Raw genomic sequence first — 72,089 nt, 5'->3', positions numbered from 1 at the left:
ACCTTCCTGCCACAATTGCTGAAGACAAAATGGGTGTATCAGTAAACGTGGTGAAAAAAAGTCGATGGTACCCAGCTATCAAAAGATATAGCATCTGGGGTCTTAAAGGTTTGAAGATAAACAAGCAGCAATCTAGTTGAGAAGCAACAAACTCTACATGGAAGAAGCACACCAGCCTGTGTGATCACTTTGTGTCGATAAGATCAGGTATCAGGCAAAAAAGACCCGGAACAAAAAAATCATATCGATGTGAATGAGGGGGAGGATGGAGTGGAGACCCAAAGCCCATCTGTAGACAATTGGACATCCACTTATAGAAGGGCCACAAGGAAGAAGGAGTCAGTCAAGGTGCCGTGTAGTACTCATGAAACAGAAAACTTTCCTGACCAGAGCATGCACAGGGATACAGATAAGAGCTGGAAACAGGGAATCCAGGATAGATAAACCCCTCAGGACCAATATTGAGAGTAACTATACCAGGAGGGTAAGGGGAAGGTGGGGGAGAAAGGGGAAACTGATCACAATGGTCTGCCTATAACCCCTTCCCAGGGGGGTGGACAACAGACAAGTGGGTAAAGGGAGACATCAGTCAGTGTAAGGTATGAAAAAATAGCAATAATTTATAAATTATCAAGGGTTCATGAGGGAGGGATGGTGGGGGAGGGAGGGGAAAATGAGAAGCTGATATCAAGGGCTCAAGTAGAAAACACACCTTTGCCCACTTTACAGTAAATAGTCACTAAAATGACTAGCATGAAGTTTACCGATGCACCAAGGTGATTTCTGTTAGTCACTGCCTTGCTTTCTGAATATGTACCAAGTATTTCATTCTAGATCTTGCTGCAAATCCAAACTAGTCTGAGGGACCCATCTTTTCTGATGTTCCAAAGATTTCTTTTTTCATTTCAGCAACAGCGGTTGCTTTCCGTTCCCATGAGGTTTAGTCTGTGTTCCAAGGTTGCTCAGAAATCACTGGCGGGAAGCTTGAAGCTCCCCCGTGAGAGCTGTTCCAGTGTTCTATGGTGAGGAGTGTGTGCACAATCTCCGCCAAATTGCGTATAATTTAGAATAGAAACAGTTATTTGTGTTTATTTTATTCCTAACCTAAGTTAAAGGTAGAAGTGAAAAGGGAATTGAAGAAAAGGAAAAAGGAACTGTCAGGGGAAGCCAGCCCTTAACACATCGTTCCAGGTCCGGTAGGCGCAATTGTACAACGATAAGTAAAGATCATAGTAAAGTTATAGAGAGCATGAGAGATAGAAGAGAAGTATTGAAATAAACAGAGTCAGACATGATTCATGGTAGCATGCTCACCCCCACTTGATGGTCCACGTGGAGGGAGAGAGAAATCTTTAATGCTGGCCCAGGCTTTTTATCTTCTCTGGGGACATGCAAGCCCCCTAATTACAGGTGAGGACATACGTCACAGGAAGGGGCTGTGCTATTGGTAATACAGTAATGAGAGTGGGTGGTCTAGGGACATACACGCAATAGGAAGAGGGATTGGGGTATACATGTGACAAGATGGGCGGATCCTAGGTTTAGGATGGCAGCTTAACTTTGACCTGTTCTCTGGATCTCCATAGGAACTATTATCAGTAGGGTGTAAACCCCACCTACTGGAACCAAATAGATGAAATCAGGCATCCATTGTCTTTAATAGCAGGGAGTGGGACCCACTGCAGTCTGGCAACTGATCACCCTCAGGGAGGATGCCCGTGAGCATCTGACCTCCCCCTACAAGGAATTAAATTCTTCTGTACTTTTCCTGACTTACAAGCATCATATCACTTGCCCTATGTATCAGCCAGGGTCTCATTAAAAAACAAACAAACAGACCAGAAAACCTATGAAATTCCCTCAATTTGAGAAAATTGCTGAGAATTTTATAGAGGGCCTATTTACAAAGGTGTGGGTACAGTGTATAAAAGATAGATAATTATCCTGGGATTAATAACAGAGGAGGAATCACGACCATTCCTGATAGCAAAGAGGCAATTATGCCCGGAGAGGAGGTTGTGTAGGGGAGAGCTCACCGACTGGCTAGCATTCCGTCACGAAGGAGGGCAGCCATAGCATCAATGCCTCTTCCTTTTCTCCCTTTGATCTTCTGTTGCTGGTCTCTACTGCTCAACCCATGGGGAGGCCAGAAGGCAAGGGTGATGTTCCTCTGAGGAATGAGCAGGATGGAGAAGAGCAGACATTGGTTCTGCAGAGGCAAATAGAAGATATTCAATACAGCTGACATTTGGGCCAATGTCTTTATTCTTGCTGCAAATATGGCCGACGTAATTGCTGTTTTCTAAAAATAGTTTTATTGGCATATAATTCACATAACACCCAATTCAATAGTTCAATACTTCATCCTCATGAATTTAGGAGATGCCTCACTTAGATAACTGATTTCTAAAAGACAAGCTTTTAAGGCCCCAGGTGTCGTTCTTTTTGATAGCCAGGCACCATGTGTTTTCTTTCCCACAATTTGCTATAGCACCCATATTGTCAGTGATCTCTTTATGAGTGTGATTATCGAGTTGGATTATGCCATAAGAACTAATTATTCTTAGATTAGGACCATGATTAAGTGTGGATCCCAAATCCATTCATATAGCTATGATTTACGTATATCTCTGATTCACTTAAGAGATACCATTATCAGAAATGTTTGCTTTTATTGGTCTTAATCAATTTGGTTTTATAAGTTCATCTTGGATGTAGTAACATTTTATTCTTATGGATTTAGGCATAAGCCATCATTTATGTGGTTCCTCTACTTTTATTACAAAATAAGTTTTATTAAATAACGTAAAAAACATAACCAGGTGTGCCTCTTTGGAACGTCTCTCTTTTCTCACATACAAGGATTTGTAACTATTTTTGTCAGAAATGCATTTTGAGAGCTTTTCTTCTCGTCTCAACTGTTCTCTCTTGGCATATCTTAATTCTACCCCTTCAACTGCCGCCCCCATAACCTGCCAAGTCCCATATCACCTGCAGTGTTCCCCGCATCAGTAAAATGGCACCAACATTTACTCAATTGCTCTGGCAAAAATTTTTGGATACACTGGTAATTTCACATATCCCCCATGTCCAATTCACTAGCAAGTCCTGTCAATTTACTTTCAAAAGTTATCCATGAATTTACTTCTTATCACCCTCCCTACTGACACCATGAGTCAAGTTGTGCTCTACTGTGGCCTGGACAAACTGACCTCTGGCTTCCTGACTGACTTCTGTCCTCTCGTACCCCTCCCTGCCTACAGTGTATTCTCTGCCGTAAATCCTTTTAAAATACCTCAAGCCATGAGCACTCTGCTGCTTGAAATCCTCCAGTGACTTTCTAGATAATGTGAGTTAAATAATTGTGTAGGACTTTCCTCGCTCCCTCTGATCTGCTGCTTAATATGTCAAGGGAGTTCATATGTGAAAAGCACTTAACATGTCAGGGAATCTTAAATGCTTTAAATGTACTAGCTCACTTCATCTTCATAACAATCCTATAAGACAGAGTTTTCTTCTTTTGAACACTTTCTTCTAAAACAATAAGATGCCACTGGGTGGCACCTAGCCAGAACAACAATGGTCCTAGCTGTAGATGAGCTCCTGACACGGGGTATCTGTTCAGCCCAACTTACAGAACTGACTGCAGACCATGGGAGCAGCGGTCTCTTTACTCTGAGCTTTGATTTGCCTTTCAGAGGTGCACGCACACACCTTGCCGCTTCCTTGATTGGAGGTTGAGAGTTATGACTATCATAGTTACAATTTTCTAAAGTTTTCCTTATCTCCGAAACTCTGATGCCTACTTAGTCACCTAAAAGAGAAGTCCAGAATTGCTGATGTCGCCTGGGGCCTTTGAGTCAGTTTCAACTTACCAACCCTCTGTAGGACAGAAGAAAACACGGCCGTGCCCGCCCCATCCTCAGAACTGTTCCTGTTTGACCCCGTTGTTGTAGCCGCTGTGCTGGTCCTTCTTGTGGAAGGTCTTCCTCTAGGTTTTTTTTCTTTGCTGACCCTCTACTTTCCCAAGCATGTTGAACTTTTCCAGACACTGGTATCTCCTTGTAACATGTCCGAAGTACATGGCAGGAAGTCTCGCTGTTCTTGCTTATTCGATTTTGTGTGCAACAGAACAATTTAGCGGTTCTGCTTCTAGGTGTGGGGCGCGGGGAGGTGCGGGGCAGGGGGTGGTGGGGGAGTGAATGGCATCAGGTTTCCGCATAGCTGAATCCACATTCTCATTTCTCATATTTTCTCTGCTGGACTAGAATAGCCGCATTCCCCTCTAGTCACGTTGCTATGACCGGATTGTCATCTAAATACTTTCTTTGGGGTGTCATTCTCATGTTCAGAGGTAGTGAAGGCCTGTCATCTCCACTAGGTCTTTCCAGAAGATCTGCAAACACCCCCTCCCACGGCTCTGTGCCGTCACCAGTCACTGTCCAACACCACCCATGGCTGTGGAGTTTATTCCACTCCTTGCGACCCTATGGGACAAGGTGGAATTAGTCCATGGGCTGTCTGAGACTGCAAGTGTTTACGTGAGCAGACTGCCACATCTTTCGCCCACCAATTGACTGGCGGGTTTACCCCGCCAGTCTTTCAGGTAGCAGTCCCATGGTTAGCTATTGCACTCCAAGAGCTCTGGTCTGTCCAACAGTTTTTGTAACGTCCAGAAGGTTGTATTGTATTCTGACGTGGGAATTCCCCGTTTGTTTTACCCCTCACTCTGCTATGACTACTGAACCCCATTACGTTTCCCTTCTTCCTACTTATTTTCCACTGTGCTCTTCCTTTGTTCTCCTAATGTCCTTCGTGGAATCTAGCTTTGTATTTTTTACCCCTAGGAATATCGCTTCATCCTCTGAATATTAATAGAAGTCAGCTTGTCTCTGTAAAGAGGTACCCTTCCTGTCACTCCTTTCTAGTTTTCATTAGTCCTTTTTTGCTTTTGGTCAGAATTTCATTCTTTCTCACCTTCCTGCTTGCTACGACTCTCTCTACCTCCGGGGTGGCTCCAGGTAGACTCAGGCTGGAGCGCTGTTGACACCTTGCCGTGTTCCCATTGACCCTGGGTGCTTGTGACTCTGCACCCCTGGCCTGTGGTCCTCTACTTCCCACTTCACCTTCCTGCACAGTCAGCCTGCAGCTACATGAACTTGAAGAGGGTCCCAGTTAGCGTTAGATCCATGGACTTCCATTGGATTGGGCTCAGATGCCTTCACGATATCAGATTACTTCATTGATGAGGGCAACAAATGTACAAATGCGCTTGACCCAGTGGATATATGTATGGATTGTGATAAGAGTTGTGTGAGTCCCCAATAAAATTATTAAAAACGAGATTACTTCAGGAGGTAAGTTCTTTCTTATACATTACAAAAGAGAATTTCATTCTCCCAGTTTGTCATAGCACCAAGGACGAAATGATGTGGGTTGATTTCAGTATTATTTTATGGTTCTAAGGATATAAACAACACAGCATTTGAAAATCAACATTTTTTATTTGGTCAAGCCAATGAAACCAAATATACCAGTTGTACTATGTATCCATCAGCCATGCCCATGGCAATATTGTCCTCTCTTTGTGAGTTTTTGTTGTTGTTGCTCTTGTTCCACTGCATTTTTTTGATGTATCTTTTCTTGTTCCACATTCTGAGAGAGTTTTGAGGACTGACAGCAATAAGGTCTAGGGAGAAAAGATGACGCAGGCCAGAAGTCTGAGTGTCAATTGGAGAAGGACATTTCCGATAGAGTGGACAGGGAAGGGCTGGGAAGAGTTGAAGGAAAGCAGTGAGCAAGCGGTGGCTGGCTGAGCAAGAGCACTGCTAACAGATACAACCAACAATAATCCCAAAGTTCTCCAGGCAGAGCCCGTCTCCTGCGATCTAGATTCTCACAGGGCTTCTTAAACTGTTTCCACTGTGACCTCTTTTTGCCTGAGATTTTTTGCGACATAGGAGAGCGTTGTCAGGAACACGCAGGATCCATTATGTTTTTGACTGAAAACTAATTCGTGGCCGTCGGATGTTCAGAAGCTTGTTGGGAAATGGTTGCACCCCCACCTCAAGTTACGTGACCCTCCAGGGGGTCGAGACGCACAGTTTTGGAAGCTCTGAGGAGTCGGGCTACCAGTGTGGCCAGAGTCCAGTGAGAAGGAGCAGGTCACAGAGGTCACAGTCAGGGGGTTTTCTTTCTTAAAAAAATAAGATTTTAAAAAGGAATAAGAATAAAACCAAGATTGTGTTCTCGATCAAAAGATTTCAGGATCATGAAATTTAAATAGATAAGCTTATTTAACAGAAAACATATGAAAGTAAATTGAATTTTTCATGTCTTTGCTGTCATGTTTAATATTTCACAACACCAATAACCAAAAAATATATAAATATAGATAATAAATCAAGTAGTAGTTATAAAGGCATTTACTTTGTAGACTTAGCCAATTACCTTATGGGATTTTTCCCCCAAAAAACTATTTTATTGGGAGCTCTTACAGATATAATATCGTTCCATAGTTTAGTCACATGAAGCAGCATTGTACAACTGCTATTACACTCGGTTTCAAAACATTCTCTTCCTTCTTGAACTCCTTGATATTAGGTCCCTTTTATCTCCCTTCCCATCTAATTCTACTTGTTTGCTCTATAGTTTCATCAATCCTGGGTTTCATATACAGAAAAACATATAAGAACAATTCAAGAGGGCTACCCACAGCGACAAAATACATTAGAGATAAACCCCGATTTGGAAAACACACACACACACACACACACACACACACAGTATTGAGAACCAAAGCAGGCCCAAAGTGTATTCAGTGGAGGAATCAAGTGACAAGATTTTAACCATTCAAGTCAGGTTTATCAGTTTGATATACTATAGTCCTCTTTCTAATACTCTCTGTTTGGTAATCTGTTGATTCTTATCCCCCTTTATGGATAGAGGGAAACCTATCCAGAGGTTTATGCCCTCTGTGGATCTCACAAATATATCGTGGACTTCCACTGTCATCCATAGCTTCTGATTCTGAAAATCAGAATCTCAAAATTTAAGCTCTTTCAGTTTTGGATTATATAATTTACAATCCTTGGGTCACAGATGTTGGTATGCTTCTTCCATGTGAATTTAGTTGACATCTCCCTTAGATGGCTGCTTGTTTGGAAACAAGGCTTTAAGATCCCATACACAATTCTATCTGATACCCGGGCACCATCTAAATTCTTCACCACACTTTGCTATAGCACCTGTATCTTCTGTGTTTCCTTCCTGAGGTGAGTATAAAGCAGGGTCACGATGTAAGAACTAATTGTGCTAAAATTGGAGCTAGGATTAAGTGCAATCCTGGATCTATGTTTTTTTATCCGCCTTTGGCTCCCCTTAGACACCTCCTTGTTAATATATGGTAGAGAGTCTTATCGATCATCTCCCGCAAGCATAAGGGTCTTCCATTCATAGTGTCGTGGAGTAGCACCTGGTAATAATTTTGAAGACACTATTGAGGGAGGGATACTGGATCAGTGTAGGCTAACTAGATATCACAATACCCGAATTATCCACCTGCACAAAACAAATCCTTAAATGGCTGGACAGTATTGACACAAAAAACGGGAGTTGGTTATCAGGCAATATTTACAATAATATTCCCTGACAGTGTCAATCACAAGTCTGCCAGAATAATATATATCTTAGTTCAGCAAATAGGGCCCTGATGTACTAACTCAATGTTGGTCCACCTACCAACAGTTCGGTACTCTTGGTATAGCTGTCTTCTTCAACGCCATATATTTTCAGTCTTAGCTTAAGGTGTCAGGCTACAGGTGTGTTTGAGATAGAGTCCAGTTCACCTAGTAGAGCTTCCACATGGGATCACTCTGGTATAAAGCTATAATACTGTTAAAGAAAAAAATTATTCAGTCAAGAAGAATCCCATTGAAGGTTGGAAAGCAAAGTGATGATGCCATTGTGGAAAACTGTGTGGCATTTCCTCAAAAAAAAAAAAAACCCACTAAAAATTAGAACTACCATACAACAACTCACTGCCATCGAGCCTATGCCGATTCACAGAGACCCTACCGGACAGGATAGAACTGCCCCTGTGAGTTTCTGAGACTTTATGAAAGTGTGAAAGTAGAAAGCCATCTTCCTTCTGTGGAGCTGTTGGTGGTTGTGAACTGTTGACCCTGAGACTCACAGCCCAATCAGGGGTGGTGTGTTTGTGTGTGTGCGCGTACCCCTGTCTAGGCAGCTTGTAGTTGAAATGGAGCTGAGCGAGAATCCTGGATCAAAGACCATCAAGGCCTTCTTGTCAGTGGAGAGCAAAGTTTGAAGGGGAGGCGGAAGTGCCCTTGTACAGCAGTCAGCTGGACCGCAACTGAGCATGCTGAGGTAGTTGGGGGACTATGGTGGACTCGTTTGTGGACACTTTTTAAGTTTTGCTGGTGGAAAAAATATGTGGTAGTTAAATAATCTGGTGTCAATTTTAGAGACTCACTATTTCACTCCCTGAGAGACATTGCAGCTGACAAGACAAGACACATGGAACTACACTAGTTCCCTGAGCTGGAGAAGCCACATGGACTTATCCTGATGCAGCCAGACCTCTGAAGCCGGAGACGCCATGCTAGTGTTGAAATGCTTACAACACCACTGGATCCAAAGACTTTCTGCCCACTGGCCTGTGATCGTTCTGCATTCGGCATCATTGCATGTATTTTGTGAGTTTGAAGAGGACTTTTTGGATTGGTATCAGACATATGGGCTAATATCAGATTTATGGATTTGGACTGGACTGGGTTGAGATGCTTTCTTAATGCATAATTACCCTTTATATAAAACTCTCTCACTCACTCTGTCACTCACTCACTCACTCACTCACTCTCTCACTTACTCACTCATTCACTCACACTCACTCACTCACTCACTCACTCACTCACTTACTCATTCACTCACTCATTCACTCACTCACTCACTCATTCACTCACTCACTCACTCATTCTCACTCATTCACTCACTCACTCACTCACTCACTTACTCATTCACTCACATTCTCTCACTAGAAAAAAAAAGAAACAAAACCAAAAAACCCTCTCTCTCTTTTTAAAAAAAACATTTTATTAGGGGCTCATACAACTCTTATACATACATCAATTGTATGAAGCACATCTGTACATTCTATGCCCTAATCATTTTCTTTTTTTTCTTTACATTTTATTAGGGACTCATACAACTCTTATCACAATCCATACATATACATACATCAATTGTATGAAGCACATCTGTACATTCCCTGCCCCAACCATTCTCAAAGCATTTGCTCTCCACTTAAGCCCTTTGCATCAGGTCCTCTTTTTTTCCCCCTCCCTCCCCGTTCCCCAAACCCTCTCTCTTGTACATATGAGTTTCTATGGATTTATTTCTCTAGTCTAGAGCTGGCACGAAATAGATGCACAGAGTGGGCATACATAACTAGAACCGTTGGCTGCTAGCTTGGCATCAACTAGGAGTGTCACTTTCTTTGGAAATTCAGTTTTGGTAAAAATTTAATACTAGACCTATTAAATTGCAGCTAGCTCTTGCCCCTTCAGATTTATTTTGTTACCTAAACTTAAAGAATGTTGAAAAGAAACATGGTATGATCCCTTGAGAGTGTCCAAACTGCAGTTTTGATGTGTGGAAATTGAAGAAGGCGGAGGAATTCTTTGGGGAAAGACTCGAGAGACAGAAACACCAACACCAGAAGCGTCTAGACCTCAAAGGAAGATATGTCGAGATATTTTGTTTGCTGTTTGCAATTTGATCATTTTAAAAGCTTCTATGGTTTTGTAGCAATACTTCTTATGAATAGTTCTATTGGCGCACAGTTCACATAGCATACAATTTAATCATTCAATCGTATTAAGAAGGGTTGTACAATCATTATCACACTCAGTTTCAGAACACTTTCTTCTTGTGCTCATTGTTGGCTCCCCATGTCCCCACAACCTCCCTGCCATCCTGCTAGGTAAATACTAATCCAGTTACTGTTTCTATAGATTTACTTCCCTGAATTTCATATACAGAAAACAATACAAATCCCCAACAGGAAGCAAACAAAATGAAAAAGCAAAAAACAAAAACAGGCAATAACAATCATGAAACTAGAGAAAACCACAATCAAAAAGAAAGCAGAAATATTTAAAACTAAAGCAATTTTGAAATGGGTAAAATGGGAGATCAAATAATACGGTGTGAAAATTTAACCTAACTGCATCTGCCACATTCGACTTTATAAGGCTCTCTGTCTGACAGCAAGGCTATTCCCACCCCTGGACCATGGTAGGGGGGTTCACTGTAATCCACGTGGCACCCTGCAAATGGATTCGGAACTGCCACTGTTTTTAAGTTCTGATACCTTTCCCTTCTTCTGATTTGGATTTTATTATTTACAATCCTTAGATCACAGGCTGGTGTGCTTCTTCCTTGTGGATTCAGTTGATCCTTCACTTAGAATGGCTGCTTGTTTCAAGACTCCAGATGCTAGTCTTTCTGACAGTTGGGCACACTCTGGTGTCTTCACTACACTTTATAGCAGTATTATTTTATTCACCTTTTTAACTTTTCTATAATTGTTAGCGCTTACCGTTTTTCATAGTTTCTGAAACACAACCTAAAACAAACTTAAAATTGCAATTAGCAAAAGCTTTCTTTCTTAGAAATATGAGTCGTTTATAATTGATGACATCTTAAACTTGATGAATTGCTGTTGAATGCTTACTAAACACACCATTGTCGGCAAGTTTAGCAAACATTAACTTGCACATGATACTTTATGAGTTATTTCCAAATATTATTTTGATTAATTAGAATTGATCCACCAAGATTTGCTAGAGAAACAAAACCAATGAAGCTTATATATGTATGTATGTGTTATATATATGTGTAATTTATATATATAAATTATATCAAGCAAATGCTGACACAGTTGTAGAAGTGGGTAAGTCCAAGTTCAGATAAGTTCCATCAGATGTTAGTCTGGAGGCTTTTCCTGACCCACATAGCTGCAGGGGATGATAAACGCAAATTTCTAGGCAGATGGAAGGCTTTTGGCTGCAGAGGAAAATGAATTAAAGATCTGTATGTTAGGCTTGTGACTGCAATCCAAGTTTGGCGAGACTTCTGACAACTATCTGGATCAGTAGACAAGATGGCAGATTGTTGTCTCAAGTCCAATGAACCAAAGGTTGAAAAGCCAAGTGCAGGATTCAGATCCAGCCCAAAGCAAAGGCAAGCAAGCCTTTCCACTGTGTTCTCTTATATTGGAAGCATGTCACACCCCTGAGGAAATTTCCTTTCCATTGATTGGCTGCTCCTAACAGACCTCATTATGGAAGTGATTACATCATGTTAGAGCTCATTATTGGGGGAGGGGTTGCTAATAGGTCTTACTTGCCAAACCATGGAGAATTCTGGCTCAGCCGAGTTGACACAAAACCTATCACAGATGCTAAAGATATATCTAAGTGTACTTCTTATGAAAACCTCTCAAATTTCCCTCCTAGTTTTGGTATCAGCTGTTCAATTATTTCACAATTATTAAATTATTTCACAAATATTTATTGAGGTTAATATGATGTGTCAGATTCTGCCTAAGAGATATGGAAAAGATCCTTGTGTTCATGGACCTTATAAAATACAGGAGCTATGCAACAAACAAATGATCAAATAATTCACTTTTAAGTTCTTCTATGCTGATTAAAAGCCAAAGTCACTGCCATCAAGTCCACTCTGACTCACAGTGACCCTACAGGACAGGGTAAGAGCGCTGCTGTACACTTTCAAGGCTGTAGCTTCCTGCCAAGGGGTGGTTGATAGCTAGAGCTGCTGACCTTGTGGTTAGCAACCCAATGCATAAGCATTACCCCACCCGGGCTGGTGTGAAAATGAGAAAAGTGAAACAATGCCACCTTGGGGTTGCTAATAGAGTGGGCAGTCAGAAACGGCTTCTTTGAGGATTTGACTTTGAACTGAGACCTGAATGACAAGAAAACACTAGACTTGTGAAGATCTGAGGAAGCAGTATTCCATAAAGGGAAATGAAAAAAAAAGTGGCGTAAAGACTGGATTTAGGAATGACCTTGATTTGTTCAAAGAACAGAAAGGAGACCTGGGTGCTGGAGTGCAGTGGGAAAGTGCAGAGCTGGTGTTGAGGAAGTCCGAAGACCTGCTGAGTCAGGTTCTCGGGCAGTGAGAAACTGCTAGAACTTGGAAACACATCTGAGCCTTGCTGAACAGTTGTCATATTTCTCATACTGACCCTATGAACTATGACCAAACCCCAAACATCACTGTTGAGTCTGTTCTGACTCACAGCTACCTTGTTGTAGCGAAGCACTACCTCATAGTGTTTCCACGGCTGTGTATTGATGGACCGAAGCCCTGAAACCAGCATTGAGTTGCTGATAAGAAGGTTGGCATTTTGAACCACCAACCTCTCGGCAGAAGAAGGATGTGGCAGTCTGCATTGGTGAAATTGACAGCTTCAGAAACCCTATGGAACAGTGCTATTGTGAGCACCGACAGGGTGTCTCTGAGTTGGAATTGACTCACTGCAATGGGTTGGATGAGTTAATCTTTTCTCAAGCAGACTGCTACATCGTTCTCCCGTGGAGTTGGCTGGTGAGTTCAAACTGGTGACCTTCCAGTTAGTAGCCCAGTGCTTTAACCACAGTGCCACTCGACCTCTCTTCACCCATCCCCAACTCAAAAGCTTTTGACTGAATTTGTGACCACCCTATGGTGAATGTCTTGATTCCTGCATTTTGTATTTGCTTTATTCCTGGCGCCTCCTTATGCCCCAATATCCTTTGTCCATTTTCTTTCTTGCTAGAACTTCCTATGTGATTTATTTCTGATCGATCTAGTGGTTCTCAGGGAAATCATTTCAAATCTTTTTTTGATACAAGCACGTGTACCCATATAATTTTGGCAGAGGGATGGACGTACTGACAGAATCTTCAGTGTAGAACACATTTTTTATTGATCAGTTTAGTTAACCTCAGAGGTGGTCTCCCCTATATAGGACTTCCTACTCCTTGGGTTTGGGGCATGTAGCTATGGTTAGTAATGGTACTATAAACAGATCCTATTACTTTTAAAGTATTCTGCAACAACCCCCACACTCGGAGATATGTCAACAAGTCTGGGATCTTTATCCTCTCTACTGGGCTTATGAGAACCTTTGAATACAATAATTTTGTGGCATATTAACTCCAATGTGATGAATACAATTCATGGTTTGAGTTTATATATACCAAGAATTTGAATGGTTCAGACTCTGAGGTACTGGTATGTGGATTTCTTTTTATTGTTATTTTATTACTTGGAGCAAATAGATGATGTGCTTAAGCACAATCGGCAAATTAATTTAGGGACGTTGGTGTTTTTCAACCATCGTTCCTAAGGCGCAGGAAGGTAAGAAGGCAGAAGAGACCCTCAAGCATTGTTACATCAGGTGTCCCCAAAGCGCTGTGGTCAAAAGGAGATGAGGGAATCCTGCCCTCGAGTCTAGAGCAGGTCTCCATTCTCCCGAGAGTCTGGGCTTTCCAAGCCGCTGACCTCGAGAGGACTGCCCAGATGGGGCGGGTGAGAGGGACAGGGGGCAAGAGCCGGGCTGCTCACATGATCTTTTCCTTGTGGCCTTGCCTTCCGCTGCTTGTGTTTCCCACTCTACCTCTGGATATTTAATTCTTCACTCACACTTGGCACCTCTTCTCCCTGGTCTGCACATCCTATTGCCAATTTGATCCGTTCTTCCACTTCACTCGGGGGTTGGGGTGGTGGTGGTGGTGGGGCTTTCCAAGCCCTTAGGTATGATCTTCACCCACAGCTTCCTTAATGATCTCCAAATCCGTGACAAGTGATCCCAATGGCTTTATTCACTTCAAGCTTCAACTCCCGCTGAGCCAACTTCTTCCTGTACCTTGCGTTACTGAATAAAACGCAAATATCTTTGATTTTAAAGGCTTCTTCCTAGCATGTCTATTTCTGTCCAGAGTAATTTTAGGTGCCATGCCGTCAGTTCCGACCCACAGCGACCCTGTGCACAACAGAATGAATCACGCCCAGGCCTACGCCAGCCTCGTAACTGTTCCTATGCTTGAGCCCACTGTGGTAGCCACTGTATCAATCCAACTTGCAGGAAACACAATTTCACAGCTGCACGCTGGTCTCATAAATCGGCCATCACAAAAAACAAGGTTTGAACAAAACTGCTTTTGTGAAAAAATTCACTGTGATGAGACCTTCCAAGTCGATGCCAGTGGGTGCACTAACTCAGAGTGAGTTGCTCAATGCTCACCTAGCAGGGAAAGCTCCACCTAGAGAAGGGCATGGGAGGCCTGGTGCGGCTTGATCAGGGCAATGAGGCCGAGAGGAATTACTGAAACCCGAATGAAGGTTGAACATGATAGTGGGACAAAAGGAAAACAAAAGGAAATAGAGGAAAGAACTAGGAGGCAAAGGACATTTATAGAGGTATAAAGACAGGCTAGGCTTGTACATATGTAACTATATTTATACATAACAATAGGGAAATAGATCTATGTACATATATTTATATGTTAAGTACTAAGGTAGCAGGCAGACATTGGGCCTCTACTCAAGTACTCCCTCAATGCAAAAATACTTTGTTCTAATAACCTGGCATTCTGCGATGCTCACCTTCCCGACACGATCACTGAAGCCAAAATTAGTACATTAGCAAATGTGGAGAAGAAGTTGATGGTGCCTGACTATCAAAAGCTATAGCGCCTGGGGTCGTAAAGCTTGAGATAAACAAGCAGCCATCTAACTGAGAAGCAACAAAACCCATATGTGAGAAGCACACCGGCCTGTGTGATCATGAGGTGTGGATGGAATCAAAGACACAGGCATCAAAGACACAAAATAAAACAAAACAAAAAAGTCATATCATTGTGAATGAGGGGGAGTGAAGAGTGGAGACCCAAAGCCCGTCTGTAGACCATTGGACATCCCCTTACAGAAGGGTGACAAGGAAGAGGAGCCAGTCAGGGTGCAGTATAACACCAATGAAGCATACAACTCTCCCCTAGTTCTTTAATGCTTCCTCCCCCGCGCTATCATAACCCCAGTTCTACCTTCCAAATCTAGCTAGATCAGAGCATGTACATGGGTACAGATCAGAGTTGGAAACACAGGGAATCCAGGACAGATGAACCCCTCAGGACCAATAATGAAAGTAGCGATACCAGGAGGGGAAGGGGAAGCAGGGGGGAGAAAGGGGGAACTGATCACAATGACTGACATATGACAGACAACAGAAAAGTGGGTGAAGTGAGATGGCAGTGTAAGATAGGAAAAAAATAATAATTTAGAAATTATCAAGTTTTCATGAGGGAGGGGAGGAATGAGCTGATTAGCAAGAAAATGTTTTCAAACTGATGATGGCTACATATGTATAAAATGTTTGTGACACAAAGGATGTATGTATGGATAGTGATAAGGACTGTAAGAGCCCCCCAATAGGATGATTTTTAAAAAGAAAAAAAGAAAGCTCGGTGTAGCGGAGCTTTTTTCTGTTTTTTTTTTTGTGGGGGGGTTCTCATATAAGACAATCTTACCATCTTTACCTCTAAGAAGCACTCTCTCCTACAAGTGCTGATAAAGTTTAGACCGACTCTTGCTATTTAAAAAACATAACTAAATCCCCCAACTCTACGCCAGTGCTCCCCTTGCGCGTTCTATCAGAATCGTCTTCTTTCTATCGCTGTTCCTTGAACAAAGTTCAGTATCAGCGACACGCTCCCATTGTCATTCAAACAGATACCGTTCTCTCCAGACTCTCCAACTTGACTTTTCTCTTTAGTGGTGCTTCACGTATTGTGTTTTACACTAATTATTTTATCTACATTTTCCTGAGCATTAGTTCTCCTTATAAGACACACAAAGCCCCCCCACGATGCTTACAGGAGGCCTGGCACAGGAAAGATGCTCGATACATCTTTATGGAAGCTTAAGTGTGTTCTGAACTGCCCCATGGTACTTGAGGAGCTTCTCCTCCAGGAAGGAGGGATGGAGGAGTGGGCAGGTTGCCCCAAGAGTTTCTATGTGGGGCCACTTCAAGAGGTTTAAGACGGGTACAGATAGAAGTGGGGGAGAATAGTCCACGTCCAAGCTAACTAAGCAGTCACTGAACAAGCTTAGAACCCCAAAGAAATGCCAGTTAATCCCATGAACTTTCTGTGGTGAAGTGTTAGATAACCTCAAGAATTTCCCTTAAAAATTACCTGTAGAAGATCATTCTAAGCATGTCACCTCTCCAAGTGGCGCGGGTCCTCTGCCTGTGGTGACCGTGTGATGTGGATGTGTCAGAACGGTGGTGGTTTCTGTGGACCATTGGCTCGGACTCATTCTTGATTTGGCAGTTACACCAGGCTGACTGCATTTCAGCCCTGGCTAATTTTCAGCCCTGGTTTCAACCAGCATTTGAGGCTCTGAGAAACACACAGACTGGGAATCTTGTCAAAGAATGGTGCCTATCCTTTTCTCACATATCTAAGCTGTCATCTTCAAATAAATTGTTTTGTTAAAAGGTAACCATTTAGAGTGGGTGTGTGATAAGAAGTAAGGCCAGGGATGTTCGCATGTGGGTTTAAGATATCGGAGAAAAATAAAGCCGGGAATTATTTTACAGGCACTGGGGGCATAATGGGTTATGCATTAGGTCGCTAAGCACAAGGTCGGCAGTTCAAAACCACCAGTTGCTCCACAGGAGAAAGACAGGCTCTCTATTCCCATAAAAATGTACAGACTCAGGAACGCAGTGGGCACCGTATGGACCTGTCCTGTACGGTCATTGTGAGTCGGAGTCGACTTGGCTGGCAGTGAGTTTGAGTTTTGAGAAAGCAACTTACAGCCATGTTTAACTAAAATAACGATCTTTCTCTGAACCCAAATTTAATCTCAGACATGATTACTCCAGTCATCCACCATGTAAATATTTATCGAATGTCTGGTAGGGGTTAGGCACTTTCCTGGGCATTGAGATATGTCCCAGCGAGTAAGTGTTTCCCTCCTCCAAGGCAGTTTGGGTCACGTCTGCCTGTGCTGATTACAAGCCTATCCTCCGCTGCCCTGGACTTGGCAGGATACCACACTCGGACACGCGAGACGCTCTCTTGAACATGCTCCCCTGCTGGCCACCGAGCGTCATGAAGGAAGGCCGGGTGAGGTGTCATCCCACTGAGAGGGAAGCTAGAACGACCCAGGAGAAGCCAGCAAAGAAGGTCGACATCCTGTTTTGACCAGTGCAACCTCCAACCAATGACACGGCGGAATGGGAGAGCTGCAGGCCCGTGTGCCTAGTTCCAGGAAGGCAGGGTCTGCTTCACAGCCGTGGCGAGCCCGCTTTACAAGCCGTCCATGAATCTGTCCAGAGCTATAAAATTAAGTCAATTCTGTTCTCCTCCCCTCCCCTCCCCTTCCCCCCCCCCCCCCCCAACAAAAATGAAGGGCCTGAATATTTCTCTCTCATGAATCACCCCTGGGCCCTGCCGCACTGGCAGCAGAAGTGCTGATGGGGTGCCAGCCTGGTCTGGGCGCATCCCGCGGTGGCGAAAGAGGGGGGTGGTGGAAGCAGCAGGCGGCAGCAGCGGGAAGTCCAGGAAATCTCCTGAGACAGCCTGTTCTTGGACGCCTGCCAACCTCTTTCTGCAGACTCATGAGCTTCGGAGAAGCATTCAAATGACGGGGAAGTTGTTGGAGCGGAGCCTCAAGTCTCAACTGTGTGAGGCTCAGAGCTGTCAAATGACCTCGGGGCACAACTTTGGGCGCTCCCACCCCAACTTGTGGCCTTGGTGCTCCAGCTTGGGGCACTTTTGACCCCACAGTTTGAAGAACCGGAAAACGGAATAGCTGACTAAGGCTGTGACAGGTAATCAAGACAGGCTTCCTCTGCGAGAGCGCGAATGTTCTGGCTCATGGAGGGTTGCTTGCTGTTACCGAATGCTGGGGGTCACGTGATGGGCGGGGCACTGGCCTGCGTCTCTGAGACAAGGTGGCGGGTTCTGGGTGGAACAGGGAGCCTTCGAGCCATAGAGCGCAGCTAGCTTCCGTGGCAGACTCCGGGCGGGGCCCTGTGGCCACTGTTTTGCTTTTTTTCTTCTACTTCTGGACAATTTTGCTAACTGATCATCAAGTCAGATGAATGCTAGGATAAAGAACTGGCCCCAACCCACCCGACTTCACTTACTGTCATGAGAAAGAGGAAGAGAAAGAGAGAGGAGGAGGAGGAGAGAGGGAAACAAGAAATAAAGGAATTTCTTCTGCCGCATCTTTGGGAAATCTTGTTTCCTGATACAGCAAACTCCATTCTTAGAAATGGTTGGGCTTTACTGCCAGGGTTTGTTGAAAGCACTGGGTTGGAGCCAGTGTAGAAAGACTGGACCCAGGCCTAATGCTCTGACCCATCTAAATCCTCCCAGGCACATACCCAAATCCAGCACCTTTTCTTTTGTTTTCCGCTGCATCTAATCATCTGACTGCAGACTTTGAGCAACCCCAGGATGCATGGGCTCTGTTTTGTATATTCCAAGAGCACTGGGCCAAACTCACACCCCTACCTTAGAGAAGGTTGCTTGGGAGGCCAGCAGATACCTTCCTCAAGCAAGACTGGCAGGTCAAGCTAATTTGCAGGCAGTACAAGAGGCAGGCCAGACCAACAGATTGCCAAAACCCAGACCAGCCATCATTCAGCAGCGCCTAGGATTCCAGAACCTCTCTCTGTCTTTCTGTCCAAACAGGAGCTCCTCACTAGGAATGAAAACCTGCAAAAGGAGAGATGGGGGTTGTCCCAGGGAGGTGTACTAAAGATGTAGGCCTCTGAATCAGGAGACCAGACATCGGTCCCAACATTGTCATTTCATTAAGGATTATCTTATAACCTGTTTGTTCTAAAGGAGTCCCAGGGACACAACATTACGTACTCAGCTGCTAACCTAAAGTTGTTGGTTTGAATCCGCCAAATTGCTCCATGGGAGAAAGACCTGGCAATCGGCTTCCATAAAGATTACAAACAAGAAAACCCAATGGGGTGGGTTGCAAAAGTTAAGGGTAGCAAAGGAAAATATTATAATATGTACACAGTCCTACACCAGCAGGGACTATGAGCAGATGCTTGGACAGACATGCAGGCTGGATAGGTGGGAGAGGGATAGTGGGAGCATATATGTACATATAAATGTGTAGGTTTGACAAAGGAGGTTTATATATGTATACTTACTTACGATGCAAAGCTATCCATGAATGCGGTACAGCACACAGGAGACAAACCTATGAAAACTTCTTAGACACAATCAAACACCTCGAGGAAACGATTTGCTGGCCTGCGGGGGTCAGAATCACCGTCTGTAGAAACCAAGGTCAACTGTCATAACATGGTTCACAAAGATAACATTCTCCGTTGTAATTTGGCAAGTACCTACTGGGTCCTTCAAAGCTTGTGAGCAGCCAAGTAAGACGCAACTACTGGTCTCCTTCCTGTCGAGAGGAAAGACGAGTCATGGACATCAAAAGACACATGGAAAGAATAAGTCCACTGGACTAAGGAGCCACACGGACATGAGCCTCCACCACCCCAAGACTAGAAGAACGCGGTGGTGTCCAGCTACTGTTACTAAATCTCTGAGAAGGAACACAGTGGAGGATCCACGATAGTGCCAGAGAAAAATGTGGTAAAGAGTTCACAATCATAAAAGCAACCAGGCTCCCTTATCTCCCCTGATCCCCCTTACCCCCCACCCCCAGGCTAGGACCCTTATCCTTCAGCTTTCGTGCTGAGCTCACCCCCGTGGGAGAATAGCCAGCTATTTAAGATCCAGAGGAAAGCATTTGGCAAAGGGCACCCTTCAGAGTCGGGGAGGAAGACACGAAAACAGGAAACACAGGGGGGAAGTGGGATAAGTGAGGGAGAGTACAGCATGGGGATTGCAATGGATGAGCTGAATCCAAATATGTATGAATTGCTGAGTATAAAGCTCCGGTCTCTCTGCTCACTGAATTCACAATAATATGTTTAAAAGACAGATGAAAGAAAGAAAGAAAGTAAAGGAAAACCCTAGGAGGCAGTTCTAGTCTGTCTTACAGGGACTCTGAGTTGGAACCACCTGGATGGCACCTGCCAAGACCACCAGTCCTTGGAAATGTCCCGCACTGCTGACCATCTGGATGGCAGGTGTTCAAGAGCATTACATAATGTAGTCGGAGATGTATATGTCCAGAGCACATAATGTGGGTATCGAAAGAAAGCTCAGACCGAGTTACTTTTCCTTGGCGATAGGCACTCTCCTACTTACTTTTTACCAGTCTGCAATCCAACTCTACTTACTGCGGATAATTCAAGATATATTAAAAACCCCTCCCCAAATCTGGATGTGGCCTACACATTTAACTTCTGCAAAGGAAAGGGGCCTGTAAAGTTTCTATCACGCTTATTTCTGAACAAATGGTACATATCAGCTCGTCTCCCCAAAACAAAAATGGAAAAATGAGACGCACAGCACACCTTGCCACCTGGCGTGCTTTCTGACTGACCTGATGGGCATGGGAGAAAACCACCCGTCATTAACCCTGGGGCCATTGTTGCAATGTGGCTTTCCCCTGGTATTTAAGCTGATAGCTTCTTACAACTGAAATCGTAACGATTAAAAAAATCAAACAAACAATAACATTGAAAAATTCCAGGACCATCTAATGACCAATGCATTTCTAAACAACATCCGAAGTAACAGTACTTCTGGAATCTTAATGTGGCTTCCCTCTTCCATCTGCATGATCTCCCAAGACAACGAGGCCCAGTCTTACCCTCCTCATTCTACTTTTTGGTGGTTACTCACAGACATTGTGTAGGCCCAAGTTCCACCCAGCGGCGTGTCAGAAGGAAGACGCGGTGATCCACTGCCCCAAATCCAGCTATGAAAAACTTATGGACAGAGTTCCATTCAGACACCCCCGAGATCACTGTGAGTTAAAATTGACTCAATGCTCCCTTTTATTTATTTGGTTTTTTTTACAATGTGGAGGTATGGTAGACACAGAGATGCCTCTCACAGGTGCCCCAGCAAAGAAGGACTTTTGCCCCGCTGTGGGGAGTGTGGTTGGTCACCTACTACCGTTGGAAAGCACATATTTCTGATGGTTTTACGAACCAAGATATCGCTCCTCTATCCGTCTCCAGGCGGTTCCACCTACATGCAGATATGTCCACATACATCTGGCGTGAAGACTGTTACCCATGCTACACCATGCTTCAAGCCAAAATTTCATTTATTTATAATCAGAAATAAATATTTCACAATATATAAGTACATTTTGCTTTGTGATGAATCACTATGCTTTAACTATGTTCAAATTTGTAACAAGGAAAATACATCCTGCATATCAGATACTTACAGGATGATTCATAACAGTAGCAAAATTACAGTGATGAAATAGCAATGAAAATGATTTTATGGTGGGGGGGCGGTCAGCACAACATGAGGACCTGTATTAAGGGGTCGCAGCATTAGGAAGGTTGAGAACCACTGCTGTAGAGGATCTCTTTACTGGAGCAGATAGTTTTATCTTGCTCCCACAGAGCTGTTGGTGGGTTTGAACCTCCAACCTTGCAGTTAGCAGTCCAACCCACCATTATACCCAGAATTCCTAGAAGAGGGCTACAGAGGCCCAGTGTTTGTGTTACTGCAGTTAACTGCATGGGAGATACTCTGACAGGCCCAGACATTCTGTGGCCTACCTTGCCATTTGACGTCCTCCTTTGTTCAGTCCTGTTTGCACATCCCACTCTTTGACAAATAGTCATTCTTAATAAACATCTGCTTCTCAAATTTTGTCAGAGCACCTCCTTCCAAAATAACTTACCTATGGATATACCATGGATGGTCAGATCCACAGAATGGCTATATCCAAAGGACATACCGTTGATCAAAGGCCATAGGAATGTGCTGGTGCAAGTTCAAGATTGGCTCTGCGCTGTAGGTAGATGTCTGATGGTAGAAGAGACTGATAGCAGTAGGGATGGTGTTGTGGTTAGGTGCCGAGTCAGTTCTGACTCACAGAGACCCTTTGCACAACAAAGACTAAACCCTGGCCAGGCCTGCGCCATCCTCAACATTGCTCTCCTTGGAACCCACTGTCACAGCCACTGCGTCAATCCATCTCCCTCACGGCCTTCCTCTTTTTGTTGCTGCGCTTCCACTTTACTGAACATGGTGGCCTTCTCCAGGGGCGGGTCACTTCTGACAATATATCCTAATATGTAGGACAAAGTCTCACCATGTTTGCCTCTAAGGAGCACTCGGGCCTCACTTCCTCCAAGACAGATCGGTCTGTCCTTTCAACAGTCCAGGGTACTGTCAATATCCTTTTCCAGCACCACCAGTCACACGTACAGATTCTTCTTCAGTCTTCCTGTTCACTGTCCAGTCCCCACAGGCATATGAGGCCATTGAAACATCCGTGGCTTGGGTTAAGTGCACCTTCGTTCTCAAAGGAGCACTCTTGCCTTTCAATGCTTTAAACAGGCCTTGTGCCACGGGTGTACCTAGTGCAACTCAGTTTTAACTTTCTTCACTGGGCTTCTATGAGCATTGGTTGCATATCCAAGACAAAATCTTTGACAACTGCAACCTTTTCTCTATTTATCATGATGTTACTTATTGGTCCAGTTGTGAGGATTTGGGTCTTCTTTTTATTGAGTCATAACCCATACCGAAGGCTGTAATCCCTGATCTTCATCAGTAAGTGCTTCAAGTCTTCCTTACTATCAGCAAGGAAGGTCATGTCACCTGCATATTGCAGATTGTTACTAAACCTTTCTCCAATCCTGATGCTAAATTCTTCTTCATATAATCCAGTTTCTCTGGTTATTGTTTAGCATACAGATTGAATAATATTGGCGAGAAGATACAACCTTGATATATAACTTTCCTCAATTTAAATACGGAATATTTAATAAATATTAAATAAAATATGCAAAATTCCATGTTCTGCCTGCACAACTACCTCTTGCTCCATGTATAAGTTCTGCACGAGTACAATGAAGTGTTCTGGAATTCCCATTCTTCTCAAGGCTATCCATAATTTGATATGATCCACCCCGTGGAATGCCTTGGTATAATCCATAAAACACAAGTGTAAATAGCTTTCTTGTATTCTCTGCTTGCAGCCAAGGTCCATATCTTCTTACGAGTACCAGGTTGGCACAAAAAACTTCACTTTCACATCTGACTCCTGATCGCAGTGAATTAGTAAATTAGTAATCTGAGATTCATCTTCATTCACAAAATGTCAATGATGATTATTTGAATGACTTAAGTGTCTTAGAAGCTAAGGTAGATTTTAAAAATACATTTCCCCTGGAAGAGCTAGCAGTGGTCACAGATGCAGTAGCACGCTACTCCTAGCTGAAAGGCTGGCAACCAACCCACCCACAGACCCTTGGAAGCCAGTCTGGGGATCTAGTTCTGAAAGGTCACAGCCCAGAGAACACGAGGGAGCTGCTCATTCTCTACCCACTGGGCCGGCATGACTGAAAATCTCAAGACAGCAACATGATCGCTATGTATTATTGTTATACATGTATTAGTTATCATTTCATATATGACACCCAGTGATCTTAGTTTATTTGATAAAAGGATAACTTGGGAGATTACTATTCTAATTTTAATTTCAACCACTGCTTTAAAAAAATCAAGCAAAGGGAACAGCCACAATGTTGATCTCAGCAAAGTGACCATCAGAAACCCAGATTCTTTGAAAGGGTCCTTCTCTTCCAGTTAGCCAGTAGTACATTTCGGACCTTGGTCCTGACTTTCATATGATAAAAATGCCAACTCCAAGGCCCAAGGAAAAGCCCATGTTTCAACACCTATGTTCTAACGGGAGGACCGACTGTCCTCAGAGGGCTGATGAAGGCACAGAATGGGGAAATGAACATGAAAATGCTTTGTGAGGCACCGGAAGTAGTGGATGGTGGCAGCGATGATGATGTTACTATTTTTAATGGTGACCAGCTTCTTAGCTCTGAATAAATGAGTCATACCATGAACTTCTGATCTCCACTAGAGTCGCAGTTGTCCTGAGGGAAACAGGACGGCCTTGGGGAGAGGATAGAGTATGAGATGAAGACTGGCTATGATATCTTGGTGTTCTAGGTCTCAAATCTGAGCAGTATCAAGCCACTTCCACATTGTTTTCATTCTCTGCATACTTCTTTTATTACCTTTGCGATGCATCCTTACACATCTAAATCCTCCCTCCTGCGCAATGAAGGTGGGTTTCGTTCTCTGGGCCACCGGGCGGAATGTCAACATTGGTCACAAGGTAGAGTAGAGAAAAGCAGAGGCAAGACATTGAAGAAGTCCTGCCTCTTCACCTTTAGGGGAGTTTCATGAGTTTCTGGTTCTCACAGCACACAGAATGTACATTTCCTGAGGGTAGCATTCTCTCGAAAGCGCTACATACTTGAAAAGAAACACTTTGGGATGAGACTGGAGACCAGGATGCTTATCCTTGATTCAATTAACAGACCTTATATGTGACCATGGACAAATTCCTTATGTTTATGCTGCTCATTTGGTAAGTGGAAATAATAGTACGGGCACTACCTTGAGTAAGCCATAAACTGGAGGTCGACGGGCTGAATTGAACTTGCACATAAACTTTGGCCAACACAGAGTTTAAAGACTTTGAAACAAAATGTTTAATGTGTATAATGGGGCATACACCCAGACAGACACACTCCTCACCATTCCCCATTGTTTTCTCAACATATTGAGCTAATGCAATGGATTAGTGATGTTATGGATTAGTGTCCATGACCCATTCGCTTCTATAGCAAACATCCCACTGCTTACTAAGTGGCAGGCATGTTGTACTAGATCCAGGGGCCACGGAGAGAAATGCGATGTCAACCCTTGAAGAAGCTCTACTTTGGGAGGAAGGCAGACAGAGGAACATGCTATGAAAATACACAGACGTGCCCCGGGATCCCAGAGGAGAGAGTTATGAATTAGTTTTATTGGAAGAGAAAGATTGGAAATATGGAGGCTACAGAAATGGGTGGCTAACTGAACAACTTAGATTAAAAAGTAAACAGATGTGACATATTTATTAATCTTCAAAAAATTCTTTTTTTTTGTCAGCAGGAGAAGAAAAGTATCACTTGCCATATTGGAATTATGGTACCGAAGTGATGTGAATTATATATAAAGCTAAACTTTATATATAAATTAATCTTGATGGCCCAATTCCCAGCCTAGTGAATGTTTTAGGAGGCCCTTTGCTTTGTTACCTATCACCACTCCCTCCTAGCCTCCCGTTCCTCTCCCCAACCTCCACCCCACCCACCCTCCACCAAAAATAAATACATAATAATGAGAATAAACTCCACAACCCTCACTTTATTTTCGTCAGACTTGGTCTAAGGACATGCATTTTTTCTCTTTCGTTCTCTTCTTCCCCATAATGACCTCTAGGGCTCCTTTCCAGGCTCGGAGGGTGACTGGCTGTGAGGACAGGGAGAAGAAGAATCACCTGTTGCTATGTCCTTTGCCTTTTACTGCTCATTGCTGAGAATTCTCCAGAGAAGCCTCCAGAATCTCCTTAGAAGGCTCGGCTGACTCCGGAAGGTAATTATTTTGCTTCATCCTCATATCTCAGAGCTATTTTCTTTCCGTAAAGAACGTTGCTTGGACTGAGAAAGCAGTGTCATCTCCATTTTGAGTGACAATTCTCAAGCATGACAGTGAGTCAGACATCACTCATGTTTTTTGTTCCTTTGGCCAGTATTAAAAAAACAAACAATTTTACTGACATATAATCACATATTATATAATTCAGCAACTTAAACATATTAAAAAGAATTGTGAAATCAGCACCATAATCAATTTTAAAACATTTTCTTTTTTCTTGGGCTTGTTATTATTAACTCTCCATTTCTCCTTAACCTACTCTGCCATAACCTCAAAAAACTATGAATCCAGTTACTATCTCTATAGATTTATGTATTCTGGATTCAATATACAGAAACACATACCAACCCCCTCCCCCAACCTAATAACAATAACAAAATAAAACATAGACAAGCCTCCATTGAAAGGTAACAGAAAATAATAAAATTAGTACAAATTTAAAATGGGTCAAGAAAAAAAATAATAAAATGGGTCAGAAGGGAGAATAAATGATAAGGTGTAAATTTGTACCTACCTACATCTTGCGTAGTCCATATTCCAATGCAGTCTGTCTATTCACATCCCTAGTCAATGGTCAGAGGGGTTTCACAAGAGGCTTAATCTAAGTGGGGACACTGTAAATGGATTTTAATATCACCCATAGCCTTTTAGAAGTTGTGTGCACAGAATTTAAGCTCTAATACCTTTCCCTCCTCTACTCTTGGATTTTATTATTTACAATCCTTAGATCACAAAGGTTGGTGTGCTTCTTTTGGTTGGACTTAGCTGTCACCTCACTTAGATGATTGCTTGTTTTAAGACAAGAATTTAAGACCCCAGATGCTATTATTTCCACTAGCGATATTTCTTCACCCTATCTTCAGTGATCTCTTCATGTCACTATTGCTTTTTGAAGGAAGTTTCCCACATTGTACAAGTTAGCTACCTATTTTCATATGACTTCTATAAATTGACTCCTGAGAGAAGACAACCAGTGATCTAGCACAGGCTGAGTCTGCTCTTCTATTCTGAAGCCTCCTTTCTTCCCCTGGAGCAGGCAGATGTATTAGACCAGGTTGACTAGAGAAAACAAACTCAGGGACCTCCACATGTATGTATAGGAAAGAGATTTATATGAAAGAGCAATTGTATATTGAGAAAACAACCCCAGCACAGTACAGATCAAGTCCATAAGTCCTGTGTTAGCGCATATGTCCGATATCAATCTATGAAGTTCCCTTCAAATTCATGAAACACTTGCGAAAATGCCAATTGCAGGAAGATCACAGGCCGGTGTGTGGGAAGTCTTGTGGATCCAGTGGCGTTGTAAGCATCTCAGCGCTGGCAGGGCCATGCACGTGGCTCCTCCAGCTCCCAGGGCTCTAGCTGCATCAGGGTAGCTTCATGTGGCTTGTTTGTCAACAAGAATGTCTCACAGGGACTGAGCTGTGTCCACCTCCAGTGAGCTATATAGCTCCTTAGGACCTCAAAGTGAGGTCATCGACTGTAACCTGGTTGACAGGCTGCACACCATCCTTTCACTCATAAGTCTCAAATTGACAACAGATTATGTAACAACCACAGGCGCCAAATGCATGAAGATCATAGGCCAGTGGGTGAAAAGTCTTGTGGAACCAGAAGCAGTGGAAGCATCTCAGCGCTGGCGTGGGTCTCCAAGTGACTCCTCCAGTTCTAGGGATCTAGCATAGCTCCACGTGTTCTGTCATCAGGAACACCAAGCAGAGAGTGTGTGTGTCCCACCTTCAGCGAGTTATTTATCTCCATACCACCTCCAAATGATGTCATCAAGCAGCGACTCCACCCCATTCCCTCTTACTAGTCCCAAATTGACACCAGATTATGTAACTACCACACCATCACAGTGTCCTAGGCCAGAGGTAGGCCAAGTTAGATCCACAGACTAAATCTGGCCCACAGCCTATTTTTGGGCATCCCATTCACTGAGAAAGGGTTTTGCATTTTTTAATTATTTGGAAAAACAAGATAACATATAAATAATATTTTATTTCATTTGACCATTATATGAAATTCAAATTCATGTTCAAAAATAAAGTTTTGAATTTCCTCAATAAATATTTTATAGAAATTCATGTTCTCTCTCATTATATAAGCACTTACATATAGTATCTTTAATTTGACTTCTTTACCTGTTAAACCTTATCTGGCCCTCGATATCAAAAAGTATGGCAGATCTTTTTGCTTTCCTGAGAAGAAACAGTGGAGCATCAGAAGAACACATTCATGAACCCTCCTTGGGTTCCCTGAGGGGCGCCCCAGTCTCTTCACAGAACCCTAAATCCAACATATTTCTCTGGAAAGTTCAAGTGTTAAGACTCTCTGAAGCACCCTAGACTAGCACTGTTCAATAGGACTTTCTGTGAGATGGAGCTGCTCTGCACTGTCCCAAACAGTAGCAACTAGTCCCGTGTGGGTATTGAGCATTTGCAATATGGCTAGTATGGCTAAGAAAGTGAATTTTCTATTTTATATAATGTTGATTATTTTAAATATGAGTCGTTGTATGTGGTTAGTGGCTAGCTAGTTGAGCAGTGTCATTCCAGCACGCTAATCAGGGCCAGACTGCCAGCACACCTTGTCTTATTGTGCTTCATTTCCCTGTGCTTGGCTGTTACCGAGCTTACTGCAAATTGAAGTCTCAAGAAGCTTACAGCAAGCAAGTTCATCTGAGTCATTTTTCCAACATCATGCACCCCTTTTGTGTATCAGTGACATTTGATAATTATCACAATATTTCAAAACTTTTCATAATGCTAATTATTGCACATTTCGGAGCCCTAGTGGTGTGGTGGGTCATGCATCGGGCTTCTAAAAGCAAAACCAGTAGTTTGAAATCACTAACCACTCTGCTGCTGAAAGATGAGACTTTCCAGTCCCGTAAAGATTCACAGTCTTTGAAACCACAAGGACAGTTCTGCTGTATCCTGTAGGATCGCTCTGAGTTGGAATTGACTCCATGGCAGTGATTTTTAAAAATTGCTTACTTAATAGCCGACAGTAGGGTGTAAACATAATATTTATGTGCAGCAGGAAACAAAAATATTTTTGTGACTTGCTTTATTGTGACATTCACTTTATTTAAATTGTCTGGAACCAAACTCACCATATCTCTGAAGTAAATTTGTAATTCAGGGAGAAATAAGAGGCATTTCGGTGATCAACAATCTGAGATCCTACAAAGAACCCTGGTTCTGTGCTAGCATCTTTATCTAATGCCACTATGACACAAAGACCACAAATAGATGGCTTTGACAAATAGAGACCCATTCTCTCACAGCTCAGCAGGTTGGAAGTCTGAATTCTAGGTGCCAGCTCTAGGGGAAGTTTTTTGGTGGCTCTAGGGGAAGGTCCTTATCCATTTTCAACATCTGCGGGCCCAGGGTCCCTTGGAGATCTCCGTGTGTCTTGTCATCAAGTTTCCCTGGGTCTAAGGGGCTCTTCGTGCGGGGACCTTGGGCCTAAAGGACACACTCTGCTACCAGCTCCTCTTTCTTGCTGGTACGGAGGTGTTTCTGACCTCTGCTCACTGCTTAATCACTTTCCCGTCTCAAAAAGATTGCCTCAAGATACAACCTAATCCTGTAGATTATAGCCTGTCTCATGAACATAACTTCTGATCTTTCCCTATTAACATCATGTTGTTTTTTTTCCCAAAACATCATTTTATTGGGGGCTCTTACAGCTCTTATAACATTCCATACATCAATTGTATCTAGCACATTTGTACTTATGTTGCCATCATCATTTCCAAAATATTTTCTATTTGAGCCCTTGGTATCAGCTCCTCTTCCCCCCCCTCACTCCCCCAACCTTCCAGCCTCGTGAATCCTTGACCAATTATGTATTGTTATTATTATTTCATATCTTACACTGCCCGTTGTCTCCCTTCACCCACATTTCTGTTATTCATCCCCTTCGGGGGGGTATCTTGTTGTTCTTATGTGTTATGGTACACATGGTGACCTCATGTACACCCGAATAAAACACTGCCCTGCCCTATGTCACCCTCACAATCATTGTTATGCTTGAGCCCATTGGCATTTTAGGGTTAGTTAGGATTTACAACACCGAGGATACTACAGCAGGTGATAAAACAGAGTAGAATTACCAAACACGGGGGGGTCATGGCCTAATTAAGATGACACAGGTAGGAGGCAGGTAGGAGGCACACAAGTCAATCCCTAATGCACACTGATTGATTATTTTTATTTGCTGATATGATTGTGTAGTTACTATGTACCAAGCATTTTTTCAGTCAGTTAGACATTCACAGCATCATAAAGTTCCTCACATCAGGAGTCGTGCCCCAGTTGAGAGGTAAAACAATGCACAGTGGAGGAGAAAGTACACATGTGTCTCCCATAGCATAGCCACGTGCTCTGAAGTTCCTTAGATTTTGTGTAAGCATCTATACCATCTTTTCGAAATGATTTTCTTGCTCTTTGTTTTCAATTTTTGAGCTCTGGAACCTTCTACATTGCCTCAGCTTGCAGCTCCTGATTAACCCAAACCAAACCCACTGCCAAGTCAATTCAGTTCTGACTCCCAGCAACCCACCTGACAGAGGAGAACTGCTCCTGGGGGGTTCTGAGACTGCAACTCTTACCAGGGGTAGAAAGCCTCCTCTGTCTCCCACAGAACAGTGGGCGGTTTCGAACTGCTGACCTCCTTCCTGTAAGAGGTGAAGACTGCTCCTCCGGAGAACCATCCCACCTACATGTTACTAGTGGAAATACCTCGGACAAAGACTCGCTGTAGGAGTATGTACAAGACTACCTACAGAACAAACACTTCTGCTTTATAGGGTCAGGCTCAGACAGCAGAAGTAAAAGACTCATACATGTGTCTCCATCCCAAACACAAAGTCCCCTTTGTTCTAGCGCAGAGCAGCACGTGGACACAGGGACATAGCCATTGGGTCATCTCTGCTCTTTAGAACTTGAGCAGTGCCATCACTGTGTGCGCCAGGCTCTGGGCTGACCATATTTCCCTCTAGGAGGAAGGAGGATTATTCTGAGAACTCTTTTGACTTCCTGTGGCAGGCGCAGCAGTGAGCACCTCTTTCGCTTTTATGGCACCCTGCATCCTCGATCCTTTGATAAGGGTTTCATCGCAGACCTTTCTTTTTCATCTCTGAAAACTTCCCCAAACTCTATTGGGCATCATCTGGCTGGCATTATCTTGCCTTGCCTGGTCCAACAATCGGTATTCGCCATTTCTTTGTTAAAAATTGATGTCTCTTTGATGGGAAGAATTTGACATTCTTCTCATCGAATCTTTGCATAGGCTAGAGGCAAATCCAAGAGCATGTTTTGTGTGTGAGCAGATTCTGGAGTGCCCTGAGGGGGCACTGGATGGGATCCCCAGCAGAAATCTGGTCAAACTCTTCCCCTCCCTCAGGTTCTCCACCTCACTGCAGGATGCCTTTATGGCTCCAAAGCTGCTGTCTCCTGTGGGACCAGTAGGGGTCCCGTGAAAGCCATGCTCTCTCTGGCTTTGCCCATAGGAGTTATGAGGCCATGATGGAATCAGCCAGCAAAACAATGAAAAGACAGCCTTTCGTCCTATTGTTGGGATCACCTGTGAAGCCAAACTAAGAGAGGAGATGAATGGCCAAGGAGTGGAGGGGAGCCAGCGGGCGAGAGGGAAAGAAAGAGAGTGTGTCTGTTTCTGGAGGTGTTGGGGCCATTTGAAAGAATACAGAAGTGCAGGGAGGTTGGGATACCTGCTAAGTCTGAAAGGGCCTCCGTAGCCACTTGCTTGTTCTGTTTCGACATGTCCCCACCCACACAGTGACCTTCCAAAGGAGAGGGCTGTATTTGTATGCATGTGTATTTTTTAGTGTAGTAACTGCATCAGATTTTTAAAAAAATTTATTTTAACAATTTATTGGGGCTCATACAATTCTTTTCACAGTTCATACATATACATACATCAATTGTATAAAGCACATCTGTACAGTCTTTGCCCTAATCATTTTTTCTCTTTTCTTCTTTTACATTTTATTAGGGACTCATACAACTCTTACCACAATCCATACATATACATACATCAATTGTATAAAGCACATTCATACATTCCCTGCCCCAATCATTCTCAAGGCATTTGCTCTCCACTTAAGCCCCTTGCATCAGGTCCTTTTTTTCCCCCCCTCCCTCCCCATGTGCCCTTGGTAATTTATACATCGTTATTTTGTCATATCTTGCCCTATCCGGAGTCTCCCTTCCCCCCTTCTCTGCTGTCCCTCTCCCAGGGAAGAGGTCACATGTGGATCCTTGTAATCAGTTCCCCCTTTCCAACCCACTCACCCTCCACTCTCCCAGCATTGTCCCTCACACCCTTGGTCCTGAAGGTATCATCCACCCTGGATTCCCTGTACCTCCAACCCTCATATGCACCAGTGTACAGCCTCTGTCCTATCCAGCCCTGCAAGGTAGAATTCGGATCATGGTAGTTGGGGGAGGAAGCATCCAGGATCTGGGGGAAAGCTGTGTTCTTCATCGATACTACCTCACACCCTAATTATCCTGCATCAGATTTTTAAGCATACATGCATATTTAAAATTAAATTTGGAAGTACCTAGCAAAGTACTATGTCCATCACTAAAGCTGGAAGACACCCTCTTAGCTCTCTTGGGCTAGGAGGCATTTAGGGAATAGGTTTATTAGTACTGAAGCAAGGGTGAAGAAACTGAAAAGGAATATGTGAGATCGGGAATGTTGGGTCCTGGGCTTCTGGAATTTGGCCCCAGCCTCATCAACGGGAATGGCAAAGGAGCTGGGCTCTTGCCTCTCAGCTAAATGCTATGAAGAAATAGAGAACCATGGTAACACACAGCTTCCATTTGGCTCAGGACAAACCAAGAGTAAGGGCAGAATCAACAGCGAGAGCATTTTCACTTAAGACCACTCACAGATGCACAGATGGGTGCCACCCTGGCCTAGTTCCTTTGTGAATCTCTGCAACACTGAGTGGAAGGAAGAACATTTGCCTGAGAAAGCTGAATGGACTGAAACTCAGACCTAGTTGATGTCCTGTTCCTATGAAACTCAAAACTCAGTGCCCTCCAGGGGACACTGGCTCACAGTGACTTTATAGGACAGGTAGAACTGCCCCTGTTATTCTGCAGACCAGATGGTTCGCAGCCCAACACGTATCCCACGATGCCCACAGAGATCCCCTGCGGCTTCAGGCTGCATGTTTGCCTTAGTGCACTGACAGAGGCCCGGCCTCCTCCTCGCAGTGGATGCTATCAGGGACCTGCCTACCATGTCTTTTTCAATGATGCACTCAAAGTAACATGCAACAGGAAGAGACATCCTCCCCATAAACAGCAGAAGCTCTTCATCTCCTGCAAACATTTCAAGAATGGGAGGAGCCTGTGAGTATCATGGGCTGGGACTTCCAAGAGCTGAGTCCACCTCCTAGCTATGTTGCGATTTGGCTCTGCAACACTGGGTGAGTTCCTTAACCTCTTTGGGTCTCATGCATGTCACCTATTTCAGGAAGGATTTATGACTAGGTCATCTCTGAAGTCCTTCCTCCTATTAACATTTTATAACTCCACTGTGCCCTCTGTTTTCCCCATGCTACCCCTGACTGTGGGAAGAAATAGGTTGGCGTGTTCAGCAGGAGTGGCCGTTCCACTGTTTGTACTATCCTCTCTGTGTGATCTCTGCCTCAATTTATTTCCAGGACTCTCCAGGCCGCCTCAGGTGCTCATGTGCTATTGCCACGTGCTTCCTCTTGGGCCATGACCCTCTTGTTGACCGTCAGTGTCCGAGAAGCCACCAGAGGACAACTCGGTGCCACTGTGCCTTCCATGCCAGCGCTGGTGACTGTACACTGCGGCTGCCCCCTTCCTCCCCGTCTTCAGATCTGTAAGCCAACAGGTACCTTCTCAGAAGATCTCAGTATGCTCAAGTGTCACAGCAGCCTGCATAGAAGCAGACAGAATGTTCCACCTTCCCACCCTCAGTTACCTTTTTGGCCCCCTGGCATCAAAATTATGTGGTCTACAGCTTCTCCTGCTTTAAAAGCTGGTTGTTGCAGCTTCAGTTTGGAGATTCTTGGTCCACCATCTCAGATGCCATCCCTGGGGCCATAGGAGGGGTCTAGTGATGTCTGAGATAGCCAACCCCACACCCTCCAGGCTCTACACTGCTGCTGCCTGAATCTCCATACAAAGTGGCTCTTGTCCACCTTTCTCTGATATACTTCCAGACAGGACTATGACCCTGATAGGTGGATTACTTAGGTTGAACTGGGGAGGGGGCGGACCCTGATAAGCTATTTAAAGAAAACAAAGATATCACGGGAATCTTAAAGCTATTCATATTGAAGACTATTCAAGGAAGCAAGGAAATCAAACCCGGCATCCTTGGATGTACACCCGCCACACATAAACGCAAGCTATTGTTTCTTTCATAATGATAATTTACCTCGGGGACTTTGAGAATGGAGCATTCACTGGTGCCTCGCCCAATAACCATAGCCTTGTGTCAGGCATCAAGAGGAAGTAAGAACAAAGTCATATTGTCAGGAAGCATGAGGGCTAACCCAAACACAGCAGGGCTCCACAAACATTATTTTGGAATATTTTTCTGCCAGATCTGCCTGTTTGACTTAATGCCTCGTCATACTGGAACAGAAGAACAGTCACTTGGCTGCTCATTTACAAAGAGAAAAATCATGGAGAGGAAAATTAGCGATCACAGTGTGAATGACAACTCATGAGAAAACTACAGTTCTGTCCTTACTCTCTTCCGCCTCCTCCGTTTCTCTTTTCAGGATCCAAGGAAAATGTTAACTTTATGGGCACTTGCCACCAGGAGAAAAGGTTAATTTCATTTAGACACATGCCTTACCTGTTCATCTCACCAATGGAGCGCCCGATGCGAGGAGAAAAGTCCAAGATCATGGACACAGAATTCTCCGTAAAGCATTGTTGGGCTGGAAGAATTGTCAAACTGAAGTCTAAACTGGATTCTGTCATTAATAAGATGATGCTTTAAATCTGTTTCCTTGATTTCAGGCGGACAACACCAAAATAGACTTATCTCGCCCTCCTGGTGTGCATAAAGATTTGCGGTGGCATGGCACTTTCAGGTACGTGGTGGACTTGCTACCCACAAGGTCAGTGGTTCGAACTCAGGAGCTGCTTCTTAGAAGAAAGATGAGGCAGTCCACTCTCATAAAGGTGGACAGGGTTTCTGTGAGTTGGAATTGCCCTGAAGGCAGAGATGTTGAGATTGGGCACCGGAGTATATGGAGTGTTTTGTGGAGGTGTGTCTAAGTCTCAGTTATGGCAAGATGGGATGGCCCAAGAATTAGAAAGCATCAGGACTTTCTGGGTGAATTTTTACCTTGTTAATATGTAGGAGAAACTGTGGAGAAATCCCCCAGAGGGTAATGTGAATAAAGGTGACAAGCCTGTTCCTAAGGAGCTAGCAGTTTCATATGCATGACAGGTGGCCTCAGGAATTCCTTCGTCCATTTGCGTCCATTGAGCGAGCCATTCACTCAGCACTTATTTGTGGAGCCCCCTCCTCTGTGCTAAGTCCTGTCCGTATTCGAGATCTTTCCATGAACACACAGCCAAGGAGTCAGCCTTCTTGGAGTTGCAGCCCGGTGAGGGAACTAGACTAAGATGAACAAAATAAATGACGATGTCTCTGTTGCCGTGGTCAGTTAGGGAGGAGAAGGGCAATGAAAGCCACTAGCAGACCCGTGATGGTTTAGAAAAATGTCCATGAGGAAAACCTAGCCCTGAAGGGAAGAGGGTCTTGGGGAATGGTCTAAGCAGGGAAAAGCAGAGCTAGGGACAAATGAATGTCAAACTGATGAAGACATCAGAAACGCATGTTAAACACAATAAACAGAAGGCAATATAAAATCGAACAGAACCACCAAAAACATAAACAAAGCCAAGTTCACGGTTATTGAGTCAGTTCTGACTCATAGCAACCCTGTAGGACAGAGGCAGCTGTGTGAACAGAACAAGGGACTACTGCCTGGTGTGACATCAATGGAGACACGTGTCAGGATTGCTGGCTCTCACCCATACTTATTCCATCTGTATGCTGAGCAAAATATTCAGGGATATGGAATTATATGAAAAAGAATGCACAATCAAGATTGGAGAATGACTTATGAACAACCTGAGATATGCAAAGGACGCAGCCTTGCTGGCTGATAGTGAGGAGGATTTGGAGCACTTGCTGATGAAGATCAAAGATGGCAGCCTTCAGTGTCGATGACAACTCAATGTGAAGAAGACCCAAATCCTCACCACTGGACCAAACTTGTGATCAATGGAGAAAAGGTTGAAGTTATCCAGGATTTTGTCTTGCTTGGATCCACAATCCCTGCTCGCGGGTGCAGCAGTTTAAGAGCTAAAACAATGCACTGCATGGGTTAATCTGCTGCCTAAAACCTCATTACAGTGTTGAAAAGCATGGAGGTTACTTTGAGGACTAAGGTGCACCTAATCCAAGAAGCCTTGGTATTTTTAATCGCCCCATATGCAATGGAAGTTGGACCAATAAGAAAGACTGAAAAAGAATGAATGCATTTAAATTGTGGTGCTGGCAAAGAATATTACCATTAACATGGACTGCCAAAAAAGCAGGCACATCTTTCCTGGAGGAAGTGCAGTCAGGTTGTCCTACGGAAGCAAGGACACAGAGACAGTGTCTGAGCGGATCCTGGAAGAGGACATCGATGCGATGGATCGAGACCGTAGCTGCACCACTGCCATCGTCAGGCTGCGGTGGGACAAGGCAGTGTGGGACACAGGGTTGCTGTTCACGGCGCCCTGCGACAACATTACAGTCACCTTCTCTCATCCAAGATCAGCATTTTAATCTGTGGATGCTCAAAGAGTAGACCAGCAGAGTTGGAGGCGAGGCTAAATCTAAAATGATAGAGCGTGTATGATATGGCAGGCAATATCTAGGCATTTTATGTGCATCGTTTGGTTTGGCAGTCAAATAACCCTGATGTGCCAACTCAGTGGCGACTTTATAGGACAGAGTAGAACTGCTCCTGCGCGTTTCTAAGGCCGTAATCCTTTACGGAAGTACAAAGCCTCCACTTTCTTCAGGGCCAATAACGCTGAGTGGTGGGTATTATTCATTTGATACTGCAAAGGCGAATGGCATCTAGGAAGTAAGTGACTTGCTCAAAGCGTTATTGACGGCCGACACAAGCTGGTCTCTCTCGGGTGCCCTGGGGTCTCCTGGCTTCTACTCTGCTGGAAGCCTGAGCAGCATCAGGAGTTCGCCTGTGCCCTTGCTGAGGAGGACCCTGCGGCCCACACAGATGAACAGATGGCTGTAAGGCCCGGGTAACTCGTAACTTGTAGCAAATACACTGCTAGCCCTCTAGCTTCCCGCCACTCTGCTGCTAGTTAATACTTCCCTGTTAATTTAGAAATATGGTAAAAACACATTTGTTAAATTTCAAGATGCCAAAATTACATAAAAGTTTATCTCTCTTCCCTCCCCCCCCATTCTAATACTCTTTTTTCTCCCTGAAAACTTTTGAGTGAAAACACGAGAGTGTCCTTTTTAAAAAAAAAAAAAACCCAGAAGACCAAAAACAAATAAACTAAAAAATCCAAACTACTAAGAGATACATTTGCAATAAAGCCATAACACTCTATTGTTGAATTTGTATTTTTGAACTCCGTTCAAGCAGGACATACCTTTGCTGAGTGATTGACTCGTGCCATCGGCATAATGTTCTTCTATATGTATCTAATATCTAAGTAAAAAAGGTTTGCAACGAGGCGTCAGTGCATGCATGCATAAGCTTATTCAAAATAAACATGTTTGAACATGTCTCTGTGATCAATGGACAGGCGTAGACAAGCTCTCTCAGAATACACGTGTCTTCGTCTGGTTGGAAAACCTTAAAAAACAGAAGAATTTTCTGTGCCATGGGAAAAAAAAACGTAATGTTGAAGTCAGGGCTAATATCAGATTTTAACAAAATTCAAATAGACATCTTTCTAAAGCAATGAAGCTTTGTAACAATCTATGGGCTGCCGAACTACATAAAATAATAGTTTTCAGACAGATCAATCCTTTCAAGGAAAGTCAGGAAAAGAGGGGCCAATAGTGGAAAGCCCATCAGGTCGACACCGAAGCAGCGGGGTATAGAAGCCAGTGGAGGAAGTCCACAGACAGATGTGATCACCGAAGCAGCGGGTGCAGAAGTCAGTGGAGGAAGTCCACAGACAGATGGCATAACTACTCTCGCTTGATGCAACTTTTCCATTTTGAGCCAATTTTTGGGCCTCGGAGAGCTTTTGACTACACGAGTGCTCAAAGAATTCCGGAGGCAAGAACTGCCATCTCTTTGTGAAGACAAACCAAAGCTAACTGCTTTCAGGGAACAAATAATAACCAGGTATAAGTTTGGATTTAGCAATAGAATCCAAAAACAAAGATTCAATCAAAACAGTGGCTTCTGAGGGGATCCGCTGAGTCAGTTAAATTCAAGACAGAGAAGTTGGTTCCTAACATCATGGCTATGGGTTTGGGGGATTTCAAATAGTATATATTTTCCCCAAAGGACACAGGTCAGTCAGCTTATCAGGACTGTGTCTTAAGAAAATTGAAAACTGCAGGGGTGAACAAAAGGCCCAGAAAATTGTGTTGGGGAATTTCCCCCCATCACAACAAGGTACCTGCTTCTGTCTTATGAGAATTTCGCTGTTAACCTTAGCCTGTGCACCCAGTAGCCCTGATTATGCCCCTTCCGATTTCCCTTATGCTCCCAAAGTCAAAGAACACAGAAACGGAACACAATGTGAGTCCCTGAGGATGCCCAAACTGCCACTGACATTTTGGATTGTGCAGGACTCTTCAGGGAAGTAGCGAGATGGAAACTGCTTTCAGACATGGAGGCTCTAGCTGCACATTTTGATGTTTTGGATAGAGGCTTCTGTAGTTTTATAGAAAGACTTTTGACATACACTCATCAAGTGTGAAGCCCTAACAACATTCTAATTGATTAGCTTCTCCCATAAAATCTCATATTCGGAACATGTTGGACCATACATCGAATCGGTTAAAAAATACTGTTAAACAAGAAGATCTATGTTCCTATTCATTTATCTAGCCATCTATCAGTTATCTATCTATCTATCTATCTATCTATCTATCTATCTATCTATCTATCTATCTAAACATCTGTATCTATCAATCTAATAACTCTCTATCCTGGTAACCTTTGCTCCTTCAGATCTGAGTCAACATTTGCTATCACAGATTTGCTTCTAAATGTATTGTGTGTGTGTGTGTGGTTTTAAGTTGAATTTCCTAGGGCTACCAGAATGGAGTACCACAGAGAGTGGGGCTTCTAAGAACAGAGATGAATTGTCTCACTCTTCCGGAGGCTAGAAGTCTGGGGTCAAAGCATTGACCTTATTGATTCCCTCTGAGAATTCAGGGGTTTTAATTTCCACACATCACTTCGCAGTTCCAGGCCTCTGATTCTGCATTAGGGAATGGCGACCCTTCTCGACTTGCACAAGGATCCCACCTTCTTTTCCGTCAGCACCCCCCCAACCCCCCGTCGTCCTTCCCTCTTACCAGATCCTTTATTTCCAGCCTGCCCTACCGGATCTTAGAAATGCTGGAAGGAAAGCCGGACGTTTCCAAAGCCTGGGCCTGAGCGCCCCCTAGGCTCGCAGAGAAAAACTGCTGCTGTTTTGGAAGAAGTCCGGCTCTGGAAGATCAGCGCCAAATCCTCCAACTTGCCTGTCTCTCTGATGAGGCAAGAACTTGTGGGGGTTCCTGGCCGTGCACTTGAGCAAGACCAGGTTTGGGAAGCCGAGACACACAAGAAGGGACCATCCAGCAGGCACTGCAAGGGCTGTGCGTGGCCGGCGCTGCCCCACTGAGAACGAAAGGGGGGCGCTGCCCGGTGGAAACCGTGGGAGCAGGCGGAGCGTGATAAGGCTGTGCGAACCGTCTTGTGGAAAAGTTTATTGTCCAGTTAAACAAAGTTACAGAAACCAACCCTGAGGATGAGCACACTCCATTGACTGTGTTGTTTATGTGCCCTATTGCCTGTCAGCGAAGATTTACATACTTTCTATTTTTCCGTCTCTTATTTCGGTTACTATTTCATGTACATACCTTGCATCTTCATAGTCCTCTTTTAAAAAATAAATCAATTTATTGGAAGCCCTTACAGCTCATCGTGCTCTTAACCATGGTTTTAAACCTTTGTGATGTACGATACCACGGTTGGGCACTTTTTGAAGAGTAGATGTATCGTCATGCATGTGTGCGTGTATGTGTGCATCTGAGATGTGTGCAAAGTATACATCACAGTGTACCTATGTGTGTGTGGTGTGTGCAGTGTGTGTGGCATGTGTACAGTGTGACATGTGTGCATGATGTATGTGTGTCCATGTATCTGTGCAGTGTATGATAGTGTGGCTGTATGTCTGTAATGTGTGGTAGTATATGTGTAAGTGTCTAGGTATATGTAGTGTATGTCTGTGTATGTGTGTAGTACATGGTAGAGTATATAAGGATCTGCATGTGCTTATATGGTGTCTATGCATATTTACATCAGTGACTATGTGTACTGTGTATGTGTGTGTAAATGCCCACTTCTGTGTGGTGACTGCATCTCCTCAGCTCAATATCCTGGGGCTCTTCTCTCTGGTATTAGCATCTCTGCCTGGCAACCATGAGCTACCAGCCGGCTACCTGCACCGTGGCCCTTGTCTAGAGAGTGGGGAACGCATTGCCCGGGCAGGTGTTAGGAAGCCCACTCAGTCACTGTGGGCCTGGGTGTGTGATGTTTCAACGGCTTCTGCAGAAGACGACCGGCTCCAGTTATCTACAGAGTCAGGATCCAAGAGGGGCCATTATCAAAGGCACCAGAGTGCTCAATTCATGTGTGTGCGTGTATTTTTCTCTAGTCAATATAAATAAAGCAGTTTCTGTTTCGCATTCTGAATTCTGACAGATACAATTACTATTATCTGCATCCATAAAAATGAATCAAAATAATAGCATAACTACATATAAACCTAAATGTTATTTCAGGACAAATCTCACTCCCCTTTAGAGACCAGGTCAGGGTCAGAACCCCAGTCCTTCTCTCACTAAAGGCCAGACCCCTGACCACATTGTCCTTCACTCTACGTGTGGGCAAGGACTGTGTGCTGAGAAGAAGGGCCGACCCTGATCCTGGCCTGGGGGAGCCCATAGGCAGCAATGCCGATCTTGGCCTAAGGTTGGAAGTCCATGATGGTACCCACTCTCCACCTTAGCAAGGGCTCACATCTCTGCCTAGAAACTCCAGCAGTTTCCTCTAAAGCCATCAAGTCTCAGGAACCTCTAGCAGCACACACGGCCTGACACCAGGACAGTGTACTTGCAACCAGTCTGCCCTGGACCAAGTGCAGCATCTCAGGCCAGGGGCAGGTATGGTCTTCCATGGGAGTCTCTGCCGCCGCCGCCAGAGGAGCTCATCACACCAGAGCTTCGGGTACTTGGCAGGGGCTGGGCCAGGGACAAGGGTAGTGCCTGAGGCATTGGCAGTGGCAGAAGCAGGAACAGTGGGGCTGGGGCAAGGTCTGAGACATTGGCTGGGATGGGCTAGGGTAGGAGCAGGGTCTGAAGCATAAGCCGATGCATGGACAAGGGCCGCAGCAGGGGCGGCAGCTGAGGCACTGGCAAGAGCTGGGGCAGGGGCAGGGACAGGTAAGTGCACTCATCCACAGAGATACTGCTTCATTGTTTTGTTGGCAATGCCTCAGCAGCAACATGACCTCCTCAGCTCAAGGTCAGAGACCTTGTGCCACTTAGCTGTGTATCCCTGCGATCTAGCCCCGGCGCATTACTTCGCAGACACCGAATGAAGGAACGAGCGAAGCAGGCCGCAGCCTGTGGCTGAGCTGTACTGCCTGGGGGGCCAGGTTCTTGGCTTTCTGTTCTCAGTCAGTCCCTGAGCTGGTTGCCACCGTTTGCTCACATTTGGCTTGGCAGGCATTCCACTGCTCCTTGCCCAATTCTCGTCTGGGAAACCAGAGCTTTGACTTTCCTTGGTGTTTTGTTCTGATGTCCATGAAGTAACCTGCCTTTTCATGGACTGAGCAGCCCTGGGTGGCACAAATGGTTTGCCCTCCGCTATTAACCCAAAGGCTGGCAGATCAAATCCACCCAGCAGCGCCTTGGAAGAAAGGCCTGACAACCTGTTTCTGTAATACCGACAAGCAAGAAGACCCTACGAGACACCCTTCTCTCGGACACATGGGATCTCCGTACCTCAAAAATAAACTCACAAACAACAAGCTCCATTTGGCTTGTCGCTTTTGTGGACTGAAATAGCTTTTCCTTGATATGAATTGAAAAGCTCATGTGCAGACACAGAAGCTTAGAACTTCCAATGTCTTTCTGGAATGGTCTCCTGCCAGTCACATGGACAAAGCCTTTCTTCATCTACAGGACTGCTCAGCGTTTCCAGGTCTTAGTGGAAGTCATGTCTCAGTTATTAGTTTAGAGAACCTTTCCACAACGAATGGCCTTTCATCGATATGTTTTACAATCTGCAAAGGGACACACACACACACACACACACACACACACACACACGTATATGATGCCTGGCTGCCACTATTGACTGCTTTGGAAGGATCATATTAAAAAAATCTTAAGTAGAATGGGGGAAAATGTGGAACAGCATCCAAAATCTTAAAAATGACCAGGCTTACCAGCCAGATAGAGACTGGTGGAATCCTTGAGACTATGGCTTTTAATCTCGCTTCCAGCCTGGAAGAGAACTCACTCCTGCGACTCAGTTTTCAGCCCAACAGCACACAGGTCTATAAGGTAAGAAATGATACTAGGAAGATGCACACCATGTGGAACAGTCCACCACTTGAGGTCAAAAGGGCACCATGTGTCCAAGCACAGTGTTCCGAAGCCCTGGGAGGTAGGAATGAGGGAGGACCGGAAATGGGAACCATGAGGAGGAGGCAGGATGAGCGATGCTATAATGTGGGGATCGCAATCAATGCTATGAAACAAAATGTGTGTATGAGTTGTCGGGTGGAAAACTGGTTTACTATGCAAATCTTTGTCCAATTCAAAAGAAAAAAAGTACAAGCAATTAATTTTTAAATCTGATGATTATTCCTGTGAGATACACTGGATCACACGATTGCCATTTCAGGGGAGTATGTCAAAGTAAAAGGGCAGGTAGCACTTTCCAGGTTGGAGATCAGTGTTCGACTCCCAGGCCATGGAGTTCACGAATCGTCAGCGAGGCTTGCGTCTTCCTGTGAGCAGGCTTCAGGGGTGCTTCCAGGCGAAGCTGGACTAGGAAGAAAGGCCCGACAATATGCTTCCAAAATCCAGCCAACAGAAGCCCTCTGGATCACAACCATCTCATCAGCACCCCGTCATGGGGGTGGCCCACAGCTGCATAGACTTTGTTCCATGGTGTTTGAGGTTGCCGACGCCACGGCAGCTGACAACCTAAGCGAGTTGAAAACCGGCTCTCATAGCCAGTCAATGATGATCCATGACTCTGAATTAATGTGTCTTCCCATTTCCCTCAAAGTTAAATCCTTTCCCTGAGCTTCTGGGGCAAAGGCAAGGGCATCTCTATTTGCTTTCCCCGTGCCTGTTGGAAGCATGAGGGGGAGCTGGATTCGTTCTCCTGACTAGACACTGGAGCAGGAACGAGCTCGGAAAGAGCGGAGGAAGGTTATGTTACAGGTGTGTGTTGGGGGGGGGGGGGGTGTCAGACTAGGGACACTGACTTCCTGGCTCTCAGCTCCCTCCTTTCCAGGGTTTACTTCAAAACCAAACCAAAATCATTTCAACTCACAGGGACGGACGCTATAGGATAGGGTAGAACTGCCCCCATGGGTTTCCGAGACTGTAATCCTTACGGGAGTAGAAAGGCTCTTCTTTCTCCGGGACAATGGGTTGAAACTGATGACCTTTCAGTTAGCAGCCCAAATCCTCATCACTGCACACACCGCCAGGGCTCCCTCCAGGATTCACCACCACCACCTGCTTTCCAAGTAATGGGCTTTGTAACATTTTATAAGCCAGGCAACCAGAAGTGTAATCCTTGAGCACACGTTGTAATCCCAACCCCTGAGGAACAGGCAAGACGCCCTGGTGGCACAATGGTTAAGCAGCTTGGCTGCTAACGGAAAGGTCAATGGTTCAAACCCAGGAGAAAGAAGGGGCAGCCTGTTTCCATAAAGATTACCCATGGGGCCACTGTGAGTCAGCATCGGCTTGGCAGCAATGGGTTTGGATGGAGTTTGAGTGCCGACACCTCTCCCCACCCATTTGTCACAGGGCTTCCTGGCCACATACTAAGCAGAGCCCTGAGCAAGGCTAACGGAACTGCAGAAGGTTCTGGTCCCAAGGCAACCCTAGGATGACATCAGAGAGGTGTAAGGCATCTCAAATGTGCACGGTGAACTATCCTGCATCACCCAGACCCTCAAGTACCACAGCATTTTAAAAGAGTCACAACAAAGGGGGCTTAGGAACGACCCAGCTCCCAATGCGATGATAGGAGGGGTGCTACAGAGGAGATGAGGAAGCTCGCTTACATCCATGATGCAAAGATTTCCCTGTCTCTAGCTTCATTTGCTGTCTTCAGTCCGTTCCAACCCACAGCGACCTGCGTACAACAGACTGAGCTACTGCTCCGTCCTCATGGCCATTGCTGTGTGAGCCCACGCGTGCACTGCATAGAGGGTGAGTATTTGACCATGTTCAAAGCCTTGCCCCGTATGTTAGTTCATGTAATTCTCAAAGGAATAGCCTTGTGAGGCAGGCTGAGTAGACCTTATTCCACCACCACCGCCACTGATTGCCATCGGCTCTGTTCCGACTCTTGGTGACTCTACGTGTGTCCCAGTAGAACTGTGCTCCACAGGGGGGTCACTGGCCGATTCTTCAGAAGTAGATCACCACACCTTCCTTCCCAAGTGCCGTTGGGCAGACTGGAAGTGTAGCTTTTGGGGGAGCAGTGAGCCCATCACTGTTCACTCCCCTAGCCATTCCGTAGACATTATTATGTTTGGTTAAGACCACAACTCTCAGGCTTGAGACTGCAGTGCTCTGATCCCCCAAAATCAAGACCACCGTGCTATAAGGTCACCCCAATATTTAAAATAACATAGGCAAACCAATGGCCTGAGTTTGGTCCCACAAGTTCCCACTTGATTTGTTTTGGGAGCTCCTAGCAGGTGTCTCACTTGTGCTCAGGACCAGGCCCTCATGCATCATCCCCTCTGGTGGCTGCCCCAGTGTCCTCTTGGGCCTGCGACTGCCAGTCCATTTCCTGCTTCTGCTGCAGTTCCACCTGCAACACCGACGAGTCGATCTGCCGCCAGTTATGATTTTGTGACAGTCTCCTGTGTGTTCCGTGTTCTATCAGAGCATTCCTGTGGCTGGGAATCTTCGGGCCCTGTGACGGCTTCATGAGGATGGTCTCCCTCCTCCACTGATTCATTGTTCTCTTCCCCCCCCAAAAAAAGACTTCATAAAGGTGTCTTTATAAAATGTAGTTGAACCACAGTCTCCTTCTCCCCTAAAACAAGGTTTGAGTTACAAGGTTTAATTTATCAGATAAATTAAATCGGATAACGGCATCAGATCACCAAGTGGAGGGCAATTACATACGACTGAGAAACATGGCCCAGCTACGTTGAGACTTACTGGGGGAAGGTGCAATGGAACCCCTAACAGCAGGTTTCATGTCTTTGCTTTCCTTTCAGTTTATTCATTCATTTCAGGGTGTCTCACATGGGAATCTGGAGGACTTGTCCGGGCTTGCGCTCCGTAGCAAGAAGGCAAGCCTTCCTGCAGCAGGTATCCTGACCAAAGCTACCCTTCAAGGCTTCTCCACCTGCTTAGTCTCTACGATAATTTTTGTCGTAGTGATTTCAATAAAGTTCAAAGAAGGAAACGCTGAATTTCTTACTTAAATACTGTGTAGCTGTTCCATTTCACAGAAACCTACTCCCCAAATCCACGGAGTCAATTCCAAGGAGAGAGCAGAGCTGCTCCCTTTGGGTTTCCAAGACTGTTGATCTTTACAGGAGCAGAAAGGCTCATCTTTCCCCAGAGGAGCAGCCACTGGATTCAAACTGCTGACTCTGCAGTTAACAGCCCAATGTGTAACCCACTATGGTAGCAGGGACACCAATATACAAACAGTCCATTTTAATCTTGGGGTTAAGCCAGTTAAATCATCTGTTAAATCAAAACTTTCTTTAAAAGATTGAAGTCTGAGGCCAGATCAAGTCTGTATTTGGATAGAAGCTATATGCTTGACTGGGGTTCTACTGTGTCCTTGGCCTGGGTTGCCCTTTCTTGTGATTCAGAAATAACCTGATCTCTGGTGTAATCAGCTCTGAGAAGTTTTGCCCAACCGACGGGTACCCCATTCCCAGGCCAGTCCGAAATTTCCAAACATTCCGCAATAAACACACGGACAGTGATGATCGAACAAAATAGGTCGTCTTCACTGTTACTGTCACCACTAACAGAAGTATTCCCTGAAAGCCCACTTCTTAAGGAAAATAGGCTTGGAGCCTATTTTGGCAGCTTATCGAGGCATTACATTTCTGGTTCATGGAAAGGCTTCAAGTCCCTGGCATAAGCACAGCGTACTATATTGTGGCCACCGGGAAACAGACAACACGCTCCAACACAAGCAGCCAACACACCCTGCAATGACGCTGTGGAAACTCCCTTGGGACCCAAGGTTGTGAAGCAAGTCGATTTCCTCTAATAGAGAGAACCCAATTTCCTCTAATCCAGCTCTCCCCAGTACGTTGTTGTTCTGTGCTGTGAAGTTGGTTCTGACTCAGAAAACCTAGAGCCAAATCTGTTATCATGGAGTCAATTCCTATCACAGAGACTCTGTGGAGAGCAGAGCTCCCCCTAAGGTTTCCTAAGCTGTAATCTTTATGAGAGCAAATTGCCAGAGTGGCTGGTGGGTTCGAACCACCAACCTTTGGGGTAGCAGCTGAGTGCTTAGCTTTTAGTATAGGAATTGGTGATCTTTACACCTTCTAATGGCTGCTTGCTTGCAGAATCAATCTACCAAGAAGAGATTTCATATTGATGGGTGCATGGATAGCACCTTCAGGGATGGATGGCAGCCAGCCAGGGAGCTTTATGCTCTAGAGCCCTCTCTGTTCTGTTTTGAGTTTTGGGGCCTTTGGGTAGCTCAATTGAGTAAGCACTAAGCTACTAAATAAAAGGCTGGCAGTTCAAATCCACCCACCAGTAGCTGGAAGGAAGACTTGGTCATCAATTCTGGAAGAACTATTGAGAATTATAAAGTGCGTATCTATTCTCACTTTCTGTTTATTGAGCATGGCTGTCCCAGCAAGCTCAGCAACAGGGGTGTAACTTAAGGGAGTGACATAATGTCTCTAAGTATAGTTTCCTCATCTGTAGGAAAGACCTAATAATAGTACTTACCTCACAGAGCTTAAGGGGAATTAAATGAGAACCATTATGACAAGCACTTAGCAAGATTTTGGGCATGTAGGAAGCACTGACTAAAATGTACTTGTTTAGATGAGATTGGCGATGACGATGATAAAATCAATGCGCAATGACGAAAGAGGCCAAAGACAACTAATCCCTTCCTCGGCTAAGAATGTCATGGGCATACTGTGCCCCTCCTTTGCCCAAGGTTGACACTGCCCAGAGCACGGTGCTAGAATCTCATTCTTAGATGGACACACTTCAGAGTCTCTAGATCTCAAGTGCCCAATCGACTCCGATGAGACTAAGGCTAACGCGTTGGACGTTGTAGGACTGTTTTGTCGTAGGTGCCATCCAGCGGAGCTGACTTAGAGGAGTCTGTGTATAACACAGTGAAACATTGCCTATCCTGTACGGTCCTCATAATTATTCCTATGCCTCGCCCGTTCTGTTTGCAGCCATTTATGCTAATTGAGCATATTTGTCAATACATCTCATCGAGGGTCTTCCTCTCTTTCACTGACCACTTCACCAAGCACAACACCCTTTTCTCGGAGATGGTCCATCCTGATAACAGATCCAGAGTCCATGAGACCAAGTCCTGTCATCCTTGCTTCAAAGGAGTACTCTGGCTGTACCTTTTCCAAGGCAGATTTGTTGTTCTTCTGCCTGTCCATGGTGTACTTCCTATTCTTCACTAACACAAAAGTGTAAGTGCATCCTGTATTCTTACATCTTCCTTATTCGTGGTCCAGATTTCCTAAGCCTAGGAGACGACTGAAAGGACCACGACTTGGGGCAGCATACTTCAGTCTTGAAAGTGGATATCTTGGCTCTTTTTAAAAAAAATCTTTTTATTGGGGCTCATAAAGCTCTTATCACAATCTGTACATACATCAATTGAGCAAAGCACCCTTATACATTCATTGCACTCATCATTCTCATAATTCACCTTCCACTTGGGTTCCTGGAATCAGCTCGGTTTCCCTCCCCCCCCTGCTCCCCCTCCCTCCCCGCTCCCCCCCTGGTCCCTTGATAGTTTATAAATAAGTATTATATCTTATCTTACACTCCCCGGCATCTCCCCTCACCCGTCTCCCCATTGCCCATCTCCCAGAGAGGAGGTTACACATAGATCTCCGAGATCAGTTCTCCCTTTCTACACCCCCTTCCCTCCTGGTGTCATCACTCCCACCGCTGGTGTTGAGGGGTTCGTCTGTCCTAGATTCCCTGTGCCTCCAGATCCCTACTGCACCACTGTACATCCTCTGGTCTAACCAGGTCCACAAGGTAGAATTGGGGTCATGATAATTGGGAGGGGAGGAAGCATTCAGGAACTAGAGGAAGGTTTTGAATTTCATTGTTGCTACACTGAACCCTGAGTGACTCATCTCCTCCCTACTACCCCTCTTCAAGGGATGTCCAGCTGTCTACAGATGGGCATTGGGTCCCCATCATGTACTCCCCCTCATTCATGGTGATGTGATTCTCACCACCACCCCACCTTTGTTGTTTGAGACCTGTTCTCCTCTGCCCTTCACGATCACCTATGTTGGTGTGCTGCTTCCATGTGGGCTTTGTTGCTTCTGGGGGCTCTTTAACACTTTCAAGAGCACTATCTCTTCAAATTTTTGCAGCAGATTGGTCGAATGCAATGTCGTTTGATTTCATGACTGCTGCCTCCTTAGGCATTGACTCCGGATCCACATCAAATGGATTCCTTGACAGCATCTACCTTGTCTCCATGCATCAGGAGCTTGTTGGCCTACTTGTGAAGATATTTCTTTTCTTTATAGACTAATCCATATGGAAGGCTCAACCCATCCAAAACCCAAACCTAAACCACTGCGCTTGAGTCCATTCCAACTCACAGAGGCCCCACAGGAATGGCCTAGAATGGCCTCACCAGATTCCATGGTTGTAAATGTTTATGGAAGCAGACTTCCACACCTCTGTCCTGTGGAGCAATTAGTGGGTTCTAACAGCCAACTTTTCAGCTAAGTAGGTAAGCGCTTAACCACTATGGCATCTAGCACCTAGACACCTCTAGATGCAAAGGTGATTCTAACATTTTAATAACAAGGAGTGCTCTTGAAAGTGTGTTAGAGGCTAGAAAGGAAAGCATTGTTAGTATGAAGGGATGCTTCTCATTATTGTCCTAATTCAGTTCAATTAATGTAGAGGACTACACAATCTACAATTTCCATTTACAATTAGTGGTTGACTTCATTGGTCGAGAAATGCATAGGTTACATAACACGGACTACCAGGTGTTCTCTTGCCTTAGAGGGATGTTGGGCCAATGAGAAGACCAGAAAGCCCCAGGGTCCCACCCAGAAAGTGCCTCATAGCTCACCAGGACCACAACATGGGGCTCCCATCAGCTGCTGGCCCTCTTCTTTTCACATCCACCCTCACCATGCCCCAACCTGAAGGGCTAGCTGCTGTGAAGAGGGAGGCAGTCCCTGTCCGCACATGGATTCTGAGAACTGGGTCTCAGAGAGAATCCTCAACCACAACTCACCTCCGGTCCCACAGAAAACCTTCAAGCCCCACTGATTCTCACTCTCCTGCACACATCAGAGTCTATTGGAGGGTTTGTTAGAAGGCAGATAACTGTGCCTTACCCCAAGGGTTTCTGGTTGAGTAGGTTTGAGGTAGGGCAAGTAGATTCTGACTCATATGGACCCTATAGGATAGGGTAGAACTGTGTTCATGGGTTTCTGAGACTATAGCTCATTATCGTGGTAGAAAATCTTATCTTTCTTACATGGAGCTGCAGGTGGTTTTGAACTGCTGACCTTGTGATTAACAGTCCAACTTGTAACCCGCTATGTTTATTATGGCCTGCCATAATAAACAAATCAAGTACAATGTAGCTGAGAGGAATTATTGAAAGCCGAATGAAGGTCAGACATATAGTGGGACAAGAGTAAAGTAAAAGGAAATAGCACAAAAAAGACCTAGGAGGCAAAGGACATTTATAGAGGCATAAATACAGGTATGTACATATGTAAATATATTTATATATAACAACAGGGACATAGACCTATCAATCAATCTATCTATCTATCATCTATATATGTTAACTTTTGAGGTAGCAGATGGACATTGGACCTATATTCAAGTAATCCCTCAATGCAAGAACACTTTGTTCTAATAACCTGGTATTCTGTGATGCTCACCTTCCTAACACAATCGCTGAAAACAAAATGAGTACATAAATAAATGTAATGAAGAAAACTGATGATGCCCGGCAATCAAAAGATATAGCATCTAGGGTCTTAAAGATAAACAAGTGGCCATATAGCTGGGAAGCAATAAAACCCACATGGAAGAAGCACACCATCCTATGTGATCATGAGGTGACAATAGGATCAGGTATCAGGCATCAGAAGAACTAAAATAAGCAATCATATTGATACAAACCTGTGGGGAGGGGTGTGGAGTGGAGACCCAAAGCCCATCTGTAGACAAGTGGACATCGCCTTACAGAAGGGTCACAAGGCAGGGACGAGCCAGTCAGGGTGCAGTGTAGCAACGATGAAACATACAACATTCCTCTAGTTCTTTAAGGCTTCCTCCCCTCCATTATCATGATCCCAGTTCTACCTGACAAATCTAACTAGACCAGAGCATGTACACTGGTACAGATAAGAGCTCTCAGACACAGAATCCAGGACAGATACCCCCCTCCCCAAAAGTAATGGGAGTAGCAATACCATGAGAATAAGGGGAAGGTGGGGGGAGAAAGGGGGAACCAATCACAATGATCAACATATAATCCCCTGACACCCAGGGTGATGAAAAACAGAAACATGGGTGAAAGGAAACAGCGGATGGTGTAAGATATGAAAAATAATCATTTATAATTTATCAAGGTTTCATGAGGGTGGGAGGGCAGGGGAGGAAGGGAAAAATTGAGGAACTGATACCAAGAGCTCAAGTAGAAAGAAAATGTTTTGAAAAGGATGATGGCAACATATGTACAAATGTGCTCAACACCATGTATGTATGTATTGTTATAAGAGTTGTAAGAGCCCTCAATAAAATGATTAAAAAATAAACAAGAATAAACAAATCAGTCTCGAAAGAGGTGCAGCCAGAATGCTCCTTGGAAACAAGAATGGTGAGACTTTGTCTCACATATTTGGGACGTGTTATCAGAGGAGACCAGGCCCTGGAAAGCGACCTCATGCTTGGTAAAGTAGAGAGGAAATGGAAAAGAGAAAGGCCCTTGGTGAGATGGCCTGACGCGGTGGCTGAAACAATGTGTTCAAACACAAGAACAATTGTGAGGATGGTGCTGGACGGGGCAGCCTTTAGCTCTGTTGTACGTAAGGTTGCTATGAATCGGAATCAACTTGATGGCCGCTAACAACAAGAAGTGTCCAAGTGATATTGATGTCGCTGGTCAGGAAACTACACTGTTGATGTGGTTGGCTATGTCTCCCTTCATCCCACTCCTCCATTATGCCCGCTAGTACAGGAGGGATTGCGCACCTGCCAGGATGAAAGAAAAGACTGAACAGGAAATCAATCAATCAACCAACCAAACAAAGAAATGTATTACTGGGAAGCTGGTTCCCACTCACGGTGACCTTGTAGGACAGAGAAAACCCCACAGGGGTTTCCAAGGCTGTACATCTTTACAGACTGCCTCAGCTTTCTTCCTGAATGGCTGCAGGGTTCTGGCCACCAAACTTTCGATTAGCAGGCCAGTGCTTTAATCACTGTGTCACCAGGACTCCGAGAGAATAAAAAAAGGGGGCGGAAGAGTTCTGGAGGAGGATAGCATTCGAATCCGCCCAAAATCAGGGCCATGAAGAAGCAGATTCAGTCTTTCCAAGCCTCGTGGCTGGAAGTGACATCCAGACCAAGTACAAACCATTCAACCAGGTCATAAAAATGAACAGAGATTGTTTTTCTCGTTGCTTTTTCTTTGGGGAAACCGTGGTCCGCGCGCCGAGGGCCACTGGTAACCCACAGCAGAGAGTGTGGGGTGCCTGCAAGCCCCAGCCGGGCTGACACCTCCAAGCTTCCCGGGAAGGTGAATTCTAAAAGGAAAGTGAATGCACCATGCTGAGTTGCAAGCAGCTGGGCATTTGGAATGTGTCTCTGGAGATACACACTGAGTCTGACTGAGAACTTCCAAGAAAACTCAGTGGGAGGGGAGGAAAAACAGTGCCCTGGCAAGTCATCCTGTGGGCCTTGCTAAATCGGCTGCTATTGCATTCCATCTGCACTGCGGTGACCCAATGTTCCAGTAAACAAGGAGGGGCTGGCATGGAGAGTCCTCAGATCGAGCTACCCTGGGGCTTTTAAAATAGAGCCCAGGGAGCCAGGAGCAGTAGGGCAGGGTCAGGGGTCGCCTTTGTGCATATCTGGATCAGGGAGGCACACCCACCCCCCACCTCTAGCTACACACAGACACAGCCCCTCCTCCAGTGGGGCTGGACCGGTACCCAAACCTCCGACGTTCTAGTCTTACAATGATGGGGAACTCGTCGTCTCCTGTAGATCGTTTCTCCAGCGTCCCAGAGCACGAGGATGTACAAAGGGAGCTGGTGACTCAGGGCCACCACTGACTAATGGTGCCCACTCCGTCCTTCCAGGAAGACACCCAGAGAGCCACAGCAGACAAGCCCACTCACTCCGCCCATTTCCTCATCTGAGTTCATGACCCCAGATAATGGATTCCTTGGGCTTCTCGCACCCTCCTGGCCTTACCTGCACACCTTCCTGTTTTCTCTCTGTCTGCAGTTCCATTCCATTGAGGAGGCTGAGAAGAGATAAGAGGGGGCGTGCTGGGCCCAGAGAATGCGGCTCTGGAAGTGCCTTCCCAGAGTGGCCCTCGGCCTGTCGGAGTTTGGGGTTTTATAGCCCAAATAACGCCTGCCACTTCGCACTCCTACTGTATCAACACGGAGACGCGACCGAGGCCACAGTGATGAAGCACGGGGCTGCTCTGTGGAAGGTGGCAGCGGTTCAAATCCAGGAGAACCATGTGGCCGGCTCCTCCCACCGAGACGCCTGCTCTTGTCGGAAGCCAGTCAAGTCAGTTCTGGCTCAACGGGACCCTGCTCACAACAGAATGTAACAGTCCGCGCCTGCGTCATCCTTCAGCCCAGGTGGCAGCCACTGTGTCCGCCCGTGTCACTGGGGATCTTTTAGGCTGACTCTGTCCTTGACCCGGATGTCCTTCTCTAGGCGTCGTCTGCCCTGCCAACCTGTGAAAAATAGGTAATGTGAATCTGGCCATCCTCCAAGAAGCGCCCTGACAGGCCTTCTGCAAGCGGAGGGATATTGAGCATTCTCCTCCAATTCCATATTTCAGAGATATAAATTCTTCTTTGGTCATCCTTATTCATTATTCAGATTTCACATGCAAATGCGAAGTAATTCTGTCCTGGAACGGCTGTCACTCTGAGTTGGAATCAACTAACATCTCACCCAAGGCCACATCAAGAGGAGTGGTACTTTTCATTCTGTGTGGCTGAATGATCAAATACGTTGTTGTCCGAGCTAGAGTATACATCTGAGTGTTGGAGCGTTCGTTACCTGTTGCCGTTCAGGTGACTCTAACTTCTGGCAACACCATGTTTTACAGAGAACCACTCCATGGCTTTTACTGCCTGTCACATCAATGAAAGAAAGAGGATTGGCACTTTACTCTCCCGGTGCCCCTGGGGAGATTTGAACTGCCAGCCATTAGATCCATAGCCCAGAGGAAAGACTTTGCAACATTAAAACAACCCACGGCTACGGCCATGCCCAGGACCTACAGGCAGGCACCCTGGGGACAGAGTGGTTGCGTGTTGGGCTGTGATCTGCAAGCGTAGTTGTTCGAACCCACCGGCCGTACCTCAGGATGTTATCGGGCTTTCTACTCCCTTAAACAGTCACAGTCTCAGAAGCCAATGGGGGCAGTTCTACCCTGTCCTATAGGGTCACTTTGAGTCAGCATCGACTCGACAGCGATGTGTTTGGTTTTTATAGTCATTTATGTTCATTTAGCAACTAACCGGCCACTATAACTTCCATCCGCCAGCCTGCCTCACAGACGACGTTTATTTGCTCTGACAGAGCCACTCTGCCTTACTCTTTTACTGGAGCCCCGGGAGCGGTCTCAATTAAACCGTGGTAGCCTACTAACTGCAAGGTCAGTGGTTCAAACTCACTAGTGGCTCCACGGGAGAAAGATAAGGCTCTTCCATAATGATTTATAGCAGGGGTCAGAACCATTTTTCTTCCAAAGGCCATTTGGATGTATATAACATCATTCACGAGTAATATAACATTAACAGCCTAAAAATTAGCCTGCTATGAAGGGTCTAGGGATAGAGGCAGGGTGCGGCATAGCACCGATGAAACATACAACTTTCCTCTAGTTCTTTAATGCTTCTTCCCCACTATCATGATCCCAATTCTACCTCACAAATCCAGCTAGACCAGAGGATGTACACTGGTACAGATCAGAGCTGGAAACACAGGGAATCCAGGACAGATAAACCCCTCGGGACCAGTAATGAGAGTAGCTAGCAATGCCAGGAGGGAAAGGGGAAGGTGGGGGAGAAAAGGGGAACTGATGACAGGGATCTACATATAACCCTCCCTGGGGGACAGACAATAGACAAGTGGGTGAAGGGAGACATCAGACAGTGTAAGACATGAAAAAATAATAATAATTTATAAATTATCAAGGGTTTGTGAGGAAGGGAGAGAGGGTGGGGGAGGGAGAGGAAAATGAGGTGCTGATACCAAGGGCTCAAGTAGAAAGCAAAGGTTTTGAGAATGATGAGGGCAACAAATGTACAAATGTGCTCAACACAATAGATGTATGTATGGATTGTGATGAGTTGTACGAGCCTCCAATAAAATGATTTATAAAAAAATTAGCCTGCTATATTTGGTCAAACATTTAATTAACTCACACCTAATATGAGGGCTGGCATTGCTCCCCTCTGGTAAGGCTGAGAGGTTGTCTGGTATTGATGTTTTCCGGGGGTTCATATGGCCCTTCACTCCAATTTACAGTCTTGGCAACACTGTACAGAGTCACTTGAGTAGGAATCCACTCAATGACAAAGAGTTTGGCTTAGGGTTTATTCTGGACTGATACTAGCCTGCTATTGATCTGTTTTCATGTTTAATTAGCCCTGCAGGCATGATCGGATGCACACTGGCCTGTTAACCACAAGGTCAGTAGTAAAAACCCACCAGCCACTGCTTGGGAGACGGATGAGGTAGTCTGCTCCCCCTAAAGAGTGACAGCCTCCGACACCCTTGGGAAAGTTCAACTCCGTCCTGTAGGATTGCTATGAATCTCAAGTGACTTGACAGCGAGTTTGATTGGGGGGTTTTAATGTTTATCTTCAGGCATCTCTCTTTTAATGTGCGGGGAAAGTAAGTTTTGCGAGTTCCCTGCACAAACAGCAGTGCGACTTCTTCACTGAGTGAGTGGCAAGCTCCGGCAGCCTCCGGCAGCTGCTTAGTTTCCTATTCCGGAGACTTGCCTCCTTGTGAACATGAGCAACTGGGAAGTATTGTCAATATGCACTCACAAACAAGTCACTCCCCAATGGCCGAATAAGCAAAAGAGCATGACAACTATTCATGGCAGGAGCAAGGCCTTCCTCACACGATTTCCCCAACAACAGTACTCACAATTGCACCTGTCTAGTTTCTGCATGCCCAGTATGCTTAAAGCACCATGCCTATTATCTCGATTGCTTATAAAGGACTGCACGTTTTCAGTCCTCCCCATTTTATTGGCTGAGGCTGTAAAGCTGAGCCCAGGGAAGGAGAACAGCCAAGTAGCATCCAAATCTAGGTCTATCAATACAAAGTCCATGCCCGTGCTCCACCAGGCCCACAGGTGCCTTCACAGATAAATGGCTTGACCTCTGTCATCCGGGGCTGGGTGACCCTTAGGCCTTACAGATTGCATTCTTCATACCATGCCGAGGCCTTCCTTCATTACTGGCCATCTTCGATGATCAGCTGGCTCGTTTAGAACATCTCACATTGGACCCTTGCTTACTTTGGAGGGGACCATTTTTCTTTAGTACCGATGGACGTTTCCATAGTAATGGCCACACTTTCATAATCCTGAATGCCTTAGCAGAGAGCTCCAGGTAAGGCCTGGGAGAGGCTGGCTTGGGCTAAGGGTTTGGCAGTTTCCATGATGACTAGATTCAAAGACGAGTTCAGAAAGGTCAGAGAAGCAGGCACCTATCAATGAGCTGGGGAGGGGAAGGAGGAAGTACAGGGAAGGGAAAGACCAGTGGCGTAGATGGCCCAGATTTAAGTGGTCTTCATGAGCAACTCTGGGCACTGAGTCAAGCCCTTCCTGGAAAAGCGCCTGCCGGGGAAGTACTCCAGGGAGGGGGCCAGTTGAATACCTGAGCAGGACTGTCATTCCTTCTTCAGTCCACGCACGCCTCCTTCTTCCAGTGCTTCTCTGATTACCCTGCCCAGTGAGTCTACGTCTCTAATCCTAAGTGGCCATTCTTCACCCGATCTCCATGCTCACCTCCCCACAGCTGCACACACGGCCTGGTGGACATATGTGTATGCGCTTGGATATTAGATACCCCTAGGCTTGAATCCTGATTTTTTTTATTTTACAAAATTACAGTTTTTAACAAAATATAACCCTTTAAAACTGTATTCTCAGGTATAAACACACTTGTTAGGCTACATGACAATGCTTTATTGCACCTGTTCATTCAAATGACAAACAGCAGCATAGAATGGCAGCCAGGAGCAGATATAAAGCCAGGATGTTTGAGTTTAAACTTCGAATCCACCATGCACTAGCTTTGACTTCTGTCAAGTTACTTAACCGATTATTGTTCTGTACTGTCATTTCTGTCTCATGGTGACTTTTATGACACTGTAGAACATCCCATAGAGTTTTCTGAACAAACAGCTTCAAAGCAGTAGATCTCCAGGTCTTTTCTTCCGCGAAACAACAATGCTGACATCATCTGGGTCTTCCCGTTTGGCAGTGGAGTGCTTTAACCATTGTGCCACCAGGGCTGCTTTACTTAACCATCCTTTAGTATAAATGTCTCTTTGCCTCCACTCAGTCTGTTACAGCTTCTTTTCGTTTCCCTGGCTTTTTAGCTGCAGATAGTTCAAGGCTGGCCCACTGCATAGGCTCAGCTCTTGTCACGATAATCTCCGTTTTCGTTGGTCATAGTTACATAGCTACGCATGACGTCGATCACGCCCCATGATTTCAGTTTCATGGCGTTCCTTTTCTCCTTCACATACAATGAGAACACTTAGCAATGTACTATTTCCTTCTACTCGACCACGTTCTGGAAGTGAAGTTCTAGCAGAGATTGAGATGGTGACGTCACCTCCTGTCTGATGCCAGTCAGGCCGGCATGGAAGGACTTTGCCCCCAGCATCTTTTCTTAGAGCACATGTGTGTCCCTGTGGTACAGCCCTCTTGGGCTGAAACTGTGTTAAAAGCAGAAGTTGTTTCCTACAACAGCTCCAGTATTTCATCCCTTCATGGGACGCAGCTACTCCAGAATGATATACACAGACTTCTAGACGTTCTAAGCCCTGATAGGTCTCTGAAGACCCTCCACCTTTACACGAGGTTCCAATCTTAACTTCATCAGTTTCCTCTTCCTGCGTATCTTCTTCCTTTGCTGATGGCTGCTTAAGTTTACCAAGTGCTTGTTTAAGTGAAGCAGATACTTTTAATTCCAAATTTGTCATTGGCTCATCTGGGCTTGGCCTTGTAATTGCTTCTACTGGCTTAAGAGCTTGAATGATGCATTCCGGAAATTTGGGCTTCAATTCAGATAGTTCCTGCTTCTCGGTAGTCTTGACTTCAGGTTTGACTGGCTCGGGAGGCTTCTCACTGTTATGCCTACCTTTTTGTACCGCCTACAATGCTGAACAAATCAGAAAAATCTGTCGTTCTCCTCTTACAGCAAGACCACCCCTTTAAGGCATCCTGAAGGACTGGAACACGCGCTTGGTACGTGCAAGCATCGTCGGCCTTGGTCTCCGGGTCGAGGTTGCAGTGTAGCAAGGCCACGTTGTTTCCCACGGAGAGTGGGGAGGTCAGAATGCCGGGAACCAAAGGAGTGTGCGTGTGGGATTGACCCGGCACCGATCTGACTGAACCCTGATTTTTAGCTATGTAAATTGGGGTTTCTGAACTCTTCTGAACCTCAGCCTCCTCCTCTAAAAAATTTGGTTTGTAGAGGCTGGTAGTCTACTTCTAAAAAACCAGTCACAGAAAACTTTGTGACGCTTAGTTGTACTCTGATATCTCAGGGTCACTAGGAGGCAGAGTCAACTCAAGGGCCACTGGTTTGAGTGTGTTTTTAAAATATATTCATTACAAAAATTTAAAATAAACACATGGATGGTTTACCTCAGACACTGTCAGGCAGAGAGTAGACACTAAGCACTTGATTCATGTTGCTATTACTCTTAATGCCAGTGCTGGAGACTGGTATAACTTTCCCTCCAGAATCAGCTAACTGAGAGCAACAGGAGCAGAGAGAATGTTGGAGATGGAGGTTAGACATCCGCTTGCTCAGCTTCTTTCTGGGGAAGGTTCATTAACGGTACAAAGACATATGGTTTACTTGTAAAGAAGGAAGTTAGTGGAGCAATGGAAAGAGCTTAGGCTTTGGGATCAGAGATGCCGTAGATTCTCGAGTCTAAACCAGGTTTTTGGCGCATTTTTCATGCAGTTTTTGTGGTAAAATTAGGTGCCTCCACGGATATTCGCGTCGGCTAGTACTAGAGTACATATGGTATGTGAAATTGAATTCCACTTGCCAGTATTTAAAAATATTCCAGTGGCCTTAGCAAAGACATGTTGCTATTGTGCTGATTTCAACTTTATGGAAACACCACGTGTGTCTGAGTAGGCACTATACAAAGTAAGTTATCAATTAATTTCTTTTAATTAAAGTCAAAGCTGAGGAGACAGGACTGCCATGCCCACAGGACAGAAGAACACAATCTCTTGAAGCCAATGGGGTGGGTTTACCACTTGTTTGGACGAGGGGAGTGGGGGCACCCAAAGCCAAGGGAGCAAGAGTACTGTCCCACTGGGCCAGGTAGGCAGGGCACAATCCATGGGTCTACAGACCTCCATCCCAAGTACAGGGAGCAAAACCAACACCCAGAGTCTGGAAGTCAAGGGCCTTTTCTAAATCAAATGCTCCTGCACGTACTTGACCTACCACCCCCTTCACAGAAAAAAATATTGCTGAGTATCCCTCTGGCAATGAAAAACTTTCTACTGTAGCCCATAATCCAGGATAGAGTGTAGGCATTTGCTTTTGTAGCCCTCCTGGATTGTTCCAGTGCCCCCACCCCCCACCGCGGGCAGGACCACCCACTTTGGGAAACATTGGCACAGATGTTGCAGAAAACAGATTTATTCTCACACCTCAAGAGCTAATGTGAATTGTTTTGCTGGGTTCTCAACTGGATTGAATTCTGCACCCTCCCCCCACTCCCACCCCAAAGATGCACTAACATGCTGTGCCATGATTCTCAGCGGTTTGGCAGTTATATAACGATGTAATCATCCCCCATGTGATCTGATGTGATCAGCCAAGCAGTTGTAAGAGGAAGAGGGTGGAATGCTCACAGGCCTGATCTGATGTAAGACAGTTTTCCTTGGGTTGAGGCCAGCATCACTTTCCAGAGGAGATCGAAGGAAAGAGAATCAAGCAAAGAAAGAGGTACCCACTGCCTCCAAGAAAGAGAAGCTGGGAGTAGAACACGTCCTTTACTATACCGGCATAAACTCCTCGTATCAGAGTGCCCTAAATGCTATGTCATTGGATAAATTACTGATGTTATAAATGCTATCGTCTTAGACCCTAAGAGGGTGATTAACAATGTGCTTCTTTCATTTTTTTAAAATTTGTTTTTGTTTTTGTAGTTGTTGTTCTTGTTGGTTCTGGTTTTTGTCAGAATATGACCACCAAAGTAAACCAGAGTTGTTCATATCCCAAGGACAAGAAGGTGGATTCTGGGATCCCACTTAATTCCATCCCTAATCCAACACGGCCCTGCTTGATACCTTCATGAAGAGATCATGGAATATAAGGCCCCTAAAGCAAAGTGTGGTAAGAAAGCACATGGTGCCCACCTATCAATTGGAATGGTGTCTGGGTCTAAGAGGAGTGTATTCTAGCCAGCAGCCATCTAAGTGAGGCATCAACTAAGTCCACATGAAAGAAGCCCACAAGCCTGTGTGATCTAAAGATGATGATAGCAAAATCCCAATACGATGAAGGGAAAAGTATCAGAGCTTAAATTGTGAACACCCAATTTATAAAAAGCTATGGAAGATGGTGGGAATCCCCAATCCATCTGTAGAGTATCTAGTCAGATTAAGCCTCTGGCAGAGCCTCTCCAGACACGGGTCATGTGGCTTTACTATCAGACAGAGATTATTGTAAACCTGATTATGGTGGATCGAACCGTGGTATAAAATGATACTAGGTCAGCTGACCTCTCTCTTGACCCAACCTGAATTTTCTCTGTGCTCAAATATTTCTCACTTGTTCCAAGATAGTAATCTCTTTGCTGGCTTTAAAATTATTATTGGTGGTCTTTTCTTTCTTACTCACAATTTTTATTTTTAACTTTATATTATTATTGTTGTTCACTGCTTCCTGTGTCATTTTGATTTTTACGGTTTCCATTATGTCTCCCAGTTTAAGGAGCACAGGAAGCATGGAGACAGTGACTGATGCAATGGGTTATTGGGAAAGTGGGGGCTGGGAGACTGGGGAGCAACCACTGGATATGGAAGGTGGGAGGGAGCACTAGAATTGATTGTAAGGATGCATATATGACTCTTTTAAAGAGTGATTCAACTATGGAAATGGATGATGTGTGAATACTATGTCAAGAAAGCTACTAAACAAGGAAAAAGAAACCACACTTGACCTGTGGGTACCATGGATGAGGGAGGCAGAGTTTTTGCTTTGCTTAGCGGGCGTGGAGTCTATTTTAATGGTGGCAGGACAATTTGCAGAGGGCTATCAATGATGGTTTTCCAACGTGGAGAGTATAATCAATAACCCTGAATTATACACATAGAAGCTGTTGAATTGGAGATTTTTAAAAAATCATTTAACCGGGGCCTTATACAACTCATCACAATACATATATCCATCCATTGTGTCTCATACACATTTGTACATTTGTTGACATCATCATTCTCAAAACATTTGTGTTCTACTTGCGCCCTTGGTATCAGTTTTTCATTTTCCCCCCTCCTTGTCCTACCCTCCCTCACTCATAAACCCTTGATAATTTATAAATTATTATTATTTCATGTCTTACACTGACCAATGTCTCCCTTCACCCCCTTTTTTGTTGCCCATCCCTCTGGGAGGGGGTTATAGGTAGATCATTGTGATCAGTTCCCCATTTCTCCGCCCACCTTACCCTACCCCTCCTGGTACGGCTACATTCAATATTGGTCCTGAGGGGTTTATCTGTCCTGGATTCTCTGTGTTTCCAGCTCTTATCTGTACCCATGTGCATGCGCTGATCTACCTAGATTTGTAAGGTCGAATTGGGATCATGATGGGGGGTGGGGGGAGGAAGCATTTAAGAACTAGAGGAAAGTTGTATGTTTCATTGTTGCTACACTGCACCCTGACTGGCTTGTCTCCTCCCTGCAACCCTTCTGTAAGAGGGAGTCCAATTGTCAGCAGATGGGCTTTGGGTCTCTACTCTGCACTCCCCCTCATTCACAATGAATCAGAGAATGTTTTGTTGTGTATATTTTGTCCAAATTTGAAAAAAAATTACATGAATAACAAGGCAAAGGGAAGTGGGAGGGGGGAGAAAATGTTCTAAAATTGACTGTGGTAAACATGGTACAAATCTTGATATGGTTAAACTACTGAATTATATGATATGTGCATAGAGTGCCAATAAAACTGTTAAAAGCAATTTCTTTGAGCCCAACTATGAGACAAGACGCCCCTCACTGACAGCACCAGAGACACAGTACAGGAATTGCGCCAGACCTGATCCCACTACACCGAGGCAAAGCACTGGGGGAATGCGCGGAACAGCAAAGGAATGGAGCGGCAAGGTCCCCAGGGAATGCTGAAGGCGGACTTTGGGGCCAGGGTGTGGTGCCCCAACAGACTGGACTGGAAAACACTCCTAAAGGCCAACAAATGATTCTTGAACTAACTACAAGCTTTCCTTTCTTTTTGTGTTTTGTTTTGTTCTTTGTCAGTAGTTTCTTGTTGTTGTTTTGTTGTATATTGTTGCTTGGTTTTGCTTTGTCTTGTTTTTGTGCATGTTATTATCTCCACATATCTGTCTAAATAAGATAGGCTGGATGAAAAATCTGGAGGAGAAAACAACGGGACTGACAGTTCTGGGAGGGTATGGGATGGGGGAGGTGGGGGAAAGGTAGTGATGTTAACAAACCCAGGGACAAGGGAATAAAAAGTGATCCAAATTGGTGGTGAGGTGGGTGTGGCAGGCCTGGTAGGGCATGATCAACGGTAATGTAATGAAGCGGTATTGCTGAAACCCAGGTGAGGACCGAGCATGATAGTGAGACAGGAGAAAAGTCAAGAGAAATAGAGGAAAGAGCTGGTAGGCAAAGGGAATTTATAGAGGTCTAGATAAAGACATGTACATATGCAAATATATTTATATATGAGGATGGGGAAATAGATCTATGTGCCTATATTTATAGGTTTAGTATTAAGGCAGCAGACGGATGTTGGGCCTCTACTCAAGTACTCCCTCAATGCAAGAATACTTTCTTCTATTCAATTGGCATTCTATGATGCTCACCTTCCCGACACAAACACTGAAGACAAAATGGGTGAATAAGCAAATGTGGTGAAAAAAGCTGATGGTGCCCGGCTATCAAAAGATAAAACATCTGGGGTCTTAAAAGCTTGAGGGTAAATAAGCGGCCAACTAGCTCAGAAGCAACAAAGCCCACATGGAAGAACACACCAGCCTGTGCGATCATGAGGTGCCGGAGGGATCGGTTATCAGGCATCAAAGAACAAAAATCATATCATTGGGTGCATACCTCCATGATATGATCACTGAGGACAAATGGGTGCATAAGCGAATGTGGCGAAGAAAGCTGATGGTGCCCGGCTATCAAAAGGTATAACGTCTGGGGTCTTAAAGGCTTGAAGGTAAGCAGGCGGCCATCTAGCTGAGAAACAACAAAGCTCACATGGAAGAAGCACACCAGCCTGTGCGATCATTAGGTGTCAAAGGGATCAGGTATAAGGCATCATCAGAAAAAAAAAATCTTATCCTCTGCAGCTATGGGAGATGGACATATTTGATCAGAGCACACGGGAGCAGATGAAGGGGCAGGAGGAGAGAGTGGAGCACAGCCTGGCCCACCAGGCCGTGATGATGATGTTCCTGAGTAGAGCAGCCAGTCCACAGAGAGAACAACATGGCTGGCCCCACTATGAGACATGATGCCCCTCAGTGACTAAGGGCGATACAGGGGACAGCACCGGAGACACAGTGTGGGAATTGCACCTGACCTGATCCCACCACACCGAGGCAAATCACTGGGGGAGTGCAGCGGAACAGCAAGGGAATGGAGTGGCAAGGTCCCCAGGGAATGCTGAAAGTGGACTTTGGGGCCAGGGCATGGTGCCCCAACAGACTGGACTGGAAAACGCTCCTAAGGGCCAGCAAACGATCCCTGAACTAACTACAAGCTTTTCTCATGTGAACGGTTTTGTTCTGTTCTTTTTCAGTGGTTTGTTTTGGTTGTTTTGTTGTCTGATTGTATACTGTTGCTTTGTTTTCCTCTGTCTAGTTTTCGTGCATGTTAGTGACTCCACAGGTCTGTCTGAATAGGACAGGCTGGATGAACTATCTGGATGAAAAACAACGGGACCGACAGTTCCGGGGGGACTTGGGGTGGGGGTGTAGGAGGGGTAAGGAAGTGGTGTTAACAAACCCAGGGACAAGGGAAAAACATGGGACCCCAAATGGTAGAGAAGGGGGAGTGGCAGGCCTGGTGGGAAATGATCAAGGGTAAGGTTGCTTAGAGAAGAGGTATACTCTAGCCCAGGTGGTGATGAAGCATGGTAGTAGGGCAGGAGGAAGGTCAAGGGAGATGGAGGAAAGAGCTAGGAGTCAAAGGGCATTCATGGAGGTCTAGACAAAGACATGTACATGCAAATATATATAGGAGGATGGGGAAATAGATCTATGTGTCTATATTTATATGTCAAGTATTAAGGTGGCGGAAGGACCTTGGGCCTCTACTCAAACACTCCCTCAATGCATGAATACCTTCTTTTATTAAATTGGAACTCTATGCTGCTCACTCTCCCGACACAACGGCTGGAGCCAAAGTGGGTGAACAAGTAAATGTGATGAAGAAAGCTGACGGTGCCTGGCTATCAAAAGAGATAGTGACTGGGGTCTTAAAGGCTTGAAGATAAACAAGCGGCCATCTAGCTCAGAAGCAACAAAGTCCACATGGAAGAACACACTAGCCTGTGTGATCACGTGGTCCTGAAGGGATCAGTTACCAGGCATCAAAGAACAAAAAATCATATCATTGACTGCACACCTCCATGATAGGATCGCTGAAGACAAATGGGTGCATAAGCAAATGTGGCGAAGAAAGCTGATGGTGCCCGGCTATCAAAAGAGATAGTGTCTGGGGTCTTAAAGGCTTGAAGGTGAACAAGCGGCCATCTAGCTCAGAAGCAAATAAGCCCACATGGAAGAAGCACACCGGCCAGTGCGATCACGAGGTGCCCAAGGGACCAGGTATAAGGCATCATGCAAAAAAAAAAGATATAAGTGTGTGTATGTATGTGTATATATGTGTATATGTATATATGTATGTGTATATATGTATATATATACCATATTAAATGAAGGGGGAAGTGCAGAGTGGAGACCCAAGGCCCAAGTGTCGGCCAATGGAGATCCCCTCATAGAGGGGTTTAGGAGAGGAGATGGGTTAATTAGGGTGTGTGGTAGTATCGATGAAGAACACAGCTTTCCCCCAGATCCTGGATGCTTCCTCCCCCCAACTACCATGATCCGAATTCTACCTTGCAGGGCTGGATAGGACAGAGGCTGTACACTGGTGCATATGAGGGCTGGAGGTACAGGGAATCCAGGGTGGATGATACCTTCAGGACCAAGGGTGTGAGGGATGATGCTGGGAGAGTGGAGGATGAGTGGGTTGGAAAGGGGGAACTGATTACAAGGATCCACATGTGACCTCTTCCCTGGAAGAGGGACAGCAGAGAAGGAGGGAAGGGAGACTCCGGATAGGGCAAGATATGACAAAATAACGATGTATAAATTACCAAGGGCATATGAGGGAGGGGGGAAGGGGGAGGGAGGAGGGGAAAAAAAAGAGGACCTGATGCAAGGGGCTTAAGTGGAGAGCAAATGCCTTGAGAATGATTGGGGCAGGGAATGTATGGATGTGCTTTATACAATTGATGTATGTATATGTATGGATTGTGGTAAGAGTTGTTTGGGTCCCTAATAAAATGTAAAAGAAGAAAAGAGAAAAAAATGATTAGGGCAAAGACTGTACAGATGTGCTTTATACAATTGATGTATGTATATGTATGAACTGTGAAAAGAATTGTATCAGCCCCAATAAATTGTTAAAATAAAAAATTAAAAAAAAAGACAGAGAGATAGGCAGACAGACAGACAGACAGATATGTCATGTCAAGTTTCCCAATAAATAAATAAGCTTGAAAAAAAAAGATATAATAATTATTTATAAACTATCAAGGGACCAGGGGGAAGGGGAGAGTGGGGAGGGAGGGGGAGAAGGCAAAAAAAGGGAAACCGAGCTGATTCCAGGAACCCAAGTAGAAGGTGAATTATGAGAATGACGAGTGCAACAAATATATAAGGGTGCTTTGCTCAATTGATGTATGTATGGATTATGATAAGAGCTGTATGAGCCCCAATAAAAGATTTATTAATTAAAAAAAATCTTATCATAGTGAAAGAGGTGGGGAATGCAGAGTGGAGACCCAAAGCCCATTTGTTGGCCACTGGAGATCCCCTTGCAGAAGGGTCTAGGGGAGGAGATGAGCCATTCAAGGTGTGATGTTGCATCGATGAAAAATACAACTTTCCTCTAGTTCCTAAATGCTTCCTCCACTCCCACACCCCCCACTATCATGATCCAAATTTTACCTTGCAAGTTTGGCTAGACCAGAGGATGTACAGTAGTACAGATAGGAACTGGAAACACATGGAATCCAGGATGGACGATGGGAGGATAGAGGGAGAGTGGGTTGGAAAGAGAAAACTGATTACAAGGATCTACATGTGACCTCCTCCCTGGGGGACGGACAACAGAAAAGTGGGCGAAGGGAGACGTTGGACAGGACAAGATAAGACAAAATAATAATGTACAAATTATCAAGGGCTCATGAGGAAGTGGTGAGCGGGGAGGGAGGGGAAAATTGAGGACCTGATGCCAAGGGCTTTAATGGAGAGCAAATGTTTTGAGAATGATGAGGGCAATGAAGGTACAGATGTGTTTTGCACAATTGATGTATGTGTGGATTGTGATAAGAGCTGTATGAGCCCCTAATAAAATGATTTTTAAAAAATTCCTTTGGAGCTGGGTCTCCTACACTGAGTGTCTCCTAGACCAGTGGTTCTCAACTTTCCTAATGCTGCGACCCTTTAATACAACTCCTCATATTGTGGTGACTCCCAAACTATAACATTATTTTTGCTGTTACTTTGCTACTGTTATGAATTGTGGTCAGACGACCCCTATGAAAGGGTCATTTGACCCTCAAAGGGGTTGCGACCCACAGGTTAAGAACCACTGATCCCGAAGGTTTCAATATAATCTTCTAGAATATTTTCCAAAACAATTTTGAAAGGACCTGGTACAAATGATATTTTGGATGGGCAGAATCTTGATCCAGTGGAGGAGGCTTTGAGATGAGTGGCCATCATTTCTCAGATGCAGCCCCGAGCCGTGGTTTTGAAATGAGCACTAGAAGCAAGTGCTGCAATGGAGACTGAGTTCTGTTGTGGGTTTATTCTGGGGTGAGTATGGACGAGGGTCCTGAGACACTCCACAGCAGCCCCAGAACCCAAATGATCCAATTACAGGTTTGAAATAGACCCAGGGCAGAATTTCAAAACCCAAAATGGAAAGGGAGAGGAGAAGCAATTTTGCACCTTGACAAAAGATTGACTCCAGAAAGTTTTCTGGGGAGCAGAGCGTTTGGAAAATGCCGTGGTAGGTGGTTTTCTAGAGCCCCCTGTGGGTTAGAATTGACCTTTCTAGGGATAATTAGGGCGAGGCTGATTGGAGTCTGCGAGAGGACCAGGAACTGAGTTTGTAATTCCATCAGATGCCTGGTGACCTTTGCAACGGAGAGAAACGGCAAGTCTCAGCGGAAGCAAAGTATTAGGCCCTGTTTAATAAACAAAGAAAAGCAGTAGAAAAATGAGTTGCTGTGGTGTATTCCTAGGGTTTACCCGAGGGAATGCGTCAAAAATATTTGATCAGTCCACTGACGGCTCTACCGGTCTTGTAACTTTCTTTGCCTGGGAGGCATTCAAGCAGCAGTCTCTTGGTAGCAGGTTTAGAGAAGTTTTCAAGCATCTGATGAATGTAAACTGACAGTCATCAGTATGTTTACTAACTCTGAGATTCTGGGTGTCTTGCATAACTTCTGTTTTGGGCTTAATGCACTCAGATACAAATAAGTAACAGTCTCGGGTGCTCACCAAAGGTTGCAAGTTCAAGTCCACCCAGAGGTACTTTGAGAGCCAGCTCTGGCGACCTACCTCTGAAAGATGAGCCAACGAAGCCCCTGTGAAGCACAATTACACACAGAATCCTTACTTATTGGCTACCTCTCATCTGACAGTGCCCATTTCGGACAGTGGTGCGTCTGCCATTCACGAACACTGCAGCGGCCGCAATGCTGGAAGCGCAAGCTAAGGAATCAAACCAGGATTCTCAATCGCTTGAAGATCACGCGATGCATTCTTCTTGACGTTAGAACGCGGAGAAGAAGAAAGTGGAGCCAACGAACGGGTTTTATTACAGTTAGCGACCTGCTTACTTATTCTCCCATTTTCAGCTACGAAGGCCTCTCCTTCTTGCCCTCCATCCCGGCTTTCCTCCTTTTACTATACTCCTTCCCTTCTCCTTTCACCGTGGTTGCCAGGACATCTTAGTCAAGCTTTTAGCTTAATTCCACTTATATCTTGTTTCCTAGGGTTGCTTAGCAATTGAACCTCGGTGGCATAGTGGGCCCGAAAGGCCAGAAGTTCTGCCAATATTCTTCCAAAAATTCATTTATTTTGAGTCCACCAGCTGCTCTGTGGGAGAAAGACAGGCTTTTCTACTCCTGTAAAGAGTCACAGGCTTGGAAACTCCGTCTTATAGGGTGGCCATGGGTTGGAATCAACTCAGTGGCAATGAATTTGGCTTGGGTATTTTCTTTTGTCTTTTTCTAAACATTTTATTAGGGGCTCATACAACCCTTATCACAATCCATACATATACATACATCAATTGTGTAAAGCACGTCTGTACATTCTTTGCCCTCATCATTTTCAAAGCATTTGCTCTCCACTTAAGCCCTTGGCATCAAGTCCTCTTTTTGTCCCCTCCCTCCCCACTCCCCCTCCCTCAAGAGCCCTTGAGAATTTATAAATTATTATTTTGTCATATCTTGCCCTGTTGCTTCCTTTTGCAAAGTAAGACTTCGTAGTGTGGTGGAAGTGGAGGTTCACAGAGCAAGTTGGTTTTTCACTCAACAATTCACAGGCATTTTTATTTGTGACCCTCATTGCTTTCCTCCCCACTTCTCAGTGTTTATGGGCTCCATTCATCTTTCTTTTCTCTCCCTTTTTGCCATCGGAGCTTTGTTCCTGGGCAGCTGCCACCGTTTGGTCTCATCTGACAGACCGTTCTAGAGAGTGTGTGCCTTTCTTCTCCCTGGTGTTGTTCATCAGACAGGGCTGTGTGTTGTGGAGCTATGCAGCCCTGGTGGCATCTCTGGTTTCTATCGGGCTACAAACTGCAAGGTCAGAAGTGCAAACCCACCCGCCACTTTGTGAGAGAAAGACAGGCTGTCTACTCCCATCAACAGCTGCAATCTCTTGAAAACTCACAGGAGCAGTTCTACCCTGCCCTATGAATTGGAACTGCCTACATGGCAGTGAGTTTTGATTTTAATGTTTGGCTAGACACTGAGCCACAGAAGTAAGCTCAGCTCCAGACCTGAAGTAGTCTGCTTTAAAAAATATATATTTAACTCAGAAATAATGAAGTATAGGACATACTTTAAGCTGGCAAAGCTTCAGAAAAGTGATGTTAGATCGCATTATGGAAGTGATGTTAGATCGCATTATCTTATACCCACAAGTCCAGGGGCTAGAATTCCGGCTCCTGTTTGGGGGAAACACTACACCAATTCATAATAGAGATGATCTTGAAGAAATGTCTTAAAAAATAATTTTATTGGGGGCTCATACAAGTCTTATCACAATCCATACATACATCAATTGTGCAAAAACACATTTGTACATTCGTTGCCCTCATCATTCTCAAAACATTTGCTCTCCACTTAAGCCCCTGCCATCAGCTCCTCATTTTTCCCCCTCCCTCCCCACTCCCTCATGAACCCTTGGTAATTTATAAATTATTATTTTGTCATATCTTACACTGTCCGACGTCTCCCTTCATCCACTGTTTTGTTGTCCATCCTCCAGGGAGGAGGTTATATGTAGATTCTTGTGATTGGTTCCCCCTTTCCAGCCCACTTCCCTCCACCCTCCCAGTATCGCCACTCACACTACTGGTCCTCACGGGATCATCCGCCCTGGATTCCCTATGTTTCCAGCTCTTATCTGTACCAGTGTACATGCTCTGGTCTAGCCAGATTTGTAAGGTAGAATTGGGATCGTGACAGTGGATGGAGAGGAAGCATTTAGGAACCAGAGAAAAATGGTATCTTTCATCGTTGCTACCCTGTACCCTGACTGGCCATCTCCTCCTCTTGACCCGAAGAAATGTCTTAAAAGGTAAAATTAAGCTTTCTTCTTAGCTCACATCTCAGAAAGGTCCAATAGGAAGGAGCTCTAGTTAGGGGGAAAAATTAAAGGTTATATTTTTTCCTTATTGCTAGCAGAGAAATGGCCCAAGGGTCGGCCATTGTACCTGTGGTCACCTTCCCATAAACCCCACCAGGTGCTCACCTGCTCCCATTGGTCATTCTCTATTAACAGGGCCCCATCTAGCTACAAAGGAAGCATGCCAGCACAGTTGTTCAGTGGAGTGAATTCCTCCCTGGAATGGAATTACACTCTGTTGCTAAGAAAAAGTAGTGGCATTGTTTGGAGAGCTGTGGGCTTCCAAGGAAGTGGGGAAAATATCACACACCCCCCTATAATATTAAGTAGAACACCAAATTCTATGTACAGTATGATTTCAACCATGTTTCAGGTATGCATACATATCCAAATATATCTGGTCTAGAATAATAGAGGAAAGGTCAATAATTAAAACCTGTTCCACTTTTTGCCCCAAGGTGAGAGGTTTATGTTTGTTTTAATTTTTATTATTTTCTGTTCTCCTTTTCCAAATTCTTCCTGTTAGCAAAGAAATATCCAGGGGGAAATTTTTGTTTTGAAAAACTGAGAAACAAAGGAATGAAAGCAGACGATGGGTCCTAACTGAGATCTTAGTATTAGACCTGCCCGAGGGGGAAGAACAATCATCCGTTCAGCAAATATGTCCGGGGCATCTTTCTCTGTCAAAGACCATTCTAGGTGCTCACGATAAAGACTTTATACTTCCACAAAGAGCGAGTCTGAGAAACCCACAGGGCAGTTCTACTTTGCCTTATACGGTCATTATGAGTTGGAATTGGCCTGGTAGCGGTGAGGTGGGTTTTTTGGGTAGGGGTGGCGAGGAGGGGGAGTCTCCATATAGCTCGTACAATTCCAATGGGACTGTGAGGAAAAAAGACAGTAAGTAAAACAACACATATCAGCACCTGTTTGTCAGTGTGTCGAACTGTGTTGGCATGCATCTTCTTATGCTAATGGCATCTCTGTCTCTAATAATTCTAATACCCACAGATTCACCCATGGTGCACAGATTTCAGCCGCACGTCCAGACTAAGGCAGGCTAGGAAGAAAGGTCTGGTGACCTACTTCTGAACACCAGCCAATAAAAATCTTTTGGATCAAGACAGAATGTTGTCCACCTCACTTGTGTTGGGCACAATCAATTGCTGGAGAAGAACATCATATGCAGTGACATAGAGGGTCATCAGCAAGGGAGATCCTCAGTGAGATGGGAATCCTGCACTACTCAAGAGCCACAATGATGAACTTGGACATGCTGGTGACTGGAGCTTATGCAAGATTGGGCAACATTTCATTCTGTTGTATGTAAGTTTGCCATGAGTTAGCGCCAACTCAATGGTCGTTAACAAGAACCAATAAGTGATCTAATGCTCTGTGGGAGTCATGAGTGCTGCAGTTAAAAGGAGAGTGAGGTAGAGGAGATAAGTAATGCAATAGAGGGGGACAGAGCCCTGCAAGTTGTCAGGAGGGTAGACTTCATTGGAAAGGACAGAGAGATGTAGATGGAAGAGGCGAGGGAGTGAGTCTGGAGGTCTCTAGAGCAAAGACTGCAAGGCATGGGAGTAGCAAGGAGATTGGTGTGAGCCAGGGGAGCCTAGCGAAAAACACAAGAGGCTTTATGCTTTGCTTTATTTTGTTAAGTAGGTAAGA

At 44.9% G+C, this 72,089-nt stretch overlaps 1 long non-coding RNA gene and 1 pseudogene across 1 annotated transcript; one reads left to right on the top strand and one right to left on the bottom strand.

The window, feature by feature from the left end:
- Positions 1-17,707: 17,707 nt before the first annotated feature.
- On the top strand, positions 17,708-39,936 carry LOC142437252 (uncharacterized). The gene is made up of 5 exons (XR_012782189.1): positions 17,708-17,932; positions 25,546-25,685; positions 33,463-33,659; positions 34,802-34,875; positions 39,387-39,936. It is a non-coding gene; the product is annotated as an uncharacterized LOC142437252 (long non-coding RNA).
- Positions 39,937-57,366: 17,430 nt separating this feature from the next.
- Positions 57,367-58,729, bottom strand: LOC142439223 (cysteine and histidine-rich domain-containing protein 1-like; annotated as a pseudogene).
- Positions 58,730-72,089: the final 13,360 nt, after the last annotated feature.

The sequence above is a fragment of the Tenrec ecaudatus genome, chromosome 1 (genome assembly GCF_050624435.1).
Source record: "Tenrec ecaudatus isolate mTenEca1 chromosome 1, mTenEca1.hap1, whole genome shotgun sequence".
Taxonomy (NCBI): Eukaryota; Metazoa; Chordata; class Mammalia; order Afrosoricida; family Tenrecidae; genus Tenrec; species Tenrec ecaudatus.
This window is presented reverse-complemented; position numbering and strand designations above follow the sequence as displayed.